Source organism: Pimephales promelas, chromosome 8 (assembly GCF_988280905.1).
Source record: "Pimephales promelas chromosome 8, fPimPro1.hap1.1, whole genome shotgun sequence".
NCBI lineage: Eukaryota > Metazoa > Chordata > Actinopteri > Cypriniformes > Leuciscidae > Pimephales > Pimephales promelas.
Window position 1 is genome coordinate 33,955,768 of NC_142776.1, and position 63,763 is coordinate 34,019,530.

General features: G+C 36.7%; 2 protein-coding genes across 3 annotated transcripts; one reads left to right on the forward strand and one right to left on the reverse strand.

The window, feature by feature from the left end:
• The first annotated feature begins 1,526 nt into the window (after positions 1–1,526).
• Positions 1,527–20,661, forward strand: vapb (VAMP (vesicle-associated membrane protein)-associated protein B and C). Of its 2 annotated transcripts, none has more exons than XM_039692463.2 (6): positions 1,527–1,851; positions 9,873–10,025; positions 18,029–18,132; positions 19,123–19,203; positions 19,402–19,578; positions 20,294–20,661. In XM_039692463.2, exons 1-6 carry the CDS (start codon positions 1,794–1,796, stop codon positions 20,453–20,455), a joined length of 735 nt encoding a protein of 244 aa, XP_039548397.1. In that variant the 5' UTR covers positions 1,527–1,793; the 3' UTR covers positions 20,456–20,661. The 2 variants fall into 2 exon arrangements, with proteins under 2 accessions (XP_039548397.1, XP_039548398.1); XM_039692464.2 differs by having other exon boundaries at positions 20,297–20,661.
• Positions 20,662–29,917: 9,256 nt separating this feature from the next.
• apcdd1l (APC down-regulated 1 like) lies at positions 29,918–44,719 on the reverse strand. The gene is made up of 4 exons (XM_039691831.2): positions 44,335–44,719; positions 35,824–36,007; positions 33,926–34,445; positions 29,918–31,865 (listed from the first exon to the last, which is right to left on the reverse strand). Exons 1-4 carry the CDS (start codon positions 44,393–44,395, stop codon positions 31,092–31,094), a joined length of 1,539 nt encoding a protein of 512 aa, XP_039547765.2. The 5' UTR covers positions 44,396–44,719; the 3' UTR covers positions 29,918–31,091.
• Positions 44,720–63,763: the final 19,044 nt, after the last annotated feature.

The following is a 63,763-nucleotide window of genomic DNA, read 5'->3' on the forward strand; positions in this document are numbered from 1 at the left end:
AGCCTGTGATTCACAGTGAGACCAAATGTCTAATTTAGTCCTCTCGAAGTTCTTGAATTCCTGGCCAATTGGAAAGGACTTTCTGAATTGCTTGTCCTCTTGCTGGGGAGCACAGGCTTTGCATTAATGCCTTTGAATGCAACTACATGCTCGAGTCACTCGGACTGGATAATACGCCGTCCGGTGTGGTTTACAGTGGTGTTTAGGTGGAAGAACAGAGCCAACAGTCTTGGGCTGGCCCTAAGAAAGTTGTGAAATTCTTATTATGTACTTTGCGTCCTTGTATATACCACACATTGGATGAAATCTGTAAATGAATTGATATAGGCAATGTTACTTTACCACTTACCATTGTAATTCAGTATTTACAAAAGTAATTTAACCTAATCATTAATAGTTTTACCTTGTCTCTTTTATTGTTTTGTCATGCAAAGAATGCTTGAAAATAACATTTATTTGTTCATTTGTGAATGTGCAAAAGGGAAATGGTTGGCTCTTTATTACTAATAAAATGATACAAAATCCATTTTGATTTTGATTCTTAATCAACATACACATTGGGTTTGTTTGGTTTGTAGTTACTCCTAATTCTTAGTTTTAGTTCGGAATAAGTTTAGGGGGATTGACAATGTGTTCGCAGCAGTGCTAATTTCTCCTGCACTGGCCTATGGGCTATATATACACATATGACACTTGTGGTATGTGTCTCCTTTGGCAGGGGGTCCCTGCTGATATTTTAATTGTGCTGAGGAAAGTAAAACGGCCCTCCAAGAGCTTGTATTCAAAACTGCCAAACTGGGCATAAATTAACTCCCCTATTCAACCAGATGCAAGTACGACGGATCTAGAGTCTTTGCGGAGGATAAAGTAATTCATGTTCATTCTTAGATATTCAGTTGGATTACTATTGCTTTCAAAGAACAGATTTATTTTTTTACATTACGATTAACCATTTTTAAAAAATCCTTAAATATACACAGCCCAAATACAAAATTCGGTGGTTCATAAAAAACACGAACAATTACCTTTTTTATTGTTTTGCAGTGCCATTTATTATTTTTGTGTACAAATATCCTACGCCTCTTAAATATAAGGGTCATTAAATTGAATATATGAATTATATATATTTTTATAAATTAGGATATTTATTAAATAAATATTTTAATATAATATTATAAATATGATGAAATCTTTTTAATTATAAAAAGTATTTATATTTGTGCAATTGTTTTAGGTAGCCTACAAACATTCGGAGGCTCTTTGAATATAAAATAATTATAATTACATAACAAAAATGTATGAAATACAAGATATTAGGGTATTGTTTTTAAATATATATATATATATAGGCCTAAAATATTACAACATAATTAAAACTTTTTAACAATAAAAATGCTAGCATTTTCTTCAGTGGCCATTGTAACTACAAAGTTACCGTAACATTTTCATAACATGGTTCATGACAGATGACCCATAAAGACAGCTCACCCCTCCCTCATTCTACTACACCCTTCTCCTCACATCAGTCGCCACTACTGAGTACTGCAGGGGCAGTGACGTCACGGCCAGCCTCTCTCTCCCTCTCTCTCTCTCACAGTCCCTTCCTGCTGCATCACAACAGTCGCTAGTGGATCGGGTAACTGAGCTATTTCCACTGCCTTGTGGAGTTTTTATTTCAAATAAAGGTAACAGAAGTCCTCATCGACTAACAGCCTCAACCGTCAAGCCCGTCACCGTCAGTCCGAGCGGACGTCAGCGCAGCCAGTCTGAACGCGTTTCAAGCGCAGTGGGAGATGGCCAGACCAGAGCAGGTCCTGCTTCTAGAACCGCAGCACGAACTGAGGTTCCGAGGTGAGTGGAGAGACTGACACAGCCGTGGACGAGCGCCTTTAACGCCCAACACAAAGAGGGAGGGTCATTTTTTAGGGGGATAAGGGCAGAAAGAGGCGGTGAGATGGCGTTTCTGACAGGCCTCAATCCTTGTAGTTATAATGATAATATGGCGCAGCGCCGTAATGATAAATCGCTCCAAACTAATTAGAATGACATCAAAACCCTTTCACAAGGAGTAGATTAAGTGCTGACTAGGTTTAACTGAAGACTGACTAGCTCGTTAGCTTGAGCTAGCTTGTTTAGGCCTAAAAATACAGGCTCCTCTGGTGGGCTGGTTAATTCGGTTAGTATGAAGCAGTTCAACGAGTGTTGCCATGTTTGCTTATTATTAGCGACGTCGCGTTTTTTTTCTTCATACAGTAACGTTAGCTTATAAAATGGGATGTTTGCTTGTTAATGTTTCGTCTAACTTACGTGCATACAAAGTGTGTATGTGTCGTTATTTAACGTTAGTGTTATATTTCTCTGATTGAATGACCGCTGTGAGTGAGCTGTCAAGGCGAGTGCTCATTTCTCCTCGTGTTCAGATGATCGAAAGAGAAATGGTTCCTCTCGTGAGCATGAAGAACTGGGCCGCATATTTTGACTTCTTTCGGTCTGGCAAGTCGATTATTTTTGGCTTATTTTTTAAGAACATGTTGCATATATTTCTAGCGAAATCTGGCAACCTACCTCGCTGCTGCTTCCAGTCAGGAAGTCGTTGTCACCATTGAAAAATCACCTGTACTATTACTCCACCTGACATGGATGATAATTATGTTGTAAACAAACTTATTTAGGTATTTTTGTGAAAACAAGTTGCCATTTTGTAGACTTTTAAGGTTTGGGGCTTTTAGTCTAATGTAAGTTCATAAATGTTATGTTTACACAATTCCAGGGTTTAATTTCATGGACTGGGAATACTAATTACTGTCGACAGGAGACCAATGCTATATTGTTGTATGTTTACATTAGCATAATATTTATTAAAGTTCGCAAGAAATAAGCAAATAAGAATGCTGTGGAGGCACGGACACCTCCCATGTGACCGCTTGTTTCCAACATTTCCAAAAAAAATTCTTCTTTTGTGTTCCATACAAGTGTAAAAGTCATACAGGTTTGGATTGGAAATTTGGAATGGTGTAAGGGTGGGTGAATGATGACAGAATTAATCATTGGTGGACTACCCCTTTAAGGAGCTCAATGAAAGTGCATTGAGCTCAACTTTCACATTTACATTTATGCATTTGGCTGCGACTTTAATCCAAAGCAGCTGGTATTGGAATCGTGTTATACATTTGATTAGTTCTTGCATTTTCTGGGAATGGGCAGAAGAGAGTTTGCCTCCCTCTGAAACTTTATTTGCTAAAAAGTGATATTTCAAAACAATATACTGACTGATTTTCTTAAAATATGCTTTAATTTTAAAGTTTTGGCAAGTCAACTTGCAATATCGGTGAAACAGCATTCCTTCTTTAGTCACCCTACCTTGGGCAAATTTACATTTTTCATAAACTGACAGTTCCCTTTGTTCTTTATGAGACAGGTGTGTCCTTTTTTGGTCCAATAGTGTTCAGTGCTCATCTGTGCAGCAACGACAGAACAGTTTGCATGCTTAGCTATAATTTTTGTTATTGCTACACCGTTGTCACTTGAGAAAACCAAATGGCAGCGCCATGGGTGGAAACGTGCAGAATAAGGGATGGTCATATTATAATAAGATCCCCTTCCTACGTCAGAAGGGGAGTGAAATCAGAACGACTTAATTTTTAACATGCTTGCAGTGAAAGACTTTTACTGGGTTGTCACTTTTCACGTTTTCAGGGTTGGTAGATGTACAGTGAACCTGATTATAGCACTTAAGCACAGAAAAAGTCAGATTTTCATGATATGTCCCCTTCAAAAATGAGGGTGCTCAAAAATGACTGCTTGTGAGGTGACATTATGCCAGGTTCAGACAGCACAATATTTTTGTCTGTTACGATAGTCTCTGTTTCAGAGTATAAGATTTTGACTCCTATCAGACAATATGTTGCTTGCTGTCTTCAAAAATCCTGAACTAGCAACTGGAAACAAGAGTGTAACAAGCAATGAGTGCGCCACGAATAACAACTCATGCGCGAGAACTAAGATGACGCTCATGATCTGACAGCATTTTAATTTTTGGGTGAAGTTGAACTAACCCTTTAATGTGCTCGCCATTGTACTATTCTTTGAAACGACGGGGCGACTCGGAGTCAGGAATCTGTAGTGAGAATCAATATTTATCGTATCGTCGTGGTAGTCCTTCGTCGAAACATCACGCAGGAGTATTGTCTTTTGTTTCGCCATGATTGAAAGCTGTGTATGGAAAAGCTTCTGTGCTCCTATTGGTCAGTGTCACAGATGTGACGGTACCCGTCGTGGAGCACCGTAAAAAAAATAAACATGCTAGTTCTGTTGGGACGTCGAAGCGTTGCAGATGTGGCGACGGTTGTCATCCACTATGACACAATGACACTATGAGATAAAACAATAAATTCTTACGTCCTGATGCCCATTGTCATTTACGAATCAGCAAGACAACCTACATCTAATGGACCGGGCTGATATTGTGTAGTCTGAACCCTGCATTAGACATGCTCATAGTTGTAGGAGTTAAATATCAATGGCTGTCTAATGCCATTTGGTTTCCCCAACATACATAGTATGTTGTCAATATACTTTTCTTTAAACTTTTTAATCTAATGGTTCCTGTCACGCCTTTTGTTAGTTTCATGTTAACCTGGAGTTTTGTGTTTTTGTTTATGAATAAACTCTGAAATGAACTGCTCACTTACAAAGTTGTTTTTTTTTACAACAAGCCATATCTAATCTTTGCTTATCAACAACCAACTTTTAATAAGCATTGATATCAAAGCTAATGAGTGTGTAACCATTGCACCTTTTTTATTGCTTAGTTTTCCTTTGGTAATCTTGCTTGTTGAGCAATACTGTTCTTGTGCACGATTCTTCAGAAATGACTTTTTCAACTGATGTCACCTAGGCCACGAGGGCTATTGGTTAATGCTATGTCTTCAAAAGTGTGTGTGCTGTTTAAAGGGCTGCTACATTAAATCAAGTCTATGCTGGGAATAATCTTAGGGTGTACTCACTCTAGCCAGTTTGAACCGTGCCCGAGTGCGTTTGACCACCAAAGCGCGGTTCGTTTGATTAGTGTGAGTGCTCCGAACCGTGTCTAGCCGGCCCTGGCCCGCTTGGAAGAGGTGGGCCAGAGCATGGTGCAGTTGGACACAGGCACGGTTCGCATGCAGTGTGAGTGCTAACTTATTTTCTTCCAGGTTTCATTTTGGTTGTTAATCAATCACTACAATTGAGAAAGATTAGCCACAGTCAGTTCCACTGTGGATCAGTGCCAGTTCTTAAATGCTTCTCCAAAATTCTCCTGATTCAAACTCAAAGGGTAGTGCATACTTACAGTAAAATTGTCGCCTGATGTGATTGTCCAAATGTTTTTGTTCTCTACAGACGTTTAGATCTTTTAGGTCTACTAAACATTAATTTTTAGTTTGAGCTCTTTTTAGACAATGAAGAATATAAAATTCCTCCCCCACATATCAGAGCTATTATTAATCTGTGTATTGGATAAGTGGCAAGATGAGTGGAAGGACTTATTTAGTAAGATTATGCCTAAAAGGTTTTGGATTTTTTTTTTTTATCTTGTTAATAAAAAAATTAACATGTTTGTTTTTAAAGTGTTTGTTTGCTTGGTTTTATTATATTTATATGATATTTGTATTCGTGTAACTGTAATTAAATTTTTGCCATGAAAATAGCCTTATGCTGACATAGCACTTTCAGACAATGAATATGCTACACTAGAATATACAAATTTTCTTACACCAAGGGGCGGAGTTGGATCCAGCTCTAAGGGGTGGAGATGGGTAGGATTAGGGGTGGGGTTAGAGATCGGACGGTGGAGATGAGTAGGTTTAGGTATATGTAAGCTGGGAGGGATCCAGATCCAACTCCTCCCCCTGGATTTCGTGTTCTGCAGTGAGGACCATTGTCTGATTTTCAGTATCCTGAAAAAAGGATAAAATTGCCTTATGAAGTAAAATGACATAAGACATGAAATCTTCAATGTCAGTTAACTAAATTAAGTGAGGTTTATGCACAAAACAAGGGGGGAAGAAAAATTTTCAATAGAAAGCAAGCCGTATTAACACACTTTTTCCCCCCTTTCTAAATAAGCTTTCATTTTAACCAAAGTTAATTTTGTTAGGAAACACTTAATATATAATCTTAAAATAAGCGTCACATGGCTGTGAAGTTGAAAAATGTGGGTGTAAATCTTTATATTCTGTTGTTATTATCATGCATTTTAATGGGTCATGATTTAATACATATATTGCCATAATTTAAATCTAAAAGCTGTAAGTACTGCACAATTGAGGACAGTTTAACATATTTGTTTTTCAAGAGTTAATTTAGCCGACATTACATCAAAGCTAAAGAGATCTCAAATCCTCTGCAGAGTTGGTAGGTGTAGTCCAAAACTCAGTTGCAGGCTTATGTTTTATAAATGAGGTACAATTAGGGGTGTAACGGTACATGTATTCGTATTGAACCGTTTCGGTTCGAGGCTTCCGGTTCGGTACGCATACAAACCGAACGATCGCTTGGACCATTTTTCCTGCCGGCAAAATTTGTGCTGACGCGGCCAACACAACGTTGCGCAACATCCAAATGGCAAGGAAATGAAAGCAGAACGAAACTGCGCTCCTCGGTATGTGCTTCACGGATCGTTTATCAGTTCGGACCAGCAACATCTGTGCAGCGCGAGCCGGTCTCGATCAAGCAACACTGTTACCACACCGCGCTAAGAGATCCGGTAAAGAAAACATTTGAATTTGGCACTGAGGTAATAACATCGCTGCGAGATCTAGTGAGATGCATTCACATTTCTCCGTTATTAACCGTAGATCTCTATTAGATCAAACAGCGCTGTCATGGAAACCAGGAGAAACATTGTGCCGTGAATGAACTAGTACTTTACGTCCACAGACCAGCAACATTCACCATGGATTTAATATAGTAAGACTAACTGTAACCAGTTTGGCTGGAATGGTGTGATTTCAAGTACTTCACACATCTTTTTCCAGCACTTCAAAATTCAAATATTATATAAATAAATATATATTTAAATGTTATTTTTAATGTGATGACCAAAACATTATTTGTTCATCCTTCAAAGATGACCCCCATTTATAAACCTGAAAGTTTCAAGATCTAGGAAAACTCACACTTATTTAAAAATATTTTTTCTTTAAACAAATAGGAAATTTCTCTGCCATTTCTTTCTTTTTGCTGTATCGAAAACGTACCGAACCGTGACTTTAAAACCGAGGTACGTACCGAACCGTGATTTTTGTATACCGTTACACCCCTAGGTACAATGCATTTGTTTCTCAGCACTGGACAAGGCCTCCCCCCAGAGAAGGCTGCCTGCATGGGTCATACACCATAAAGAAGCCAAAATCATCTTAAAGTTACACCACACCTCCTGCCTCAGACTCCACCCCCTTACGATACACTTGATTGAAAAGTTAGTGATGCTCTCAAGTAGCATGTGACTTCAGGTAACAATAACCCAACCCGTCCAGGCATGCCACTTGATATTTAAAGTGTCTGAAGCCTCATCTGTAGAGTTCAGGAAGTACCTCCCCTCCAGCCAATAATTATGTCATTTTAGGAAGTATAAAGGGCAGTTTGAGATTTTGAGGTGGTCCAGGTGTAGTAGTAATGGGGCAAAGCTGTTAAAATATGGTGACGTCTGTTTGATTTAGCAGGTCTGAACCTTTTTGGCGTGTTCCATCCGTTTAGAATCACTAATACCTTGAACCATGTGGTGAAATTATATAAGTTCTCATTGATTCAGACCTTGGATCTCTGAATTATTACAATGATCATGAAACGGTCCTGTAATAAATATGTTTTAGGGCTATAAAGCAGGGTGTAAATGAGAGGCAGATGTTGAAATGCAGAGTTGGAAAGACGAGTCACATCTGCACACGTGCGGATGCCAAGTATCTCTCCATGTAGATGAACGCTGCATCACGGCAGACAGATGTGTTGGGTATTTCTGAGCTATACGAAAGGCACGAGGCTTTCCCGCCGTTGTACCTTGTTTGGCAGGAAAACCTCTTCTACATTAAATGATGTGTACAGTGAGTTTTTTAAAGTGCTCAGGGGGATCATATTTGTGTGTGCAAAATATCCTAGAACTTTCTTGAAGCTCAGTCTGACTTTAGAGGTCAAACTGAGGATCTTTAATGAAAAATATGTATGCATTAAAGTGAGACTACATGACTAAATGGTAACTATAAAGTACTATATGTGATTATAAACATGCAGTTTTTTAATAGTTTTTTAGCATATTATTTTTAAATCTGATCCTAAAAATGTCATCTTAATTTGTGTTGTGATGTTTGTGAATAAAACTATAATTTTACTGTAAGTCATACTTGTTATTTGTCATTTATACTGTAATTTAATTTAAGTACTTCTATTACAAGATTACTCCAAATTCCCAGCCCTACCATAAAAGGGCTGTTTTTTTTTTTCATAAATAGTTTTTTGTTCTTCTTAGACACTTGGTATTGATTGGTGATGTCATTTACCTAATAAAATTAATACAGAGAATGATGACTTTCTGCATGACTCATGCTTTGCAATTACTTACGCACTAATTCTATCAGGTTCTCCGTATAGGTCTGTATGAATGGAAAAGACATGGAGCGTAAGGCTTTTGGCCAGAATAGTCTTAGGCCTTGTGCAATGTTTGTCTCTCTTTTAAGGTTTTAAAGGCCCAAGGCGCTTAATTCGTCTGGCGTCTTTTCCTCTGTAACACGCAACATAAAGGCTCAAACAACATAAGGCTCACTATGGGTTTCAAGTGTCTCAGCCTCTCAATAATTTAACTGGTTTAATAGAATTAACCTAGATGAGGTGTTGCATACTTGATGTGTGGTGCTGCCATATTACAAAGGGTGTTTGAGACAGAACTAACAAGTTTGTCAATGGGAAATCAAAATTGGCCTGATGGAACACACATTGATTTATGGTTATATTGTGCAATTTCATTGTTTATCTTTGTTATCAATCATCAAAATGTAAGAACTTGCTCAGCCTGATGGATAAAAGTCACGTTTTATTTGTTTTTGCACATGGAAATAAAAAATGTGTTGCAAATTATTCTTAGTTCTTAGCTTTATGTAGACTACAATAGAAAAAAAATAATCCTTGTATTTATAGTGTTTATACAAACATATTTATTGTACAACTAACTAAGCTAAGGCCTTTTTGTTTTTCTATATTTTTATTTCGTTTCTTGACTCAACCTTGTTTCCGGGGGAAATATTCAGGTGTTGGAAATGATTTGATTTCATCCGGAATTGGTTGGAAATAAATTTCATTTAAAATGCAAACCTATTGAGAATAAGAAACTTTCAAAAAACACAACCCCCGACCCCAAGATTTCGAAAGCATGTATAAATCTTCCCTCTATCACCATATAGTTTTCAAGTCTCTGTTCATCACCACAGACATTTAAATTAATTGATTCTGTGATATGGACTGATTAGCATCAGCCTTTGGCAGAACAAATTCCCTTTGTTTCAGTTTTCCTGAAAATCACCCGTATTCTTTGCCGCAGTGTAAAACGAGTGCCAGGGTTGAGAACAATGCTGTGGTCTTTTGGCCTTGTGTGCCACTAATTTTGTAATGTGCCACTAATTTGATTTGTCACAAATCATTATTGGTGGGGTGAAATCGGTTACAAGGTTGTAAATCGATGTGGCCACTTAGAGCAGTCTGGCTGCAGATATTGTTTGAGATGTTTTTTGCGGCAAGCCATCACCCAGCACACCCTAGCAACTGCATGGCAATGCGCTAACAAGCACAGGGCAACACCCGAGTTTGGAATGTAACAATTGAATGTCCTGTGATTCTCCCCTCAGGTCCATTTACAGATGTGGTGACCACCACCCTAAAGCTCGCTAATCCCACAGACAGAAATGTGTGCTTTAAAGTAAAGACGACTGCACCGCGCCGGTACTGCGTGCGGCCAAACAGCGGAGTGATCGATGCCGGAACCTCCATCAACGTCTCTGGTAAATGCATTTTTCTTAAAGTTTGTGTTCCATTGATCACTATTGATTTAAACTGTCAAAGCTTCCAAATGACTGGGTTCAGGATACGATACGCATCAAAATATTTTGATCAAAATGATCAAAAAAATGAAACTTAAATTCAAATAAAAGATTTTCAATAACTTTGTTGTACATACAACTTAATAAATATTTTAATTGAACCTTCTGTGTGTAAATGAACAATTGACTAGGTGTCTGAACAATAAAACTGAATTTTAATTGGGATAGCTGAAACATAAGAGAGAACGGGTAAAGAAGTAAAACAATTGCCACACCAGAATAAAAATATTAATGATTCTGAACCTAAAAAGACAGTATTATAATATGGATAGCCTATAACTAATGTAAGCCCTTTTTTACTGGTAATATCAACTATTGGCATTATCATTATGGATCCACAAATATTGCCCCATTGCATTATTATACATTATTAGTAGTTAGTGTAGCACTGTTACTGAAACTTACTTTTTTTCTTACGCAGTACACTTGCACTTTCAATGCAGGCATTCATTGAATATCTTACACAGATAAGATGATCTTTTAAGTTTTAGGGGAATTTACTTGAAATGTAGGAACCAAAATCTCTCAGATTTCAAAATATCTCATATTATTCAAAATAATATATATCTTCATTTATGTTTGGAAGATGAACGAAAATAGGTTCGAAACAGCATGAGGGTGAGTACCTGGGGTAATTTATACTTTATAATAACAGTAAGTAACTAACTCTATGACTCTATAACATCTATGATGCGTATTGTCGCATTTTTATTCCGATACATTGTTACATTCCTAATATTATTATTGAAGCAAGCTAAATTTTATTAAAGCTTGCTTCAATAACATAAATTATTATTGAAGCAATTATTTATAATATTACATTTACATTCAATCATTTAGCTGACGCTTTTGTCCAAAGCTACTTACAAATGAGAACAATAGAAGCAATCAAATCAACAAAAGGGCAACAATATGTAATTGTTGTGTCAAATCCCAGTTAGTCTTGCAAAAAGTGCACACATATAGGGGGAATAAATAAATAGAGAAACAGAATAGAACAAGTAATGCTTATATTATTGGGTCAGGTCAGGTGTTGACGAAAAAGATGCGTCTAGCTGTTTTTTTTTTTTTAAAGCTGCTCAGATTGAGTTAGGCTGGTCATTCCACCAGCAGGGAACAGACAAGGAAAAGGTCAGTGAGTGTGATTTTATGCCTCTTTGGGATGGCACCACCAAGCGCCGTTCACTTTAACTGTAGTGGTGCATAGCCAGTGGTTGTTCTGTAGGCAAACAGAGCCTTGAATTTGATGCAAGTGGCTATTGGCAGCCAGTGCAAACCGGTGAAGAGAGAGAGGTGTGATGTGCGCTCTGGCGTTCTGGATCAGTTGCACAGGTTTGACAGTACATGCTGGAAGGCCTGACGAGAGAGCATCACAGTAGTTCAGTCTGGATAGAACAAGAGCTTCGTGTAGCATGCTCCGTTAGGAGGGATGTTGTACGAGGCAAATCTGCAGGACCGGGACGTTGTAGCAAAATGGTCCGTGAATCTTAATTGATCAACATTCACAGCTCCAAGATTCCTGGCTATACTGGAAGGAGTTATGGTTGATGAACCAATTTGAATGGAGAGGTTGTGATGAATTGAATTGAATAAGTTATTGAAGTGTTGATATTAAATAAGAATAAATATAAATTTACACAAATATATAAAAGTGTAATTTAAACTACCTCTACTTTTCTTCTTAAGAACTTATCTTATTCTTACTATTTATTAGTATTTTTATATATTTTTGTATTTATTCTTTCCTTGTCTTATTTATATTAATATTATTTATTGTTTTGCACTGCCTTCCCTTAATAAGTTTCTTTTTTTTCTCCTTTTTTAAATTTTTTTATATTATATTTTACTCTGTAGCCATACTTCCATTACATTAAATACAGTGCTGTGAGTCATTTGCTCCATGTCTGTATATTGTGGAGGAACCACTTTGACGATGATGATGTCAATATTGTGTGTTATATGACAGATGTTTGTAATGAAACGCCATTAGCGGTCTTTCAAAGAACCAAGTGCTTAAAATTGCCGTTGCTATCAAATGATCATTAACTCTGTCAGGTAATTGATCAGTATGAGCAGTTGATTATTTAGGTCAATTTCGAAAGGGATTGTTTAATAGTGAGTCATATCTGATCTTTTCTGTTCATGTGTCACAGGAAATCTGTTTGTGTGAGCTTGACTTGTATCCGTAGGCAGTTCTGTCTGTGTGGATCCAGATTCCCGTCCCTGTGTTTGTGTTAGCCCTTTTCTGCAGACACAGTTTTTTTTTCTGTACACGTCCTGGTTTCTGTATGTGTGAATTTACAGAGAATCAACTCATCAGCAACACAGACCGTTTGTTGTTTTTTTTTGAACGGAAGGTGAGAATGAAGCAAAAAATATAAATAAATAAAAAATTAAATTTAAAAATTAAAAAAAATAAATAAATAATAATTTTCAGTAATAAAAAAAGATGAATATATATATATATATATATTTTTTTTTTATAAAAATCTTAAACAACAAAATTAGAAATGCTGCCTTGGCAACTAACAGAAATAAAACTTATCAGGAAGAACTAAAATGGCTAAAACTGAAATAAAAATAAATAAACCTATATATCAAATACATTTAAGATGAAACAAAAGGTAAATAAATAATGCAAAAATATTTGATTTTAAGGCACTTTTGTAGACTGTGATTAGTGATAAAACAACCAGAAGCTATGATGTGAAATGAGCAAGACGGAGTGTTGGGGTCGTGTCCATCAGTGCGGCTAAGATTAGAATATGTAACTTTATGCAAATGAGCTAATGAAGTCATTGGAGTACACTTGACCCTTCTCCTGTGAGATACTGTTGTGGGTAAAATGGAGACATTTATGTTACAGCACCTTTATATCCTTTACCCGACTGCTCTTTGTGCATGACAGAAGCCTTTACATAACCAAGAGATAATTTTGTAACAACAATGTTGGACTCAACTCATTTGAAATCTCAGAGCGTCTTGGAATCTCACGGACAGTCTTAAATTGCTCTCATTATTCTCTGTTGATTCCAATGTTTTGGGATTTCTCTCCATGGTGAGATGCCTGGTCCTTGTCAATATGTACAATAGCTCTGACTGTGTTTGAATCGATGACAAGCTAGTTTAGTCTTCCCTGGCGTGTTATTCAGAGGGGATGCACAATGGATTTTGTTTAATGGGGTTTTGACTTTTATCCAGACCTATGAGACGAGCCTCACGTCTCCACCCGTTCTCAAACATCACTGTCTGTCTGGGTTGTGAAGTTTTTTTGTTGACAGTTCAAAAGTAATAACTTCAAGCTCTGAATCCCTCATGAATCTGTTATGACTGAAGAAACTTTACCTTTGTCAAGTTCTTGTCCACTTCCACATTGTCAGAAGACTACACACTTATTTAACACTCACACTCACATAAATTTCACCATTATGTAACGCTTCTATACCTTTATTTGATCAGCAACATTTCTTTGGCTGCAAGTGAAGTAACTCCAATTTAAAAATGTATTTTTGGTTACCGATAATAGTGATTGTGACAATCTGCAAGTTATAGAAAATAGGTTGACTTTTGTTTTTTGTTTTTTCTTAAACATCTTCTTTAAGTCTTCATTTTTAAAATTCCATACATCAATCCACACATTATGAAGAGATCAGTAATTGGGATTTTTGACATGATATGTGGTTTATTATAGTTAATCACTTAGTGTTTACAATCCTGTCATGATAAAATCAAATTACTTGTTGATTATACTTATTAATAGCCTGTCATGACTCAGAACCTTTGCTTTAGAACTTAGTAAGTTAAGTATGCCTCTTTAAACCATTAGTGTTGTCTGGATTTCCTCACATTTTCTCCCTCTCTCCATTTAGACTTCATGGTTTTTGCCGATGGGATTCCGAGGTCATGTTTCATAATTAATGGAGTTGCTTTGCTTTTTATCTCCAGGGATCCAGTTAATTAGGAAGATGAATGATTTTCAGCAGTCAGGTGTTTTCATTGAACGCACATGGCCCAGGGTGACAGTTTTCTGCAGTGGTCCCGCCCCCAGACAGGCCACAGCCCTGAAGATGACCACTCAAGTCAAGTCATACCCATTTATATAGCGCTTTTAACTATGTAGATTGTTTCAAAGCAGCTTTACAGAGATCAACTTAATATAATTTAAAGTAACAGAGATTGTTTTGGTTTCATAGCATTATTCTTAAATAATGTTATTTTCCTGCTAAATTTTGTTTTGATTGATTCACTTCCCGTGAAATGATCATTTGTTATTAAATTAGGGGCCGCTAAGATGTCACCGTTCTCTTTAAACAGACTCTAAACGTGAACCTGTGATAAACGTTGATGGCGTTCACATGCGCATTAGAACTGATTCTATAGTTAAAGTCCCCGTGAAATCAAAATTGAACCTATTTACTTTGTTAGCGCATATTACTAGTCTTGTGGTGAACAATTAATCCGTGCAAGTAAAAATATATTTAAAAAATGTTTTACCTTGGTAATCTTTAATCAAAATCTGAAAAGTTACTTCCGGTCTGGAACGGTTTCTTTTTCTGATGACGTAGGTTTCACAACTTGGGTGGGGAAACGCTTAACCACTCCCCTCAAACCGTTAGTTTGCTATGAGCGAGAGATGGAGAGGAGGAGCGCTAGAGTAAAACCCTGCCCTCTGTTCAATATTCCGTTTCACTTGGAAATACGTCACAGCACTGGAGAAAAATCGTTTGCAACTTCCGGTTCACGGGAACTTTAATATAGTTGTAATTCCCTACAAACCATGCCTAAACAAACTACTCGTCTTGTCTATAAATTTTGATACAGAATTTTATTTTATCACTTCTGGGTTGGTTTGTGAACCCTAATTTCCACAACGCTTTATCTGTAGAGTGGAATAGGCATCCTCCATAGGGAGAGGCTAGTTGGCACTTAAGTGTGAACATACAAGCTCTGTGTGATTAGAAATAGTTCTTTGAAGAATACAAGAAAGAACAGTATGTGCAGACAGCTCATAACATTTGTGTAAAAGATTGAGAGTGTCAAAACCAAAAAAGGAGATCCAGAAAGACCTTTCTGTACATGAACAATCCTCGTTTTTCTACATTGCACATTAGAGACATCTGATCAAAACTATGCATGCCTGAGAGTGTAAATTAATACTTTGTAACATTATCAGGCCAATTCTTTTTCACTATTAAATTTCCAACCGTCTTAGGTTGGTTATGCAAATTTAAGCATCACATAAAGATGTTCTTTGTTAAAGAAATCATGCTGTTGTGTTTTAATGATTATTAAATCACTGCCTTGATCTTGTTGGATTGTGTCAGTAGTGATCTGGCAGAACGAACTGTCAATCACAGTCAGCATGGAGCCGCCCATTTAAGTGTTCAAGACAATAACACTTAATACTTGGACTATAAAGTCTCTGGTTTTGTTTCTCAAAATAAATATATTTTTACTTTTAGCAAATTCAACTCAAATCTGTTTATTTGATTGCAGTTTAAACATCAACATTTTTTTTTAATTCACATTTGCAACACTGTGTTTACCATAAACTTTTATGCATTTTGGCCGTTCATTTACACAACATAACATCGCCAACTACTGGCCTGGCAGCATACTACAGCATTTATATTACGTTTCGTAGATTCGAGTGAACGAGGATCGTTTGACAGTGTTGTCGTCTGTATGCTAACATTTTCAAAAAAGCAAAGCAAAAACCTTTCCGTTTTCAGTGCATCGTTGTCGTGTAAACTCGCCCTCGGTCTAAAAAGTTGTTTTTTTTATTTGTGATGCAATGTGTATATGTATATAACGTCTTACACCGTGGGTGGTTGCATCTATTTCTGTTTTCGTTACTGTGAAAATTGATATGCACTACCATTAAAACATTTAAAGTCTCTTATGCTCACCAAGGCTGCATTTATTTGATCAAAAATACAGTAGTATTGTGAAATATTATGGTAACATTTTTCAATAAGGTTTTGTTTGTTAACATTGGTTAACTATATTAGTTAACATGAATGAACAGCATTCGTTAATCTAAGTTAATGTTAATCTCAACATGCACTGTTATCTAACATGAACAAAGGTTTATAAATGCCATAAAAATATATTGCTCATCATTAAGTAATGCATTAACTAATGTTAATAAATGAGGCCTTTATTGTAAAGTGTTATTTAAATGAACAATAAATGATTTCTATTGTAATACATTTTAAAATGCCATTTATTCCTGTGATGGGAAAGCTGAATGGTGTGAACTTGAACTGATACTTTGACTTCCTCCACATCTTGCGTCAAGGATAGCAACAGCTATGGGTGCGAAATCGGAATATTTGCACAGTACACATTTCTTTTAGTAATATGTGAACTGTACAAATAAAGTCATGTCAAGACTCATTTAATCCCTCTTCCTCTGTTGAGGCGTTTAAAAATACCCCCTTGATGCTGCTAGTGAAATACCGGTCTAGTGCAGTCGGAAAGATTGGGACTGACAAAACAGGACATTCCCAATCTGTCTCAGCCGTCTGTTTTCAGTTTGCAATATCGACGGAGCTTGATTGCCATAGTGGCACGCAAAACCAAAGTGAGGTTTTTTAACTCGCGGGGAAGTTGGCGTGCACCTTCTGTGAGCTCGGCAGTAGTAGCCACATCTAAGAGGGCCTTTGAAATTAAGAGATCATTTGTTTTTAATGAAACTTAGCAGCAGTTTTCCTAAATCATGCACACATTCACTCCAATGTAAAAAAAAGACACTTTTGAATCAGAACGGTGTCTTTTAAAAAGGGTGATGGGGGTGAAATAGGCTTTCAATACTGATTTCAACCGTGCCAGAGCCCTCGCACGCCAAGCATAAGAAAGTGATCATTGTAAATCATGGTAACAGCTCTAAATTAGCTTTTGCTCGTTGGAATGACATCAAATAACATGGCCTTCTTTGGATGGTGCTGATGGGGTTGTAGACGTGAACTTCCTCACACTAACACCTGGTTTGAGTTAAAGGCTGAATGTGTTATTATTAACGTGAAAAACACTGTTTAGGAGCTGTAAGAAAAATTGCCCTTCTGGGTCACTGAAGTTTTATCAGCAACGTTTGTAGTGGGATTATACGGAATGAATAGCTAAGTCTTTTTGTTTTTCTGAGTAATGTCATTTTGTGAAACATGGATGTTTTACACCCAAATGTTTTATCACATTTTTTTACTAAAGCCAGAGCGCAAAAAAAAAAAAAAAAAAAAACCTCATCTGGGAGTGGAAATTTCTGCACGTGATCTACTGAAGATTTGCACAAGTAAAGAACACAGACGCAACCGGATCATTTCCATAATGACCATCGCAGATTAGCTGCTGGTTTAAGACATGCTTTTATGGCGGTAAACAATGTCACGATAAAACAGTAAACTGACTAGCGCAAACATTGCATGATTCATTTAGATACTCTCTACATCTGAAAAGAAAATTCCTACAAGTGCGCGTGCAATAAGGTCAGCCGCAAAAATGACTGTCCACCCCGTTTCACCGCTAATCTTTCTACTGCGTTTCTTTTAGGAAATTAAAGTAGTATATTTTTAACGCCAAAATAGGGTTTGCATTGGCGGAAGCTGTTAGTAAATCTGGCCCTTGGACTGTTGAGAAACCTATCTGCTGGAAATTTTAATATTGTATAGTTTTTTTTTTTTTATTCCTTAAAAATCTAGAAATGATGTTGGAGCCATTGTGGCCTGGCATTTGGTGCTCAAGTAGGCATCTCAGGTTCAAATCTGGCTCAGATCAGGTTCCTTTTTCTTCCCTCCCAACATTGCCTGTCCTCGTATCATGAGTAGTATCCTGCCCACTAAAACGAGGAAAACGCTGAAGATATTGTTAATGTGTACTGTATTTATGCTCTTGTGTTTGTCTTACAGTGATGCTGCAACCGTTCGATTATGATCCGAATGAGAAAAGCAAACACAAGTTCATGGTACAGTCTCTGCTGGCCCCACCTGACATGACTGACACTGAGGGAGTGGTGAGTACTGGTCCATGCCACCTGCTTTCCAAAGGTTTATACTCCCTTTATTAAACCATTCTTGATGTCTTATATGTTGGGTCCAAAATGTATATTTTCATTTCAGTTTTGATAATGAGAACTTAAACTTAAATTATTTTATTTCAGTTAGTTGCCAAGGCAGCATTTTTTGTTTTTCATCTGATAATTTTATTTTATTTTATTTCAGCTTTATTTCAATAAAAACAACAAAAACAAAACAGTTTTTGCATTATTTTTGAAGTTTTTCCAATATAGACTTAATCAAAAGTGTGCTAAAATGCCATTAAGCAGTAATATTGTGATAACCCCGAGCATAGATCAACAATATATGATACACAGGGGTGTGAATTTGCTGTTTAAGTAATCCAAATCTCTTGGTTGTTCATGACTCTCTCTGAGCTTTCTGAAATAGATCATACTGAACATCTGTGTGCATGAGCAGATGTAATGGTAAATAGGTTATGAAAATGTCAGGATGGAGAAGCGGAAAGAAAATATAGAGCAGAGATCTGGCTACTAATTCACTGTCCTGAACTATTTCCACTCTTCTTTGTTGATGGCTCCAAAGCTGAACTCCAAAACCGAGGGAGCTGCCTCACTGTCTGCTGTCTTCATAGCCAGATACCTTTTTAAGATCCGAGACCTCGCAGATGACTCCTTCGAAACTCTCTTCATGGGCAACTTATTAATGCATAACTTCCACAATTGGCTCAGGTGGCATGTGGTTAGGCTAATGAATCAATGCAAGAGAAATACAAAGCACACAGATTTGAGTAAATTGTGCATTTTGAATTGTTCAGAGATTTTCTTTTATTATCTACATTTGTCTCGGGAAATCTTCCTATGATGCCTAAAAATGTTGCGTATGTAAGCAGGTCGCTAGGGTTTGTAAACGGCTCATGAGGTGTTTATTTGGTGTATAATCAAATGTAGGCTCTTGCTTACACATGTTGTTGTTCTCTCCTTCAGTGGAAGGACGCCAAGCCCGAGGATCTGATGGACTCCAAGCTGAGATGTGTCTTTGATATGCCCGTTGAAAATGAGAAAACAGTGAGTGGATGGGTTTTCATGTTTTTCCTCATGTTAGCTCTGAGCTGTCAGCAGTGTGTGAAATGGCAGTAGGGATTACTACATTCATGTTACCCTCTCCTAAAATTATTAAGCGTAACAGATTCTTGGCACTTTTATGGATTCATTTGCTGATTGTGTCCATTTTGTCTGTGTGTGTGAATCTGATTTTGGCCGCAGCATGAAATGGAAAGCAATAAGATATCCACCAGTCTCTCAAAGTCGGAATCATCCACATTGTCTATGAAGTCCATGGCCTCCAGTCTGGATGATGGAGAGGTCAAGAAGATCATGGAGGAATGTAAAAGACTGCAGACGGAGGTGCAGCGGCTACGAGAGGAGAACAAACAGATCAGGGTGAGTGTTTGCTATTTGCATTCTCATAAATATCATTGTCAGCAAGTCATACATATTTTTACTTTTTTTGCTATTTTCTTTTAAACTCAGAATTCAAATATACAAAATTATGCATTAAAAATACATTATGTACAATACCGTTCAGAATTTTGGGATCGGAATGATTTTTGAAAGGCTCACGAGGCTGCATTTATTTGATCAAAAAACAATGAAAACATATATTATAACAACTGTTTTCTATTTCAATATTTTTAAATATATAATTTTATTCCTCTCATGACCAAGCTGAATTTTCAGCATCATTTCTCCAGTATTCAGTGTCACATGATCCTTTTGAAATCATCTAAATCATCGACCTTTAAACCATGTTAGTAGTAGCCTAATGTTAGCCACTTTACATGTCCACTCACTTTAACGATTTATATCCATCACCCTCTTGCTATCGATGTCCATCTTTGAGCCATACTGATTGACCACCACATTACTTTAGCTATCTTCCACCACCATATTGTTCAGATTTGTTACAGCCACAGGATGTTGAGCATATCAAGAGTCGGAATTGAAGATAACCTGGCCTTGCGCATCAGTTGCAGCTGGGGACCATTACTGCTGCTTGTTTAATGAGACGCGTGCTGGGCCATAAGCGCTTTTCATAACTCTCAAGATTATTTCTGTCATCTAACTGTCTTTATCTTTATCTCTTCCACTTCCCCAGCAGGAAGATGATGGTCTGCGGATGAGGAAGAGCACAGTAATATCCGCTCCGCACTCCTCTTCAGCGATGAGAGTGAAGGAGGAGGGGCTGAGCACCAGGGTGATCGCTCTAATTGTGCTGTTTTTTGTTGTGGGTGTCATCATCGGCAAGTTGGCCTTGTAAAATCCAAGAGGAGAGTGTTACAAGCATGCATTGCGGATGAAACAAAAACAAAACAGACAAGTAACCAATGCAGAATTCGTTTAATCCGAATGCCATATCATTGGGGTAGTTTTGGATTAGCGAGGTGTGTAAAATTAATAAAGAGATCAAGATATTTCATCATGTTATGTGCAAAGAAATAAATTCAGAAAAAAAAAAGTTAATAATAGTAATCTGACACAGCTCTTGCCTCAAAATTGTGAAATCATCCTGGCCCCTCTTCCTTAATTATTGCTGATGCAAGTTCAAAAATATCATAGATTTTAACCACTAAAATGTTGTAGGGATTTTCTAACACCAGATGTGCGACTGCGTTGTGCTAGAGTGAATGTTGTTTATCACTTTTTTTTTTTCAATGGGTCAGAAGCAAATTTTATCTGTATACAAATGCTAAACATCTTTGAAAAGTGTCATATGACATTTAATCTGTGCATACACAAACATCCGGCATTAAAGCAGCAGTTCACTAAAGTATATTTGCAATCACTCTCCGGGTAATTGATTAAAAAAAAAGCCTTCTAGTATCTTCCCCAGTCACACTGTTGTTGAAATAACGTGTTTTACATCCTCCATCCACTTCCGTTCAGTCCCGAAGATATGTTTGAGTACCAACAAGTGCTATGATTCAACATATATTTCCTCAACAAATCAGATTATTCAACAAGAATATATGATGTCGTCACTAATTACCCAAATTTTTTAGTTAAAAGACCATCACTGCTTCATGCCAATTTAATGTTCACTTGCAAAACACACGCCAATCCAGGTTTTCGAGACAAAACCACCACGAAGTCTGGCTTTTAAGTGGCTTTGGCAATGCGGTTTGACTATTAGGTTTTGTTTCGTTTGGTTTTCAGACGTCTTAAATCAACAGCAAAGAAATGGACTGTTAGTGACTGATATTTCAAACGGCTGTTACTGGGGAAGTGTTGGTGAAACCCTTTGGCCGTTCACCTAGTCATTTGCTCCAAAAACCATTTGAAACAATATTTCTCCATGTCGGTGAGGCGATGTCTCTGAAACCAACGCTTCCGATGATGCTTTGCACAAACCGATTTCCCTGTCAGGAACAGAATTCTTTATTATTGTTTTCTTTTGGTAAGGGATATGTGCTTGAATGCATGGCTCTGTTTAGAGCAAAAAATACTTTATATTTTATTAAGCTGCTCCATAGGTGAAATCTCCTTTTCAGGCCCTTTTAGCACACCTCTGTTTCCATTTCGCTGCCTGTCGACCCGAGTTAATTTATTGATCAAGTCATTATTATATACAATAATAGTGCAGCTGCTAAGCGTAATATCTGATGCACCATCTACAAGCAAATGGTTGAAGGTCTCTCTCCCTATGAACTTTCTATCTTAAGATGCCATGAGGAGAGTTCACCATCAGGTCCATTAACACTGACCCCCCTCTCACTTTACCCCTTCAAAAAAGAACAAAAAAAGAATAGTAAACCCAGGATTTAACATTTTATAATCATTTACTCATCTTCACGTTGTTCCAACCCCAAATGTTTTGCTTCTGAGAAACAAGATGTTGGGAAGAGCTGCTCTTTTCCATACATGATTTACAGTATGTTGCTGTGAAAAAGGACAAAAATAGTCATGAAACTATCATAAAGCTAGTCCAAAGATCTTTAACCCTAATTCTGAAGCCATACGAATAGATTTGTGTTAGAGATGGACTGAATTAAGTCGATATGCTTCAGGTTTTGCATGATGATTTTAGCGTTCACACAAAGCTATTGCATGGCTTTAGAACATGGTACACAATGATTTTTGTCCTTTTTGGATCTTTTCAGGATCAATCCCCATCAACGTTTATGGGAAAGAGCAGCTCGGACAATCTGCATAGCATCTAATTTTGGAGAAAGTGATTAATATGAGGTCGTAACAACATGATGAGGGAGTAAACAGAGATGAAATGTTTTTTCTTGAGGGCAACTATTCTTTTAAAAACGGACACGTGTGAGTATTGTATCCTGTATTTTAGCCATGCCAAGCCTACACCTCATTTCCAGATAAATGCATGGCTTCGATATGCCTTGTCGGTGGTCTGAAATGTACACAACACTGGTTTATCTCGCAGCATAAGGCTTTAAAAAAAAAAACACTCCTGACATTTCTGCACTGTTTTCCTGAGCCCTCTGTTTCTTTGCTGTCCTCTGATGTTAATTTAGTCGTTTGTTTGGATTTAAGTTATGAATAAAGCTTTTATTGCACAGAACTGTTTATATTAAAAATGCACTACATATAAAGAATGTCATCTTCCCATGCACAACGGTCTGGTCTTTGTGAAATGACACCCGAAAAGAGACTCTTCCAACAGGGGACCATTTTGTGACCTGATGTGTATTTGTGTCATAGTTTGGTGTTGTGGGGGTGTCTTTTTCTTTAATGTTTCTCTTCTACCCCCCTCCTTGAGACGCTTTTGTTTCAGTTAATCATCTTATTGCTAAATATTGGATTTCTAAGAACAGAGGAGCTTACGATATTGACAAACGGTAAAACTTTGCTTTGGGAGTAACTTGAGGAGACATTCAGGGTATAGGGATTTTGGGACTGCAGTTTATGTATAGTTCACCAAGGAGTATGATTGCCATGGAGAGGGAGGGATTTGGGGGCCTATCAGCCAAATCAGCTGGCTCATAATTCAAGGAAAACCTTATTATTGTGCCCCAAACCTTCACATACGATGTACACATGAAGGTGACCGTTTTGTATGTATATAAATAAATAAATAATGAGTCTAAGATGAAAAATAAGGTTGATATTCCTAGTCAAGTAGTCTATAATGGTATATAAAGAAACCCCAACTTTGTTGGACTATGTAGCATCTTAATAAATTAAATCAATAAAGCCCCAGACCAAAACTTTCTGTTGTTTGTTCTTTTGTCCTGTTTCCATTGTCTTATTTATGCATTTTCAGTGTATTGTGAATCGTGTGCCAGATATACATTTTAATGCTCGTTAATCTTTTGATAGTTTACAACAAAATGATGGATCGTTGGATTTCCTGATTGAATTTTTGGGATATTTCTATGTCAACTGCCTTGTAAGTGACTTTTCATATGACTGAAATCGCACACTATTAATTTTCACTTTCTCAAACCTTTCACTAAACATATTTAGATACACGGGAAATCGCAGTTCGATATATCTAAATATATGTCTAGTGAAAGCCAGGTAAAACTTCCGAAATCTCCGTGTAAACAACATAGACAATGCGTGACATAGACGCGCGAGAGATCACTTCCGGCGTAACGTCTGGACACGGTTCAGTTCAGTTCGGTTCGGTTCAGTTGGACGTCTGATTCAGGTCAGTTCGACGGCTGTTAACAAGAGGTAAGAAATACTGTTCGTTTTCTCACACAAACCGCTCGTGTCTTAGGCCATCAATGTGTACTTACATTTACGAGTCATTAAATCATGTTTAATTTTGACTTCTCTGTGCATGCTCTTTGAGGTGGACCCCCTGAAACTGCATATGACTGACAGACAACACCGGTTTGACCAAAAAATGTCAAAATTGAAAATACTGTGGAAACAAAGACATCTTGGATGCCCTTGAGGTAAGCTAAAACATCACAAATTAATTTCAAAGTGAACTATCCCTTTAACTTAAAGTTATCTCACTCACAAATAGATCTACAACATGTTCAAGTTACAAAATGACAGGACATCTGCACATATGTATACATAACTTGCAAAAAATAATGTATTTAAAAAAAAGTTAGGAAGTCTGTTCCAGCTATACCTTTTTGGATTTCCTTGCAGGAATGTGAACCTTGATTTGGTGTTTGCTATAAAAAACTTTATAATGCAATGCCCCTTTTTTATATATAAATTTGGGTAAAAAATACAGAGCAGATGTTGGTCTGCAGTCATAAATAATTAGAGACATAACAAACATAATTGCATTACATACATAACTAGCTTTTTTTAAGTATTAAGTTAAAGTATTACGTTCTTTTTTTGTAAATTTGTTGCAAGTAAACCACATTTTGCTATACATTAAATGCTGTTTTCAGTTTGCAAAGTTGACTTTTTTTAAAGGAGTTTTTAACTAAATTGAGTTATTTAGCCAAAACATGTTGAAATTGCAAGATTGTATTTCAACTTTTTATTATTAGCTTTAAAGGTGACCAATTATGCCCCTTTTTACAAATCCAATATACGTCTCAGGTGTCCCCAGATTGTGTCTGTGAAGTTTAAGCTCAAAATACATATTTATTATAGCATGTTGTAAATGCCCATTTTTAGTGGAAGGAAAAACATGCTGTTTTGTGCATGTATCTTTAAATGCAAATGAGCTGCGGCTGCCCATCCTGCTTTCCAGAAGAGGGCGGAGCCTTTACAGCTCGTGCCTCCGATACTTTTCCAAAACTAAAAACATCTGTTAGGCCTTGAATATCATCTGTTGTTATCATCTTTATCACGGTCACGCTCATGTGACAGTGCAGTTCTTCATCATCATGAATTCTGAGTCACACAGAGAGCTGGGTGTCATGTCAGACGGCGCGTCCTGTAAACGTAAGTTCTCACGTCTTATTGTGCTTAAACTGTCAAATACACAAGGTTATGTCAAAATCACACAAAGTTCACATGAACACAGTTGGTAATGGCTGAACGTAAACAACAAGTATAGGGAAAAATCGGGAAATGTAAAGTCTAGGAATGAGGTCAATCTTAACACATTTGCCCTGGTTTTCATACAGATTTATTTGAGCCAATACAGGACCTCACACTTACACTTTAAAAACTGCAGAAGAAACTGTATAGATATGTAATGTCTTTTAATATTTCCTTTTGTCAGTGGTTTAGCCAGATGGTCTTGCTGATTTTATTAGACAGCTGCAGCTCATATTCTCAACTGTACAGCATTGTAATGGATGTTTATGGAGTTTGTGAGCGGAGGTCTGTTCAGTCGAGAATATAAAAGGGCATATATGGCCCTGACGTAACACTTACAGCAATGTGAATTTCCCATTTTAGATGATGGAGTATTAATGAATTGTGCGTATGTGAGGCTGTTATTGTACTCTGGAAGACTTTTGTAAAGCAACTTGCTTGTACCAGCTCGGTCTCAAGAGGTAGTATCATTTTGTGGGATGAAATCAGTTTCATGATGGTTTGGAAGGAATACCATCAAATAATGACTCTTATAAATAGTGCAAATGCTTACCATGTGTAAAGAATACTTTTGTAATGAGATACAATAACGCTTTTTTTTAAGCATCTCTGCTACATCTAAAGCAACGTCAGTTGTCTGGCCGACCGAGGGGATTTTTTTTGGCTGCTGTTAAGTATGGAATGTTGTCTTTGTACTTTTGTCATTTTTGCGTTGAAGGGCTGGATTTCATCATCTGTTTAAGAAGTTGGTTCACATTGTTTCCTTACAAGGGAATTATTATGACAAACCCACAAAGATTCTGAGGTTTGGATGCATCAATTTGCCAAAGGAAAACATTTAACTTTGGCATTGTGTTGTTGTACGTCTTTTTTTAATTATCGTTTGCCAGCCAGGAACGTGTTCTCCTGCAGATGCATGATTGCAAAACTTACCGCCAAATTTGGACCACTTCACCCCAGTGGACTGTGCATGTCAAGTCTAGTTGATTTGATCCTTTCATCCATGTCCAAATTGAGCACTATTGTTTGACTTTATTTACAATGATTGCAGTCTAAATACAAGCAATTCAGATTCTCGTCGATACAAAAGCACGCTATTATGTTTGCAATGCATGAAACCCAAAAAACCCTTATTCAAAAAGTAAACATTGTTTTATAGCTGATTGCTGGTTGTGCATCATGAGGCAATTTGTTGTTGTTCATTTATTATTTTTTAATTTCTTGATTTTAAAGTGAACATCGAGTGTCAAATCAACACCAGAATGATCTAAGCAAAAATCTCCTTAATAAATAATATATATATATCTATATTGGCACATAAGAAGAGTCTCAGCTAGTAGGCTATATTGAGTCATTGCGTCACATCTGTATGCATCCTTTTAGAATGAAAGTGTTAATTTCCTTTTAAAATATCATACTGACTTCGAAACATCTCTTGAATTGTAATCACATTACTATACCTGCTCTTCACCACACAGTGCACTTTGCAAGTGACTTGAATGCAGTTTGGATCACGTTTTTGTTCAACTAGTGTAGTTTTGTTCGTGGATGTCACGCTTCTACCAGTGGCAAATGCGCACGGCCTTTGATGTCAACAACAAAACACATGGAAAATGTTTCTCCTCCCCTTTTAAAAGTTCTTAAGCCGGTTTATTTTGTCATCCTGACCCACTACGGCAGCTCTAGTGTGTTGTTTTTGATCACAAGAGCCAATGATCAAAGTACGCCCATCCCATTAGCGATAATAATTGGAGCAGTGGAGCATGGAGCAAAGACATTGTAACTAGGACACAGTCACGCTGTTATGCTTCGTAACTTTTCATTGAACAGTGTAAAATAGGCCTTGTGTTAAATCTTTTAATAGATTCTTTTGACAAGCAAGAAGCGTGATTATAAGCCGAAGGCCTTTTTGCAATATGACTTTCTGACAGTTAGCTTTTATTAGTTTAACTGTAACCACAGAAAGAATTGTCGCTTATTTTTAATCCGTGTTGCTGGACTTCTAGAGTTAGCTTGGACTCATCTGTTGTTGTTGGCAAGCTCTAACAGACCCAACTGCTTTTGAGTGTCAGTATGGAAATGTGCCTTGTTCTCCCTCTCTCTATTTATTATTTCCAACTTCCCAACCTTCGGAACTCTTGTTATTACCAGAAAGGATTACCTCATGGCACCCAGAGCCACCATCACCGACAAGATTTAATATGAACAATCTGCTGCCTTTTGGATGCGACTCACTGACTCGCCTTGCCCTCCATGTTCTCTTCCGTTACGTCCCTCGGCCAGCAATCATTATTTCATAACTTTTAACAGAAAAACCACAAACTCAATCATTTTATGATTCCAAAAGAGTTGTTTAACAGGAATATGCCTGCAGATGGTTTTAAAGGGGTAGTTCACTTTAAAAAAAAACTTTTGCTGATAATTTACTCACCCCCATGTCATACAAGATGTCCACGTCGTTCTTTCTTCAGTCGAAAAGAAATTAAAGTTTTTGATGAAAACAATCCAGGATTTTATCTATATAATGGATTTCATTGGGAGCCAAGCGGTTCAAGGTCCAAAAGACAGTTTCAGTGCAAACTGTTCAAAGAGGTTTAAACGATTCCAGAGGATGAATAAGGGTCTTATCAAGCGAAACGATCGCTCATTTAAAAAAATAAATAAAAAAGTTTAAGTTTTATAAGCACAACTGCTCGCCTTGCTCTGTTCTGTAATGAGCGTTCGTGACTCTCCTGTTCGAACTCGTTCATCAAAATGAACAAATTTTTCGAGTCATGACTCGAAGGGTCCTAGATAAGACCCTTATTCATCGTCTGGTGTCGTTTAAAGCCCTTTGAAGCTGCACTGAAACTCTCATTTTCACCATGAACCGTTTGGTTCCCAATGAAGTCCATTATATGGAGAAAAATGCTGGAATGTTTTCATCAAAAACCTTAATTTCTTTTCGACTGAAGAAAGAAAGACATGGACATCTTGGATGACATGGGGGTGAGTAAATTATCAGCAAAAGTTTTTTTTTTAAAGTGAACTACTCCTTTAATGACGTAGATTGAAGTAAGTAAAAATAAATGAATTAGCATGCGCTGCGGAAGTCGCTGGAGTATTTTGGGTAAGGGTTGGCTATATGACATGCAGTTGGGTAATGACATTGCACATTGCTTATTAGGGGGATATTTCACCCAAAATTGAAAATTGTTATTAATTACTCTCCTTCATGTTGTTCCAAACCCGTAAGACTTTTGTTCTACTTCGGAACTCAAGTCTATTCAGAAAATCTGGACAAAACCGCTCAATTTATGATTAGTTTTACAATCCCTTTAAGTTTTTGAAGCATCACAGTGGTAGTTCTGTTGCTATCAATGGAGGGACACAAAAGTCTTACAGGTTTGGAACAACATGAACGTGAGTAATTAATGAAAGAATTTTCCTTTTTGGGTGAAAGCCTTTGAGGCTTTGCGAAGATGAACGTCGCAAAATTAAGGATTAAGCCAAATCCTTCATGCCTGCTAGGTTTGGCTGTTATCTGGCAAGTGCACATGTTGAGAACATTTTTGATTAATAAGATTGTCACTGTTGCATTCAAGCAGATTTTTTATTTTTTTCACGAGACAACCGTGTCTGCAAAAAAAATTGTTAGTGCCTTAATTTGGTTCTGCATTCTCCATAGGGATTTTGAAAGCTTTTTAAAGCAACACTAAGTAAGTTTTTTACCTTAAAATAATGTTTCCAAAATCGTTTCAATGGTTCATTAAGTCGTAACAGGGTGAAAGGCACTTATGCCTGCGGTCCTATATCTGCTATAACCACGCTATGTAAGATTGCCAGTTCGGGTCACATTTCTGTAGTTCTAATGAGACATAAGAAAACTACAAATTTGACTTGCTTTACGTCAAGCGTTACAATAGTCATTATTTTGTATTTCTCCGTTTCTGATGTTGCAATACATCATACTTTCATGAAATCATGCAACATACTCTACCTTGGACATCGTTCATTCCATTCATACTACTGTTTCCATGGTAACCGTGACTTCTCTGACTGGTAGTCTGTTCGGGATCATGGGTAGTGTAGTTCTTCACAAATCATTGTAAATAACTTGGCTTTTACAGAAGCATATCCTATCAGCAAGTCAGCACATGTTCTTAAAAAGGTTCTCATTATTGCTTAATTATTTCAGATTACAGATTTTTCTGTGTACAATATTTGAACACGAGTGTCTAGAATCTTTGATTATTTAGTAATTGACTTTGTTGTATGGTCACTGTGATTTTTGCTAAGACGTTCAGATCGACATAGATTGTTGATCCTGGAACAAAATTCCAGTCTGAAAATTTTGCCCTAAACTTAACCCTACCCATAACTTATCCATGAAATCTGAGAGAAATTATACGTGAATAAAACTGATGTGGAAGCATCTAACCCTGGTTGTATATAAGCCTAAACTTGACATAAACAGTAAACGTGTCCCTTAAATCTGATTGGTTAAGTGTTGTTCCAGGATCAACAAAGATTTTGAAATCGTGTGAAATCACCATGTTGTTCATATTAACGGATGCATTAATACTTATGCACTTACCTAAGTATTCTATTATAACATTTTATAATGGTAACTGGTTGCCATTGTAACTACAGCTATTTTTTTGTACTGTAAAACCAAATAAACCAATAAATAAATACAGGATCTCTTTTTTTAAGATATAATATTTTGGTTCATATGGTTCTATGGTATTTTGGAAACAAAGGCTACTATGGTGCATTTTTGTAAGGGTCGTGTCAAAATTATAACAATCAATATCATGCATCCACTTTAATGTTTGACAGTTTCAGTTCAGATTTTTTGAAGATTGCCTCCAGAACAAGGAATCACTCCACTCTGTAAAAACAGAAAATCGCACGCTCTGCTAAACTAAGACTGAATGAGTTGAACACTTCCTGTTCTTCCAAATAAACAGAGGGAGAGATTTGTACGCAGAGTTCTGAGAACTTACGCTTGAGATATTGGCGGGCGTGAGCATAATGTGGAAGCCATATGACAGGTCTGTTCAAATGTATTGCACATGTATTCAACATTGGATATGAATTGAACCATTGTGCAAGAGTTCACTAAACGTGCATGCAGTCACACATTATACATTTGTAGAGTATTATATTATGTGTGTAAACATAAATAACAGGAAATCAATGCTCAAATCAAAACAAAATTGTGTTTCTTATCAAAATTACTTTAATGGTGGCAATAAATATGTTCACCCTCACCATTGTTGGAAGATTAACTCTAAATAAAATGTATAAGATGGCAAAAATGAGCTACGTCGCCTTGTCAAGACAAGGGCCTAATGTTGAAATAATACAGGATAGTTAATGGCAAATTTAGTCCGTAGACACACTTCAGTTACCAGATTTGGGGAAGTATTCTTTCTTTATTCCCAGACAAACGGATATCTATCTATATCTCCCATGTCTTAAAGCTGAAGGGTGTCATTTCTGCATCAAACAGAATAATTGTTTCGAAACAGCCCCACCTCTTATTGGTGGGTCACAGAGATAGTCCCGCCCCAAAATCGCATCGTTGGTTGTACACTTCTAAGTATTTAAAGTACGTCGCCTTTAACTGTTCATCTTTGTTATCTTGCTGGAATGTTGGTAAATGCATTTTCTACAGAACAATAATTCTTTGAATAGATATTCGTTTATCTGTAGTTCTTATCAAAACAGGAAACAACACCCCAAATAACAGATATTAAAATGAATGTTGATATACTATAGGATTAAAAGGTTTCTATGTACATTTTTGATTTATGAAAATCTCTTTAGATAAAAAAGTCATATTTCAGAGCATTTACAGCTAGCATTTTGTCATAGCACCGAACTGACCGATCCTCCTTCAGTCTATTAGATTGTGCTATGCTATGCCCATTATAAACAGGTCAGAATTTGAACAGTCAACATGAATAGCACGTCGCCTTTTAGAAAAGATGAATCTTCCAGCACCATGCATTTAGAACGGACAGCAGGATCAATGAAGAGTGCAGTGCATTAGCAGAGCTTGTGGTCTTGGGTCCCGTTGAATGATCACTGTAGGAACTGTAGCGTGGCTCCACCCTGACCCTTGTGCTGCATTGCACCATTGGTGTCTGAAAAGATGTTGGCCTTTTTGCAGGTCGATCCGGGCTGGATCCATCCGTCGGCCTTTCCCCATTGAACAACAGGGGGCGCCCTTTATGATCCACCCCCATCTTAAACAGCTCATACTCTTTGTGCGGAAGTCGTATCCCCAATGCTTCGCAACCGTCTGTCCGGGTTATGTCCTGCTCGACGCCCACCTCCCACCTGCCCGCCTGTCCACATCTTCCATTTTGCGTTGAATTCAGTTCCCGCAACAATGCACGGTCAAAAACAATCGCTTTTGCCCGTGTCACCTTGAAGACGACCTCAGTGGCCCCACGTACTTTCACCGACTGTCCTACTTTAACATAGTGACCTGATGCCAACAATGTAAAGATGGGCTGGTGGCACATTGGGTCAGAGTAATGTTGGTAGGTCCCCTCCCAAGTGCGTTGCTCCTCGTTGAAAACAAAAAGGCGTGTAAGGAAGAGGACGGATGGACGGGACTCGCAGCGTTGGCTCACCCAATTTCCGTTTAGATCCAGAGGGACGGACGGGGATGGGGGAAGAATGGGTGGATTCTGTTCAGAGGCTCGGTATACCAGGGCGCACACTGGGCATGGGTGGATGTGGTGCTGAGACAAAACAAGGATTTTTGTTAATTTATAATATTCATATTATTACAGGATTCACATGTTTGGTCAGTGAGATATTTTTTTAAAGGATTTAATATATTTATTGAGCAAGAATGCATTCAGTTGATCAAAAGTGACAGTAAAACATTTGTAATGTTGTGAAAGATTTCTATTTTTAAATTAATGCTGCTCTTCTGAACTTTATACATCTAGGAGAAAATGTAGCATGGTTCCCTCAAAAATCTTAAGCAGCACAACCGTTTTCAACAGTAATAATAAAAAGTTGCTTGATCAGCAAATTAGCTATAAGTATGATTTCTGAAGGATCATGTGACTCTGAAGACTGGTGTAATTCCAATAATACAGAATGACTTTTTTGCTCTATTTTGGAAAAGTAAATGTTGATCTACATCTGGGGAGTGATATTTTTTCCTAGGATGGTAGGGGAAGACTCATAAATGGTATTAACCCCAGTGACGGGTAGGTTTAGGGACGGGTTGGGGTAGGTCATATATTTATATATATAGTAATGTAATGTTAAGTCAACGGCGTTCATTAACACGCTGAAAAGTGATTATGTGTGATACGTTATATGTTGATAGCACGCCAAAAATGGAAATATGAATTGGCATGTCATGCACGCGCAATGTCATGAGATCAGTCTGAAGGTACGGACGTTATGGTTTGGTGCGTATAGTCAGACGACGAATACAGTCAGTCACAGGTAATCCACACTCCAATCCAGAAGGGGGCGCGCGTAGTAATGCAACACAATGCTGTATGCTAACTGCCACAATTGGAAAAAGAGCAGAAGAAGACATGTAAATGTAACAAACTCGTATCAAATCGTGACCCCAAAACGGAGGTACGTACCAAACCGTGACTTCTGTGCAGTGGTGGAGGAAGTACTGAATCTTAGTACTTAAGTAAAAGTAAAAATAACCAGATAAATATTTACTTTAGTAAAAGTAGAAGTAACACAATGACAACCATACTTAAGTAAAAAGTAAAAAGGACCTGATTTTAAATGTACTTTAAGTATTAAAAGTAAAAGTACTTGCATAACAATTTATTCTCTTAATGTCTATTTTCTAATGATTAATAAAACATTTAATTCTAACTCATTCAACCTAATACTTCTATAATGATGTTCAATAATGATGGAACAAAATAGTTGTCACCATTTCTGAAACAAGCTTGCAATTAGGCAATATACACATCATGCTTATCCTTACTATATGTTAATAACTATGTTTGGCAGTAAACGCGATTAATTTATGGTGTAATTCTAAACCTCTTGGCTTGCCATAATCCTAACCAAACGTATATTACACACGGTGCGTTTCCTATGCATGTAAAAACAAATTTTCGTGTATAAATTGCACGATAAACACACTGCGTGCGAGACGTATTTAGTGTGACCGGGTTGATATATCAATGGCAACCAAACGTCACTGGTGAGACAAACGTGCAACGAACGGATGGTCAGATTACGTTTTGGCAGGGGAAAAACTGATCAGAAAATGTAATGAAAATGTAACAGACGTTGTAGAAATGTAGTGGAGTAGAAAGTATAATAATTGCTGCAAAATGTAACGAAGTAAAAAGTATGCATTATTTATTCTACTTAAGTAAAGTAAAGATATGTGAAAAATGTACTTAAGTAAAGTAACAAAGTATTTGTACTTCGTTACATTCCACCACTGCTTCTGTGTACTGTTAACTCTCCTATTAAAAATTATCTTGTTTTTCCAAAAGATTTACCAAAGTCTTAGGGGTTTGGAACATCAAGAGTGAGTAAATGGTGACAGATTTTTTCTCTTTAAAGGCATACTTGACCCAAAAATGAAAATTCTGTCAACGTTTGCTCACCCTCAAGTTGTTGCAAACCTGCATGAGTTTCTTTCTTCTGCTGAACACAAAGGAAGATATTTTGAAGAACGAGTGAAACTTTGGCACCATTAATTGACTTCCATAGTATTTTTTTTTCTACTATGGAACAACGGTTTGGTTCCAATCGTTCCTTTGTGTTTCGCGTGGAATATCCCTTTAATTCTCACCATAGCATTCTGTAGAGGCTCCTGGTAACCAGTCGGTCTATGGTGCACCCTTTCGTTCCAGTCTGTGTGCACGTCCCCTAGGAACAGCTCCTGAGCCGGCCTGCTGTGAGGATGGTGATGGGTCTCCACACGCAGCAGCTCCAGTTCCATCATGGAGAAGCCAAGAGCTCCCAGACAGTCTTTCTCTGCTTTGGCATTAAAGAGTTCATAGAAGCGATGAGGCACCAGGTGTCCTCCAGCTTTGAGCCACGAGGGCAGGCGGGTCGCGAGATGATGAATGGCTTTCTGGCTGTGAAAGACCATCCCTACTTTATGGAGGTGGTGCTCTGCTTCAGTGGCTCCACGGGTGATCCATGACGCCTGGCGTAGCCGCAGTTTACCCCTGATCACAAGAGAGTAGGTTGGGATGTGGCAATCACTGTCAGAGTAATAGTGCTGGAGGGCCCTGAAGAGACGTGTGGGGCTTTGGTAAAATGAGTAGGATCGAGTGAGGAATTCTGGACCGGGTCGCACTTCACATCTGAGAAGAAAATAACAAATATAGTCAGGAAGTTAGTCGATATGACAATCGCAAACCATTTTAGCCCCATAATCTGATGCATTTCCAAGTGAAACCGGATGTTTGAGACAAAATGTAGGATGGGACTTGATTTTTAGTATTTATTGTAAAATTTAAAACTTAAAGTCGGCATGAAATCAAATTGGACAAATCTTCTTTTTATATGTAATATTGTAGTGTTTTTTTTATAAATGATTTATCTATGCACTTTATTATTTTTTTTTAAATTCATGTACCCTTATAATCTTTAATCAAATACATACCCTGCCCTCCCCCATCGAAACGACCTCTCTTCTATTTCGGTCACGTGGCTATCGGTGAACCGCCTCTCAGAGAATCGCATTCAAATCTGCCTCCATTTTGTTTGCAATGCCCAACCTCCAACGATCCAATCAATTCCCGAAGGACAAAATCAAGCCCTGCTCTACATTTTTTTCTAATTTCAGAAGACGTTTCACTCGGATATACGTCACGACAAGGAAAAAAATTACAATCTCAACTACACTACCATTCGAAAGTCACAGTTAGTAAGATTTTTTTTGTTTTTATTAATACTTTTATTCATCAGAAGTGACAGTAAGACTTTCACATTGTTACAAAAGTGTCTACTTGGAAAAAAATTCTAGTTTATTTAACCTTTATTCATCAAAGAATTAAAGAAATGTATCACAAATTGCACAATATTGATAATAATAAAGGTTTTGAGCAGAAAATCATCATCAAATCATCATATTAGAATCAGACACTGAAGACTGGAGTTGTGGTGCAAAAAAATGCAGCTTTGCATCACAGGAATAAATTGCATTTTAAAATATATTAATATAGAAAACATTTATTTTTAATTAAATAAGACTTTTTAAATTTTACCCATCCCAAAATTGTGTATAGTAGTGTACAATTTGTTAAATATTTAAAGGTAGCCATTGTTTTTAAAGATTTACTGAACAAGTTGCTTGATTTTACTCAACTTCTCAGCAGTGGTAATATGCATGCACAACGCATTCTCATCCTAGGGCGTCAACTGACGCTTTTGACCATGCGTCTAAATCCGACACACATGGCAACCTTTAGCGTCAGTTAGATGACGCGGGTAGGTTTAGGTCTGGGGTAGTGTTTGGGTTAGACCACTAGGAGGCGCGTCTCATATTGGTTGCCATGTGCGTCGGATGTTGACGCATGGTCAAAAGCGTCAGTTAGATGACACCTTGGGATGAGAACGGGCTGGTGAATCCTTCACAATAATGCCAGGATTCTGTATTACTGTTAAGAACATAATTTGGGTGAAATTTTAATTCATGTTGACTTTAAAAGTAGAAAAGTCTTTCTAGGGGGCTCTTACCTGCTTGACACCCAGTGGCCCTCCAATTTGGGTGGTATGGTGGCTGTGACTCTTGCTTCGTTCTGTAGATGGCGTAGCTGAACCTGGCACTGTGGCTCCCAAAACAGTCTAGTGCTGAGGTTGGCATGGGGTACGAGGGGGGCGGTGGGCACTTCCCACAACTTACTGCCCGTCACACACAAAACTGAGGAGACACGGAAAATATCATATTGCATTGTTATATCAGCATGCAAGCTTCGTTATTATCAGAGTCAGGTTTTGGCAACTTGCTAACTGTTTGTTTTCTCATCATTATTGAAGTTGTGAATTAGCCCTCATGCAAAAATCCTAAAAGGTTTCTATATAGGTCATAAGTTTTAAGTTAGTCCTAATTAACAGATTATGTGGATTGTTGTTGCATGTAAGAGCTGCCAATGTATTAAATCCAAAGGGCTTCACTGAAATCGTTCCAGAAGGTCTAAGTTTGCAATAATGTGCTGATCTCTTTTCATGACTCTGTAGCCACATTTCCGAATAAATTAAGCCTGTAAAAAACCTCAGACACTTCAAAAAGCTTTGGTACCTCCAGCAATAAAAAAATAAAAATAAAACTCCAAGAGGAGCATTTTCACTTCATGCTCTTTTACGGTCTATAAACAGGATTCTGCTGAACTGGAAGTGGTTGAAGGATTTTGCATTTCTGTAATTTTCCGTGTAATGAAACGTGATGAGGTCTATTAGAGCCATAAATAGATCCCCAATCCTGCTCTGACCAGGATTTGTGGTGAAGGGCAGGAGGCCAGAGGTTTGGCATGTCACTTCAATCAGACACCATCTTCAAGGGAACGGGAAGGGATATGTGGTGCTGGCCAATTTAAACAACAATTTTTGACAATTTTTTTGAACGGGGAGAAAGCCAAACATGGTTCGAGCTCGTGAGGAGTGATTTGTCAACATGGCACCGGGCATCTTTGTTTGATCTGTAAATCTCTCGCCACAGAGCTGTCCTTGAGAAAGAACACTGTAGATAAATGGTGTAGTAGCCTTGAGAAGTTGCTTGCTGAGAAGTGCGTCCCTGTATACGGACTCAAAAATGTGCGCTGCTCTATCAAACTTCATCCAAAGAGGAACAAACAGTTTATTTGGGACCTCATTTACTCCTGTGCCAAATGTCAAATAATTATTACAGGTCCAAGTCGTCACATCCAACACCAAAATCAATAGAAAATGAATCCTGTTTTTAGAACAATTAAGATTATTGCATTGTGACTTTTTTTCTATGAAAAGTTTGTGTTTACATAATATTTGTGGGTCCACTGTGTATAATTATTTTATATATATAAATACACACGCTTGTTTATATTTAAAAAAAATATTTTTATGTATATACTGTATATAGATTTATATAATTTATTTTATATATGAATATAAATTTTTTATATATAAATAATATTTTTTTCCTAAATATATATACATGTGTGTGTATTTATATATATAGGCCTATACAAAATAATTATACACAGTGCACCCACATATATTATGTAAACACAAACTTTTATTTTGAATGCGATTAATCGCGATGAATCGCTTAACAGCCCTTAACCTAATTATTATTGTAATAAATAGTTCCAACATTTGTGACGGTAATATTCATATGCCCACCAAGGCTGCATTTATTTGATTAGAAATAATCATTGTAGAGTTAATTACTGCAATTTAAAATAACTAAAATCAGTAGTTTATTCCTGTGATGTCAAAGCTGAATTTTCAGCATCATTAGGCTACTGCAGTCTTCACTGTCACATCCTTCAGAAATCATTCTAATATGCTGATTTGCTGCTTAAACATGTATTATTATTATCAATGTTGAAATCAGTTTATTAATCCATCAGATGAAACTTCTAATCAAATAGGCTAAAGTCTGCTTCTCTGCAAAGAAAAGCACAAAACAGAACAGCCTTTATTCCCATTTGTTAACTGTGGCCCTAAAATGTCTCTGATTGCATAATTACAGAGCATTTATTGAGAATGTCAGGCTGTTTGCTCCCTAAAAGAGGGAATTATTTCCTTATGCTGTTTGGGAGGAATCCAGGCTCTGCTGTTTTAAGAGGGTTTTTTTTTTCCGATGTGAAAGAAGACTTACTCATGATCACAATAATGTGAGATAATGTTGGAGTTAACATACTCTTAGTCACCTGTTCTTATCAAGTTGAGGTTCTGTCTGATCACTTGGACATCACAAACAGTCATTGTTTATCCAGGGTCATTTCCAAAGCTATTTCGTAACATATTTCAAATTGTTATACTTTACTATTGGACGGGTCATATTTTAAGTTTCTAGAATAGGCTATTAGAATCTCCAACATGCGTTCACAGGATGCATGCCTGTTCATGAGAGCACCATGACACATACGTGTTGTTAATGCAAGGATTGTATTCTATTCACGTTGTTGTATGAATGTGCGTTGGAGATAAATAGTTTTTAATAAAGTGATAAATTATGAGTTTTTTTGCGCAAAGAAAGCACTCTCGTTGTTCATAAAATGGGGTTAAACCACTTGAGTCACATGGATGTCTTTACCTTTCTGGGGCTTAAAAGTGGTAGTTGCCTAGGCTATCAATGGAGGGACAGAAAGCTCTCAGATTTCATTAAAATATCTTCATTTGTGTTCCAAAGATGAACTAATGTCCCATTGGTTTGGAGGCGAGTAATGACAGAATTTTCATTTTTGTCTGAGCAACCGACCCTTAAACTGCTGCTCTCTCAGATCCTGCTCAAAGCTCGTGAATATTAATGAGGCAGTTTAGTTTATGATGAGTGCCGAAGTTACGACGTCAAGTCTGTAGGCCAAAACGCGGAAGTGAGTTAGCATTTTAGCACTACGGTTCCCTCGCTCTAAAGTCTATGGGATTTTTGAATGGGTTTTTGCTAAATCGCCTGAAATAAGGTCTGTGGTGAACAAACCCTCTTAATTTTTTTACGTTTTGATCTATGACATAAAACTCACAGTTATAACCTGCTTGTGGTTTTTTAAAAACTTTATATAGGCTTCAAAATGTATAAATTTTGGATTAACTTGTAAAGATTATCTTGATAGACAAAACGTGTAAGGGTCACTACACTTTGTTAAACACAGATCTTATTTTTTGCGATTTTCCAAAAGTCTATGGGGAAAATGCATAGCTTTTTGATCAAGGGAATGCGCCGCTAGCTTCCGAGTTGTCCTACAAAGTGATGTCATCACTTCGGCACTCGTTTTTTTTTTATCAAAATGGTAGCGCCCTCAATGTAGACTCAGTGTGAGAAGATCCCAATATCTTTTAACCTCTTAATCTCTTAATCTCACACACACACTCTCTCTCTGTCTCTTATCTCTTATCTTTCTATCTCCAAGTGAATGGCACAGAAGCCTATCCCAGACAAAGCGGCAGTTCATCATCTTGACCAGCAGAGGGGGCTGTGGTAGAATGTGTGTGGTCTCTTTGCTCAAAGGCAATTCCCTTTAGTGTGAGCCAAAGTAAACTACCTGTCCTAATATTCCAACCATTCAACACCCCCGGACACACACACACTGGAGACATTGATTTATAGAAGAAGCGAGGCTAGCAAAAGTACCTCCGACTGGTTTCATGTATTTGTTTTTATTTGTCATTTCAATTTGGGCAGCTTCTCTCTCACCCCTAATGCGTCATTACTAAAGAGTAGCCAAAAATAAAATAGCCCTTACTCTCTGGCACTATTCCTTCTGCCGTTTGCCGTTGCCTATTTAACATGATGTGCGTGAAAAAAGGGAGGTGAGAGACCAAATTTTAGTTATAATTAATAAAACATTTAAAACAAAAAAAACGTGATTCCAGAGGACAAAACGTCTAGTAGATAGACTATATATATAGAGAGAGCTATATGATAGTACAGCACATTAAACACACACACATTAACGAGAAGATCTTCATTGTCATCTGTACTACAATTCCATTCTGGTTTTGTCCTAGTACTTTAATTTACATTTGTTAAAATCCTAAAAATTCATTTATTTCCAGGTTTATATGATCTTTGGATCATATAATATGATAACTATTCAGAACCATTGCATATATCAGAGTACCAGAGTATCACCATCTGATACATCACTGTACTGGTATGCATGAAATGGCCCTTTTCAGTGTTTGACTGCCTTTGTGCCGCCCGCCGCCTCTTTCTCCCACCCACCCCTGCTTTGATAACTGCTCCCTGATGAAAAAACTCCCATTTACACCTCATTTACTTTGGATAGAGCTCAGATTCCTCTCTCTCTCTCTCCTTCTGTCACACTCTTTTTGTCTGATGAAGTACAGTTACAGAAAGGTAAAGTTTCATATTGAAAGTAAAGTCTGCATGTGTGTGCATGCATGTGTGTGCTAGAAGCAACAAAGGTGTGTGCACGCTTATGTTCATGTGCATATATTTATGAAAGGGGTAGAAGAATATATTGATGTGTGCATGTGAGTGTGAATAAGATTTGTGTATAGAGCAGGTTAGAGGTCATCTATAGTGAGTGGGTGTACATGTTTCCCCACCCAGAATCCTTCTCATCATTCAACTACCTTATAATTCTGGAGCATTGTTGTCTTTTCATGAACATAAGCCCTGCCTAATCCAGCAATTGTTTTTATTTAGATAAGGGATTATGCGAAGGTTTCTCAAACTGAGTTACCCGAAGGTTAACTCAACATCACTGTGATAGTGACTAACTGGCCGAACTCTTGAGTAACTTAAAGGAGTAGTTCACTTTAAAAAAACTTTTGCTGATAATTTACTCACCCCCATGTCATCCAAGATGTCCACGTCTTTCTTTCTTCAGTCGAACAGAAATTAAGGTTTTTGATAAACATTCCAGCATTTTTCTCCATATAATGGGAACCAAACGGTTCAAGGTCCAAAAGACAGTTTCAGTGCAAACTGTTCAAAGGGCTTTAAACGATTCCAGACGATAAATAAGGGTCTTATCAAGCGAAATGATTGCTCATTTAATACATAAATAAAAAGTTTAAGTCGCCTTGCTCTGAGCATTCGTGACTCTCCTGTTCAAATGAACAAATCTTTTTTCGAGTCATTTGGTTCATTCAACGAACGAAATGAACGAATTGACTGGGAAAAAGATTCGTTCATTTTGATGAGCGAGTTCGAACAGGAGAGACACGAACGTGCATCACAGAACAGAGCAAGGCGACCATTTGAGCTTATAAAACTTAAACTTTGTTGTTGTTTTTTTTAATGAGCGATCATTTCACTTGATAAGACCCTTATTCATCGTCTGGTGTCGTTTAAAGCCGAAGGTTAACTCAACATTACTGTGATAGTGACTAACTGGTAGAACTCTTGAGTAACTTAACCTTAATTCTTTTAAATACTGTTAAGTATTTGGATCTAGTTAACATTGCTAACCTAACCAAAAACAACTGGTTTTAGTTATTAGTTAGGGTGATTGAGCATTAAAGACATTAAACATTATGGCTCAAATGGAGTTAACAATGCTAAATTCTGAACTTGATCTGCCTAACACAACTTTCGCTGTAGTTAACTGAACACAAGTGGGATTATGTTACACTATGTCATACTGAATATCACATGTTCAGTGATATTCAGAAAGACTCTCTTTGACATGTCAAAATCTTGTTTTATCAATGTGGTGATTTTATACACTACTGTTAAAATGTTTGGGGTCCATACGATTTTTTAAATAATTTTGAAAGACGTCTCTAATGCACACAAAGGCTTCATGTATTTGTACTGTAATACAAGTTAAACAGTCATATTATGAAATATTATTACAATTTTTTGAATAAAAAAAATAAAATAATTGTGTCCTATTTTAATATTTTATAAAATGCAATTTATTTCTGTGATGTATTTTCATCAGCAGTCTCTGCCTTTTATTTTTCATCTATTTAAAGCATCGCTGTGGAATAAAAATATAAAAATATAGATGACCCCAAACTTTTGAATGGTATTGAATATCATATACATATGGCTTTATACTATGTTATATTTTTGCATTTTGTCGACCATATAATCCATCCCATTGCTGACCACATTCCACGTCAGTTAACGTGACAGTCAGTTAGTAACTGGTCTGATCTTTCACTCCAATGGCTGATTGATGCTTTTCTCTCTCTGACAAGTACTGGGCCTCCTTTTAAATGTCTGACAGGCTTTCTCTCATGTCTTCTGCTTATGAATATTACTCATGCATTTCAAAGCAGACATATTTAAAATAATAAAAATCAGTACAAAAACAATAGGGTTTCAGCACTTCGTGCTTGAACCCCTAAAAAAAAAAGGTTGAATGGATAAAGAGCAGCTGGAAGATTTATGGTGGTAATTCAGTGTAACACTGGAAAACCTTTGTGCTTTATCAATATTGAGGCGTGCGTTTTTGTAAAATCACCTTGTGTTACCCAATGTTCCTCTTTAAATCAAAGCAGACAGTGTCACAGCCAACTACAGCATGCAGAATTGTATTTAGTATCTGTTTTAGAAGAATATTCAAGCATATGCGGATGATATTAATCATTTCCGCAGATCTAATTCAGCTGTTTGATGAAAAAAGGCCAAGTACGTAAGTACAGGCACATTAATGAACACATGCTGACCTCCGAGGTCATGCGTAACTGCCATGAGTTACTGGGGGGGCGGGTGTAATTGCACCAGTCTCTCTCTCTCTCTCTCTCTTTCTCTCTCTGTTGTTCTGTAGGCGGCATGATAGTGAGAACAGAAGCCTATTGCTTTCTTCATCACCCTAACCATCCTTGACTGAAAGGAACGAAAGCATAGAAGAAAAACAGCTCCTAAATGGCATACGAACAGAAGGGGTCGTTGATGGCGTTGGCCTGTTACTCTAATCATTATTTTAATGGTGGCATTAGTTCCATCGCTGTGATCTGCTTTCAATGGAAACAATGGCCTCTTCTACACCCCTGCTAACTTTAAAAGAGTCTGGATCAAAAACGGGGGTCTTGGGCCCGTGGAGCAGACTGACAGGTGAAAAGAGCCGTGCATGGGGAAAGGTGAGAATAAGATCGCAGTGTCGAGCCAAGCTCTTTATATTTAAGACCTCTTTAAACGCCACCTGACTGACTCTTTTTTCCTGGAGAACAAGCCAAATTTCTGTTACTTGTGCACTCTTAAAAATGTAAATTATAACCTTATGCCAATTGGAGGACCTTTTAAATTTCCTGAAACAACTTGATTTCAAAAAACATCACAGTGCTTTAAAGAAGCCAGAAACCATGATCTGAAGAACCTATAAATGTAACGTCAATAACTTTTTCCATCTCCAAAGAACCTGAACCACAACGATGAATGGCACGCAAATAACTTTTTTGAGAATATTGGCATTAAAAGTCTGAAATTCAACATTTTACAATTTAATCTTTTGATGAAACTTTTTTGCATTCAAAATAGAAGCATTTTCTAGACTTTTGTACACATGCACAACATCAGAAATGATATCAACAGCTAAGAATGACCAATGCAGTATTAGTTCAGTGTTGCATTTTAATTAAATCACTAGAGAGTTTTTTTTAAAAAGCCGCAAAAACATCTTTTGTTTTTCTTCGAGTATTAAGTTCAAGTTTAGTTTCGTCATGGGTTTTATTAAGGTTAATAAACCCCAAAACTTTAACCGAACCTTATCTTAAGAGCTCTTTGTCATCCTTTAGATCCTAACTACACTGTAAAAACCCTTTTTTGATACGGTAAGAAAATGCTCAGACTTGTTGGTCTCGATAATGAATGTGTTTTGCTTGGCAGCTCTCATACTTTCACACATTAACAAGAAGGCATTCTTAAGCTTTGAGCTTAGATTCTCATAATTTGCATTATTATTTATTTGCATTAACATTAATACCATAATAACATTCATTACTTTAGATATGCCATATCATTTAATCGTAGGTGAAGGTTTCTGATTTATAATGACTGTTTTGCCTGCTTTGATCTGTGATAAATGGTAAATATACCGGTAGGCTGTACTATGATTACAAAAAAATAAAGGTTCTTCGGGTTCAGTATTAAAGAACACATCTGTTACCTATAGTATCATTTTGGCTATTTAGTGTTCTTAAATTGCTCTATGGTGGTTTTTTTATATTAATTTCGTTATGTTGTAGGCTGAAATAATCATATTTGGTTGAACAGTCATTCAACAGTCACATTCATCCTAGTCCTGAAGTCCTGCAGCACAGCACGTTTTGGAGACATTTAACTGATTTATATCATCACCTCATTAGTAGAGGCTCCAATACCTGAATTGGGTGTGTCAGATAAGGGAGACATTCAAAATGACCAGGATTGTGAACCTCTGCTTTAAAGCAACAGATTGTAAAAAACAATTTTGTTTCTATGGGAACCAAAAGAGATGGATGAACATATTGAGTGCATACCATTCAAAAGTTATCCGAAGTGTAATTTTAGCATTTAGTGTCCTGAAATAAGTAAAAACCATTTGCTACAAATCAAAGGACAGAGAAAAAGAGGGTTACTGAACTAACCTTGCATGAGAAAAACCATCCAAATTGTCTTCAACAGGTGAATAAGTCTCACCCCAGCCATGATCAGTACTTATACTCGCCAACTCACTTAAAATAAAGGACAGGATCTGGAAATGCTCCTCTCCTGGATAGTCACACGTCAAGGAGAGCGTTTCAGATAAGATATTACCAGATGTCCTGATTAATTTAATCCACTTTTGATACGTTTCATCTTCAAACATGAAGTTTTCCATTCATGGTAGGACTCCTTGACTGAGTTTGCAAGATCTCCTTTCTTGATAGTGCTTGAAAATACGTCCCCTGTTGATTCTGTGCTCTCTTTGGTGATGTTAAACCTGTGTGGTGCTTTTAGGAGTCTGCCTTTGGGTTACTCAGTTGAGAGAGCTAGAGAGCGGAGCGAGAATCCGAGAGGGAGAGAGAGAGAGAGAAAAGAGGAGGGAACTTGTAACCTCCCAGTATTAACCCTCTGGGGAGCAGGGTAAGGTGCAAAAGGGCACAATCAAAGCCAGCAAGTTGAGAAACCTCCACACAACATTAAATTTAAACAGAAATGTGTTAATCAAACCCACACTCGTGTTTGTATATTTAAACAGTTTGACAGATGCAATGGTTTCCTGCGTAAACTCTGTCATCTTAAATCTTTTCTCAGTTTATCTCATACACACGTATAAAATGGGTATGGTAGGTGTTAAAAAGCAATGGCACAGTGCCATCCGAGAAGAAAAGTTTTTTATATATGCCGTTTTATGTACAGTATGTTGAAATTCTATCTTGACTCTGCCAGCCACTATGGTTTTGAAATGCAATACAGTTGAGATAACACAGTGGAAGTATAATCCAACAAAATAAATCTGTTAATATTCACTCTCAGAAAAAAAAGGTACAAAAGCTGCCACTGGGGCTGTACCTTTTCAAAAGGTACACATTTGTACCCAAAGGCTGCATATTGGTACCTTAGTGGTACATATTACCACCTAAAATGTACATATTAACATCTAAAAATGTACATATTACCACCTAAAATGGACATATTAACTCCTAAAATGTACATATTAGCACTTAAAAGTACATATTAACACTTAAAATATACATATTAACACTTAAAATGTACATTTAGCACGTAAAATGTACATATTAACACCTAAAATGTACATATTAACACCTAAAATGTACATATTAACACCTAAAATTTACATATTAGCACCTAAAATGAACATATTAACACCTAAAATGGACATATTAACACTTAAAATATACATATTAGCACGTAAAATGTACATATTAGTACCTAAAATACATATTATTAACACCTAAAATGGACATATTAACACTTAAAATGTACATATTAGCACGCAAAATGTACATATTAGTACCTAAAATGTACATATTATTAACACCTAAAATGTATATTAACACCTAAAATGTACATATTATTAACACCTAAAATGTACATATTGGTACCTTAGTGGTACATATTATCACCTAAAATGTACATATTACCACCTAAAATGTACATATTAACACATAAAATGTACATATTAACACTTAAAATATACATATTAACACTTAAAATGTACATATTAGCACCTAAAATGTACATATTAGCACTTAAAATGTACATATTAACACTTAAAATATACATATTAGCACTTAAAATGTACATATTAACACTTAAAATATACATATTAGCACTAAAAATGTACATATTAGCACCTAAAATGGACAAAAGTTTACCTTTTGAAAAGGTACAGCCCCAGTGACAGCTTTTGGACCTTTTTGTATGACCCTAAAATATCAGCTCTAAATAATTTATCTACTATTATACGATATTACATGTATGTGAGGGTTATTAGTAAAATATGCGTATAAATCTAATGGTGTTTAACATGCTGATGAGAACCTCTTGAAACTGGCACTTTGGGTTTCAATGCTGCAGCCAATGCATACTGAAGTGTTTATGACCTGCGTGATTTGGATTCTGTGTTCTGTTCCTGAGAACAAGTTCAAGAGTTCACTTTTTTGGAAGTGCATTGAGTGGATTAGAGTGTTTTAGTGGACTAGGTTTGGTAAATCTGTAACCTACAAAATCGGAAATATTTTCACATATTCAATAACTCTTGTAAATTTTTGTTAAGCCATCTGTGATGTCATTTTTGGCTGCAGCTTCATAACTGTTTGTGACTGTTGTGTCATTCAATCATTCATTTAGGAATGTGTTTGTTGCAGTTAAGAAGTGATGAGTGAGAACAGAGTTGGACCGCGGACATAACCCTATGAGAGCCAGACCATGTTGCTGCGTTTCACCACTTGTGGTTTGCTGTGATGATAAAATTCAGTGTCTAATTGCCAGGCAAGCTGCACAAACTCAGTTCTTCACATTTCAAGTTTATTTGAGGAAATAGCTGAATTTCAGAATTAAAGGTAACGGTCAGTACAGTTCATGTTTCATAAGGATCACCAGTGGTTTTGCTAGTAATGAGAGATGGCATGAATATGCAGTTTATTGTTATTCCACTGCTTAGGCAAAACAAATCTTAATAGTTATAGGTAATAAAATACATTAAGAAACGTTCTTCTATCCCAATTCCAAGCCAAACCAAATTAAAACCCCTGAGAAGTGTAGAGTCTGGAGCTTTCAAAACATTGTTATTTTTGCTTAAAAATGCAACATTGACTCAACCAATTGCATGAATTTGCGGCAGGATCATCTGTTTGTCCAACCAATGGGAGACTGTTTGGGAAACCTGTTTAAAAACAATCATCGTTTTAGAAATTATGTTTGGATTACTAATGGTGCCAAATTACACCTTTACCTTTAACCATTCATTGCACCAGGAAGAAACTTATATTTAGCTCATATAAGAAGAAGAGAAGTGTTACATTTATATTCCTAAGACGTGGTTACATCGCCCCCCACAGGACCCTTTTGGTTTCCTCTCTTTCTCTCTTGTTCCTTTTTCTGCTGACTTTCTGGATTTTCCCTTCACATCGCTGTCTATAATGGCGGCAGCTTCCAATCTAACACACCCATGCACCCAAAACCACAAACAGCTCTCTAATCAAAACCATTTTTTTGTCTCGCTGCCTTCTTTGTCACACACGCTACACACAGATTTGATGTCATTGAGGTGCAAAGCCTCTTTGGAAAACCACCACCCATTTCATTCTTTATCCCCCTTTTCTCTCTTTCCCCTGAGGCCTGCAATCAGTCATCTGTTTGATCATGTGGAGATGTGGCTTTAGTGTGTGTGCTGGCTTGGTGCGTAATTCTGTCTAATGCTTTGAGATATGAAAGAAAGTATACACCCCCCTCGCTTCGAGATGCCGCGGCGGTTCCAAACCAGTGAAGGCTAACACGTGGCCGTCGTCCAAGCAGCAGGAGGTCCACGCCAGCCCAGGTGGGCGAGAAGGGGGTCTGGCGTGGAACAAAAGCAGAATCGTGCCCCTGTACATGAGATAAGATCCACGCTGTAATCATCACACATTCGCATCCCGTATATGTGCTATCGGGCAAGGGTGACTGCAAATGCACACTCTCACAAACACTTACTTTAAATGCAGATGCACACTGATTGGGTTCCCAAGCATTTGTTATTGTGGAGAAACGTCCCATTTCTAAAGTTGTGTCATGCTTCCCTTATTATAATAAAGAAAGAAATAGTCGTTTAAAATCACAAACGTTTTTTTTTAATCATAAAATCAATAGTTGTTTAAAATCATTCTCGAATGAGATGAAGAGTCATATCAGTAGTCTAATAAAAAGCTGTTTTATTTTTTTTATTTTACACCGGGTTCACTTTTGCATGTGAAAACAACAGAAAAACAAACAATAAACAAACTATATATATATATTATATTTGAATTTTTATTAGTTTATATACTGTATATATATATATATATATATATATATATATATAAAAAACTAATTGAAATAAAAAATTATATATAATTTATATATATATATATATATTTATATATATGATTTTTTATTTTTTTATACAGTTTTAATCATTTCAGTATTTCAGCATTTTTCAAAATTTTATATATATATATATATATATATATATATAAATAAAAAAAATTCTAGTTTTAGTTAACAATATTAAGAATGCTTTGTTCATCTTGAAATATTTATTTACATTGATTTATAATTCTCTGAAGAGAGGCTGAAGCTAAATTAACACTTCAATAAGACATTAAAAAAAAAAAAAAAGTTTTTAGGCATCAGTCTCAAATGTATGTCCCTTATCTCCCGAAAAAAGAAGCTCAAGTTTCCAACTCTACACAAGAGCTCACCCTAAAACACGTACAGGACATTTAAACTATATATAGTCTGCCTAATGACTCGGAAATATCCTTGCATTACACCCGTGGTTGACTTTTGGATGTTCAAACAAGCTGTGACTGTGGTTGAAACGGTTAGCTTTAGCATGTTTGCTCTTCGGTTGTTAATTGAAATTCTTGCGTCAACAGTTGGCTGCTCTGTCTATTTACATTTAATAGTGTCTATTTCTAGACAGAGAAGTCGCTCTTTGGGTGTATGTGGACCTCCTGCTATGGGTTCCCTCAGTGGTGGTCTAAGACAGAGGAGATTTTGCCTTTGCTCGTCTGATACGCCACTTTTAGTCTTTCTCTATCTGCAGTGATGTTTATCTGCCTGTCTTTTTTTCCATAATCAGAGCACAACAGATGCCCAAACAAGTCAGAGCAGAGCGACATGGGAAGCATCCCGGCAATGTTGCCCCTCTTTCATCCAGAATCACACACAGACATAGCCTGGAATATTTCAATTCCCGTTCTGATGCCAGATGGAAGATACATTAACCATCTGACCTCTGACCCCTTGTGTGTTTCTTTGGCTCTGTGTGTGTGTGTGAGGCACAAAAATAAACATTTGTATGCACAAACATGCGGAGCAACAGGCATTTAGACACGCACACAGTGGGACATTAGTGCAGAGCTGCCAGCAGGGCTCCGGTTATTCTTCCAGAGGTTAGTCTGACAACAGCTGCAGCTTTCAAAGGAGCCAGAAACTGAAATAAATAACAAATAACGACGCTGAGAGATTTCACAAATTCCCCACATTACTTTTGGCCTCTAACTCTGACCCAGATTAATCCACATCCAACCTAAAAAAAAAGAAGTAAAGACTAGAGTAGTGCTTGTAATGCTGCAGCCAGTTTTTGGTTAAAGGAGTAGTTCACTTTAAAAAAAAAAACTTTTGCTGATAATTTACTCACCCCCATGTCATCAAAAATATCCATGTCATTCTTTCTTCAGTCGAAAAGAAATTAAGGTTTTTAATGAAAACGTTCCAGCATTTTTCTTCATATAATGGACTTCAGTGGGAACCAAACGGTTCAAGGTCCTAAGGACAGTTTCACTGCAAACTGCAAACTGTTCAAAGGGCTTTAAACGATTCCAGACGATGAATAAGGGTCTTATCAAGCGAAACGATCGCTCATTAAAACTCTCCTGTCCATTAAACTCTCCTGTTCAAATGAACAAATCGTTTTTCAAGTCATTTGGTTCATTCAACAAACGAAGCGAACTAATTGACTTGGAAAAAGATTTGTTCATTTATATGAACAAGTTCAAACAGGAGAGTCAAAAAATTTGCGTCACAGAACAGAGCAAGGCGAGCATTTGAGCTTATAAAACTTAAACTTTGTTATTTATTTTTGAAATTACTGATCGTTTCGCTTGATAAGACCCTTATCCATTGTCTGGAATCGTTTAAAGCCCTTTGAACAGTTTGCACTGAAACTGTCTTTTGGACCTTGAACCGTTTGGTTCCGATTAAAGTCCATTATATGGAGAAAAATCCTGGAATGTTTTCATAAAAAAAAAAATAATTTTCGACTGAAGGAAGAAAGACATGGATATCTTGGATGACATGGGGGTGAGTAAATTATCAGCAAAAGTTTTTTTTAAAAGTGAGCTACTCCTTTAAGTTTAATGAGTTAAGAGTTAACTTATGTTTTCACTATTGTTTTAAGTTATTATAACAGGTTACCATTAAGGCGATTATTTAGAAGGATTAGAGGTGATAAACAGCTTTTCTGTAAGAACAAAGGATTTCTGTAATAACATGGGATTAGCAATGGAAAAAATGAAAATGTTTCTGAAAGGTCTACTCACAACAACACATTTCTTCTCATGTTGGAGTTTCCTCACTTTGGCTCAAAGACATTCCCCAAGCGAGAACACACAAAAAGTAAAACCCGAGGTCCTTGACTTTATCATTAATCTCTGTAGATCTTGTGAGCAAATGCCTGGAAAATACAACCCCCTGTGGCATGTTTGCTAGATCTGACTCTTCTTTGTTTCTTTCATTCTTTCACTCTCTCCATCTAGCATTTGCTGTCTAGTGTGTTAGTGATAAGACTTGTTGCCAGGAGGATGAGAAGATTAGCCTGTTCTGAAATCAGCATCTCTCTCGTCTGCTAGCGCTTCGTGACATGAGTGTGGCTTGATATGCTAAGCATCTCACTTCAACACTTCATCGTGCACTGATCTGAGACCAGCTACCCCGACCAAACCTTGATTGTTGTGTTAAAGAAACCTCAAAACACGTCTCATATCAGCAGAGGAATGTATCTCCAGCATATCACCTCTCGCTGCATCCGCAAAGCTAGAGATATCAACTTGCTTTCTGCAGATAGAGAGATTGACATACCACTGGCTGACTAATTAACTGCCTCCAGTTAAGACATCATTATCTGAACACGTTCCAACAGGGCTGCAAATGCGAGTTGGTAAGTATATGAAATGGCGTCAATTGGCAGTTGAGCGCAAACTACGCTTGGGACAGTTAACGTCTCAGATAGTGCGCAAATACTCAATTCAGCTCTCTTTCACGTCTTATGTGCTTTAATGGACAAGTTCACATTAAATTATGTTTTTAAAAAATGCCCATCTAGGCGAGTATCCTAGAAAACATAGTCGTTTATGGCTTAAGACAACGCATGTGTTTAGATCCGTGCATTAGATCTTAAAGAACTAGAGAACTTAGAGAATCCTATACAAGTATCACAGTTTCCACAAAGAAATTAAGCAGCACGACTGTTTTCAGCTTTGATAATAATAAGAAATGTTTCTTGAGCAGCATCTGAAGGATTATGTGACGCTGAAGACTGGAGTAATGATAATGAATTAAGCTTTGAGCACAGGAATAAATTACATTAAAATTCAAATAGAAAACGGTAAAAAGTCATTTTTAAATTCTTCTTTTTCACAATATTACTGTTTCAAGGTTTTTGATCAAATAAATACAGCTCAATGAGCATAAGAGACTTTTAAAACATTAAAAAAAATTGTGTAGTGTACTTCATTGCCTTTGAGATGAATGAGAAAGCTGCTAACAGAAAGTTTTTTCCAGGTGTTATAGACCTCCTTGATTTTAGCAAGTTGTTTCCTTTTCCGGTATTCCCAAAAGACTCCTTTTGTGCCATGTGTTGTCAGATGTCAGTTAAAGACAAAGTCTCTTGACAGAACTAAAATCTAATCAGTCCTAAGAGCCAGAATGAAGCAGGAATTCGATGGCCTGTAACATGAGCCCTAAAGAATATGACACTGTAGAAATTACTGAACGTGTGTGTGGTGGTGTGTGGTTTAAAGGACCAAAAAAAGTGTGTGTGTGCCTGGATCTCCTTCTAAAGCACACGTCCAGAGAGTGTGTATTATAAGTGTATCATTTGTTTACGCTAGCTAGCATGGTAAGCTAACTGGGTATATGGGGTATTTACATGGGTAAGATGTGATTGAGATCAAGCTGCTTATGTTGAGAATGTTTTTTTGATTACTCACAGTAATGTGTCTGTTGAAACAGAAATGTCCCATGACTGTGGTATTCCTCTTGAAGTCTGTTAGCTGGAAGAGGTCACAGAGAGGACCATAATTAGCTATGGCTAATTGCTGTGTGGCTTCCAGCGGGTGGTTAGCTACTGTAGCTTCAACAGAACTAGATGTTTCTACATTGACAACCATTCAAAAGTAGCTTTGTTCTGATCATTTCTTTATTATAATTATAATATAACTATATGTTGCTTTTATAATTATAAGCAACATATATAATTTGAAATGCATGCTTGAGGGGAAGAGCACTGGATGAGTCTGGTCACGGGAGGTAAACGGCCTGTTTGGGAGACTTGCACAGTGTTGGGAAAGATACTTTGAAAAGTAATGCGTTACAATATTGCGTTCCTCCCTTAAAGGAGCTGTATGCAAGGAATTTATTTCAATTAATCATAAATTTTCCCTGATATGTCACTAGACATTAAGAAATCATGTTAATTTCAAATACTTATATCACTGACAACAGTAATCCGGCCAGGATATTGTCAATTAAAAAGTGCAGTTGCAGCCCTCGACTGGTGTTTATGTTGTCATTTTGTGTTTTGTTCTGATGCGTCACCCTCCACCGATCTACCAATCACGGATTCAGTAGTGTTGCGGCATTCGGGTTGCCAGCTCTTCTCTAGTTACCACAGCTGCAGATACAAACATGTCGGAATCGGATAAAAAAATGTCTAACGTTGCAAAACCCCCAAAAACTCGATATGAATCCTAAATACTTCGTGAAAAAGTCTGAAATAAATAATTAACCGAAAAAAACTCACTGTGTAGGACTCGTCACATGCCATTGGAAGCTTCTTGTAGCAGCCTCCTGCTGGATCCTGCAGCATATCTGGCAACCTCGAGTCAAGGGTAAAGATGGGAATACACCCTAATTTGAAAGTGATCGCAGTACCAGTTTTGGCCACAATCTTGCATAAAAAGGACTTATTGCGTTACTTAGTTACTTAGGCGCAAAAGGGAGGCGTGTTTCGGCGCAAACATTGCCTAGTGCTATTTTGCAGTTCCAGAAAACAAGTCCGCAGCTGACCAGAAAAAATAACTGGTCTAAAGTCAGTGGCGCACTTCGATTTGTCTCAGCATGGGGACAAGAGAACTGTAAGTCAATAAATGGAAAAACAAAGTAACTTGCGTTACTTATTTGAAAAAATAACTGCGATATTTTGTTGTAAATTTTACTTTAGTTACTTGAAAATGTAATCTGATACCATAACTCAAGTTACTTGTACTGAGTTACCCCCAACACTGGTCTTGCAGCAACAGGTAAAACGCCTCTCTCATTTCATACCTGCCGACAGGTGCTTGGCAAACTATGAAAATGGAGGGTTACTCAGAGAGAGGATCAAGGACAGCGATTGCCACACGCTTCCGCCCTCATGCTACAGACATCCTCTCTTAGAGGAAGGATGTTATCATGCACCAACAATGAGTCTGTATCAAAGATATTTTTTCTTTTATGTGATGAAATCTCCAAATACATGTTGTAAAGCCAACGAATTCTTTGTCGGCTTGTTATGACCTTTACATTTACTTCATCAGTCATTGCCATGAAAATGTCACAATCCAACTGTGCACTTCATTTATCTTTTATTTTGATTTAGATTTTTTGGGATGAAATATGACCCAGATATGTTCTTGACAGGTTTACTAAGAGTCACCCATATAGACTGACCATTGATGTTTCACTCTTTGAAAATAAAGTTCATAATTGTACCTTTAGGGGTGCAATGGCTTGTCACTGGGGCTGTACCCTCAAGGGAACAGATTTTGTACCCTAAATCTTATGTTACCAGTTTAAGAGCCAAGAGCCCAACTAAAGCAAACACTGATCACCATAATTGTGTCTAAAATAATAGATTTTCTCCTTCAGTGATTCTGCTTGTCAACATCAGGTGTCTTCAATAATGGTCAATCATCACTCAATGAATCACTTAATGAGCTCATTAACTTTAAGACTCTTGAATGTTAATTTAACACTCATATTTGACCATTTTAACACTTGAGTTTGGAGCCATATTTAACTCTGGAGTTTTTGCTGTGTCCAATATCAAGAGACAGACTCTGTTAAGCCATATTTTTTCCATAAAAGTTGTTGTTTAAAGGTTTTAATGATACCTTAATTGTTTGAGGTAGATTTGAACTTATCACTATATTTGAGTAGCCTTGAAATAACCTTGAAATAAAGGAAATAACAAATATGTACAAAATCTGTACCCTTGAGGGTATAGAGCGCCAGTGACAAGCCATTGTACCCCTAAAGGTACAATTATGTACTTTATTTTCTGAGAGTGTATCTTGCCTACCTTGGCCTGATTTAAAGATGCTGACAAACAGAGGCATCTACTGCATGTTTATGGTGTCATTCTGTCTTCATAGTAATCGATCCAACATGATCTCACCAGTGCAAGCGATCATCTCCATCCCTTCCTCTTTAAAGAGTCTCTCTGCTACCATTTACAACAATACACATTCTATTTCAATCACTTTGTGATGTTTGATTTATAAAGCACTCCCTCTCGAGATCATGAAGTTCCATCTGTAACTTTTTATCTCGTTTCTTAGTGAATTTACGACAAACAGCCGGTTTACAATTCTACGTGCTGTATATGAAACGGCATTTATAATGCACATAATTATTTACAATCATGTCCTTACCGCAGGGACGCCCGGCAATGATACGGGACAGAGAGTTTGTGGGAATAGAATTACGTTCAAGATTTAGGGATCCTTTAAAAGAAAGACTTCCCTTGTTGGATTGGTTTACCTCTCCTATGTGGAGTTCCCCTTCTGGAAATGGTTGGAGGAATAATCATAAAAACAGCATTGCAGGGACAAGTCAAATGAGAGTTGCTAATGTCAGGTCATGCGTGTAGTCACAAAAATACTCAAAGATGGAAAGGAGGAGGTATATACTAAATTATCTAGTATATGAAACTGTGGGACATGAGTGTGAATGGCACACCGCAAAAAATTTTTAATATTAATACAGAATATACATAGATTGCAATTCAAAGGTTTGGGGTCAAAAGATTATTAGCGATTAATTGCATCCAAAATAAAAGTGTGTGTTTACATAATATATGTGGGTGCACTGTGTATAATTATTTTGTGTGTGTATATATATATATATATATATATATATATATATATATATAAATACACACACACATGCATGAATATTTGAGAAAAAATATTATTTATATATAAAATATTTATATATATATATATATAATAAATTGTATATAAATCTATATACAGTATATACATGAAAATATTTCTTAAATATATACAAGCATGTGTGTCTATATATATATATAATTATACACAGTGCACCCACAAATATCATGTAAACACAAATTTTTTTTTTGGATGTGATTAATCGCGATTAATCGTTTGACAGCCCTAATATATATATATATATATATATATATATATATATAAGAACTTTTGTATTCGGCATGGATGCATTAAATTGAACAAAACTGACATTTATAACATTACTAAAGATTTCTATACAAGTAAATGCTGTTCTTTTGAACTCTATATTCAACAAAGAATCCTGAAAAAACTGTATCACAGTTTCCACAACTGTTTCCAACATTAGTTTCTTCCAAATCAGCATATCAGAATGATTTCTGAAGGATCATGTGTGATAGAAGACACAATTCAGCTTTGCATCACTGGAATAAATTACATTTTAAAATATATTCAAATAAAAAAAAGTTTATAAAATTTCAGAACATTACTGTTTTTACTGTTATTTTGAACAAATGCAGCCTTAAGCTCAATCTATATAAGAAAAGCACACCGCTCATCATTGTTAATAATGCTCTGTATAAGCAGAGCTCTGTGAGAACTGGAGACGGATCAAACGGGCCGTGTCCAGGTCAGACGTGGGGGGAGGGACATTTCGGAGACACTGGTATAAGTGTCTCCCGTGGACAACCCACAGGTGCCTGATCCGCCAGCTTAAGATCCATATATCCCAGGATTCTCTAATGTTTGTCTTCATACTGTACTATGTTCAAAGAGCGGTCTTGAGCCTGTGATTAAAAAGAGAAGAGAAAACTCCAGAACCGTTACCCTGAAGCCAAGTTCAGTTCCAGAATGGAGAGTTGTCTGCTTGATATGAACTCAGGAGCAATAGAATTCCCAAGATTCCAGACTCAATGTAGCAAAGAGAACAGCTAATGATCTGTTCCTCCTCACGACCTCTCGGGTCATCCTTGTAGAATTCAATAGAACAGATATGGGGGACCTCGTGATCGCTGCCACAGAATGAAGTTCTTTTTTAAAGGCTTGTTTATAAAGCAATTGCAAATAAAACACCAGTCAAAATGGTTAAGGACGGATTATGATGATTTACTAGCTTTATATTTAAATATGTGCACATGTGTCTGACATTTTCCCCTTCACAAAACACCCAGAAATTTATTTTAATTACAAAGACAAAAAAAAAGTGCAGCTCTTCAGCAGATGTTTGCACTCACTTTCCTTCAGAGACCTTTAATAATCAGAGAAGTGCTGGTGATGAAAAACATCAAACAATTCAATCGAAGTGACATAAAAAAGGCAAGTTTCTCTTGTAATTAATTCATTTATTTTAAATGCATGTGAAAACATCCATTCTTATTAACCACATTTTTTAACATCTTGTTCTGTTTCTGTGTACAAGCGTTTATAAGCAGCATTTCATCAATTATCAGTGCCAGAACAATGACAATAAATACATTTCTTGCATGCATTAATATTCTGTCTGTTCTGATTTGACTTAAAAGTACCATGATAATATGTTTTTGGGACATCATAAATAATAATTGTCTTTGAGCATTACCATTCTTTATTAAAGTACCTTAGATGGGATTATCCTATCATACAATACCATACCAATTGTGAATTATTATTGCAATTAATTTTAAAATATTCTCCATTCTTCAGTGTCACATGATCTTTCAGAAATCATTATAATATATATATATATATATATATATATATATATATATATATGAAGAGTTCAGATGCAAAAGCCTCTAAATGCCATTCGAAATTTTCTTCTTTAATGATGATTTTTAGCAAACTTGTATATTTAAGTTCAGTAATTTCACTTAAATGGCAATGATAATTACCTATTAATTGTTATTTAAGTGAAATTACTGAACTTAAATATACAAGTTTGCTAAAAATCATCATTAAATAAGAAAATTTCAAATGGCATTTAGAGGCTTTTGCATCTGAACTCTTCATATATATATATAATAGAGAAAATATATTATATATATATATATATATATATATATATATATAAATATAAAATATATATATTATATATATATATATATATATATATATATATTTACCTTACTTAACCCAAACATTGAACGGTATAGTGTTTTAAAAGCAGCAAACACTTGATCTTGATATACCTGTGTGTCTCTGGCTGCTTCAAAACAAATGTAGCATTGAGTTTGAATAAAGTCTATTTGTACAGGTTTACATTCGTGCTAATTCATGCTACTTTCCACTGGAGTTTGACGAGTATATTAATCTAGTGATGAGAGACGTAGAAAAAACAAGCAGCACTGTAATATATGGTAATCCCAGATGTTTCACACATACCATGCAAAACATCTGTTGTGTTTGGCAAGAGAACTGAATATCTTATTTGGAGACTCCTCTTCTTACAGTGGATTTCAAACGTGTGTGCGTAGTGAGCACACATGTCACTGTATAGAGTGCATATTATGTATCATATACAGTAAAAAGAGAGGTTTATCTAGATGATCACACACTTTCAGTTGCAGATTGACTTACCTGTGATAAGAGTGGTATGTCTGCGGTTAATGAAGTGTGCATGAGTGTGTGTTCATATGCGGCTTTTGTTCCTTTGATCTTCAGTGTTGATGGATGATGATAAAACAGAAGCAAATTTTAATGTACTTTTCCTTTCCATGGAAAATACCTTTCATCCTTAAATTCATATAATTTTAATTTTAATTCTAATAGTCTTAATGATTCTGTAATTTTTTAGCGTATAGTTTATGGCATCACTGTCAGAAAAAAATGGCAAACATTTTACTTTGAGGGGTACAACAGCTTATCAGTGGAGCTGTACTCTTTAAGGGACAACTCTGTACTTCTACCTGTATTTTATCCCTAAAATGTGCATTTTATACCTTAGATTAGTAATACCCTTGAGTGCTACTATGTACTTTTAGAGGTAAATAAGGTATAAAGATATCCCTTTAAGGTACCCCCATGTTATACCTGTAAAAGTATAAGTTTAGTATATGGTTTTTTTTTTCTGAGAATGAATATTAATACATTTCAGTGTTTTAATTTAAGGGAGTAGTTCACTTTTGCTGATAATTTACTCACCCCCATGTCATCCAAGATGTCCATGTCTTTCTTTCTTCAGTCGAAAAGAAATGAAGGTTTTTGATGAAAAAACATTCCAGGATTTTTCTCCATATAATGGACTTCAGTGGGAACCAAACGATTCAAGGTCCAAATGAGAGTTTCAGTGTAAACTGATTCCAGACGATGAATAAGGGTCTTATCAAGCCAAACGATCGCTCATTTAATTGATAAATAACAAAGTTTAAGTTTTATAAGCTCAAATGCTCGCCTTGCTCTGTTCTGTGACGCACGTTTGTGGCTCTCCTGTTCGAACTATTTCATCAAAATGAACAAATCTTTTTCTTAGTCATTTGGTTCATTCAACGAATGAAACCAACTAATTGACTTGGAAAAAGATTCATTTTGATGAACGGGTTCGAACAGGAAGGTCACAAACGTGTCTTTTGGACCTTGAACCGTTTGGTTCCCACTGAAGTCCATTATATGGTGAAAAATGCTGGAATATTTTCATCAAAAACCTTAATTTCTTTTTCGACTGAAGAAAGAAAGACTTGGATATCTTGGATGACATGGGTGTGAGTAAATTATCAGCAAAAGTTTTTTCTAAAGTGAACTACTCCTTTACTGTAAGCAATAAGCAATTTTGGTTTGGTCGCCATTTCTGTCCAACTATTTCCAAAACTCTATGTTCTTCCTCCCCCTCTCTCTCTCTGTCTCTCTCTCTCTCTCTCTCTCTCTCTCTCTCTCTCTCTCTCTCTCTCTCTCTCTCTCTCTCTCTCTCTCACACACACACACACACACACACACACACACACACACAAAACCTCACATTCTTTATAGTCTGAACCTCTGCCCTTCAGATTCCATCCAGTCTGTAACACCTATATAATCATGCCACCATTGCGCCCCCTCTGTTGCATACGGGCCAATAATAGACAGGCCAGGTAGCTCAGCGATGAGGAATTTCACATTGATATTTGATCCCACCGGCCCGTGTGTGGTGAGAGCTTATGGGACACAGTGCATGTCAGAGTTTGAGGTTTCCTCAGCTCCTTCTGAAACATCTAGAGTAGCTCATAAAAGAGTAATGGAGGTTTTATCAAAGCTAATGGCCTATGACAAGCAAAGAAAACAAAAGACACTGAGAATGTTATTGCTGAGGTGTTTGAAGAATTGAGGACACAGAGCTGGAAAAATAGGAGACCCCCAAAAATTGGTGGACTGGTGTTTAACGTCCTGATTAAGGCCATTGAAATAAAACTAAAAAGGTATTATGGAAAAGGTGTCGCTGTGTCAGACTTTCATTTATGTTATAAAGTTACTCAAACAAACTTCTAAACTAATAAGCTCATAGATAGATAGATAGATAGATAGATAGATAGATAGATATATAGATAGATAGATAGATAGATAGATAGATAGATAGATAGATAGATAGATAGATAGATAGATAGATAGATAGATAGATAGACAGACAGACAGACAGACAGACAGACAGACAGACAGACAGACAGACAGACAGACAGACAGACAGACAGACAGATAGATAGATAGATAGATAGATAGATAGATAGATAGATAGATAGATAGATAGATAGATAGATAGATAGATAGATAGATACATACATAGATAGATAGATAGATAGATAGATAGATTTAAAGATTCTTTGATGAACATAAAGTTCAAAAGAACAGCATTTATGTTCAATTGAAATCCTTTGTAACATTATAAATGTGCAATGTTTCTTTGGATCAATTTTATTCATCCTTGCAGAATAAAAATATTTGTATTCAAAACTCTTACTGACCTGAACTTTTGAATTGTATTTGGTATTTATTAGGCTGTTATACTGTTCAGTAAATACTATCATTATACAGTTCTGAGGAAAAAATAAGCCTTCTCAATGATGAGGAACGTTTAAAGGTGATTTATGGATTGTGGCAGGTGTGTTCAGTTTCGGCTGGAAACATGATTCGTTTTGGTCCTCATATCATCAATCACCTTTAACCCTTCTCATGTCAAAGTGTCTAAATAACCAAGGACTGAAAGTTGACAAAACAAATACATGCGTTCATTGTAAGAAAGAAACCTTTCTCAAATGCACTAAACACACTAAAGATAACCAGCAAAAATAACTTTCGTGTAAAGTTTCTCCTGTAAAAATGCAGTTAAAAAGCATTGGCCACCCTGTGTGGAGATCCAGCTGGCGGAGCTGAGTGGCCGGGTTATGGTGATTTATGAGAGATGTGGAAGGAATGTTTGAGGAGCATATGTGTCTATGGCCGCTGTGTGACAGGTGCTGCGAGAGGCCTCGGCGGGCGGCGCAATCAAGCCCACGTTAGCAGTAGTATTAGCCATTGTAGGCTGCTATATAAACTACAGTTGCATGTCACATGTATAATGTTACATGTATGTAAAAATATTTATATGCATATTTGAAAACTGAATTGAAAATTGAAATCCAGTCTTCAACTGTCCAATTTTGGTGAGCTCTTGCAAATTGTCGCCTCTTTTTCCTATTTGTAGTGGAGATGAGTGGTACCCGGTGGGGTCTTCTGCTGTTGTAGCCCATCCGCCTCAAGGTTGTGTTTGTTGTGGCTTCACAAATGCTTTGCTGAGTACCTCGGTTGTAACGAGTGGTTATTTCAGTCAAAGTTGCTCTTCTATCAGCTTGAATCAGTCGGCCCATTCTCCTCTGACCTCTAGCATCAACAAGGCATTTTCGCCCACAGGACTGCCGCATACTGGATGTTTTTCCCTTTTCACATCATTCTTTGTAAACCCTAGAAATGGTTGTGGTGAAAATCCCAGTAACTGAGCAGATTGTGAAATACTCAGACCGACAACCATGCCACGCTCAAAATCGCTTAAATCACCTTTCTTTCCCATTCTGACATTCAGTTTGGAGTTCAGGAGATTGTCTTGACCAGGACCACACCCCTAAATGCATTGAAGCAACTGCCATATGATTGGTTGATCAACTTTCAACAGCGTTTTTCAAAAATTGCTTACTGCACCTTTAACTTATTGAAAACTTAATGAAAAATTGTTAGAATGTCAAAATGTGCCGTTTTTTAAGGACATGCAAAAGATGAGATTCAAGACTCCTGTATTTTTTATTTTGTACACACTATATGAATTGTAACCCTAAATTGTGTGGTGAAAAAGATTTTGCTTATAGTCCTGCTATCTTTTCAGTCACAGGGCAAACACTAGGCTGCTGTCACTCTTATCAGCTCTCACGTCGAACACAATCAAAGAGATTCCTCTTCCGTCAAGGGCAAATAAATGTCATCACCACAGGCCACGGAGTATGAAAGCACTGTAAACAGTCTGCATTTGCACTTGAGCACACACCATTCATATTACGTACACATGCATTCTCCTTCCATTCCCCATGAGTTCCTCCGCGCTGTGGGGAATTGTGAACTGTGAGAGGCTCGCTGTAAAACATTAAAAACCCAACCACAGCCCTAAATTCCTTGAGATGTTTGCTAACCCCATGCCTGTGTCTGAGAGAACTGTGGGGGCTCAGGGGGACGTGATGAATGGGCCGAAGGAGCATGATGAATGTGGCTGCCGGGGTCTGCGTAAATGTGAGCGTGAGGACGGCCATCGGGGTTTGGGTATGCACGGAGGGTTAAGATAAAGCAGAGAGGAGAATCTCACATTGAACTGTGAGGTGGGAAAAGAGAGGAGAGACAAGTCAAGTGTGTGAGAAGACAAAGAACTGGGAGATCTATTCAGTAATCATAAATTAGATTAGTAAATACTTGTATAAACTAAAAGTCAAAATAGATGAAAATTACTGGTAAAATGACTCCATTAAGTCAGTCTGTTCTGCTGTTGGACATCCATTTTTCACAATCCAATCAATTTCTGATTAAAATTCAAGTCCTGTCCTACCCTTTTTCTCATTTTTTTTTTTTTTTACTTTAAAATTGATTGTATTATGAAAGTAAAATGAATTGCAAATGTCATGTGAAAATTAAAAAAAAAATCCAAAAATAATGTGTATATTAATGTGTGAATATATATTATAGAGAGAGATTTTGTATACACACATACACATGCATCACGGTTAAAATATGAATGTTTTCAACATTGGTAATAATAATAACTTTCTTTAGCACCACATCTTCAAAGCTTTGTCATTGAATAAATTACATTTTCAAATATATTAAAATTAGGGCTGTCAAACGATTAATCGCGATTAATCGCATCCAAAATAAAAGTTTGTGTTTACATAATATATGTGGGTGCACTGTGTATAATTATTTTATATATCTATAAATACACACATACATCCTTGTATATTTAAGAAAAAAATATTATTTATATATAAAATATTTATATTTATGTATAATATAAATTATATATAAATCTATATACAGTATATACACAAAATATTTTTTAAATATATACAAGCATGTGTGTGTATTTATATATATATATATAATAATTATGCAGTGCACCCACATATATTAGGTAAAAACAAACTTTTATTTTGGATAAGATTAATCGTGATTAATCATTTGACAGCCCTAATTAAAATAGAAAACAGTTATAACCAAATCTCACAGTCCTACTGTTTTTAATTTATTTTTGATTAAATAAATGCAGCCTTTGTGAATATAAGAGACTTCTTTCAAAAGCCTTAATAAATATACAGACCCCCAACTTTTGATCTGTAATGTACAGTACGTGGCGTGTAATACTGTAAGAATCCAGATTGAGTGTCTTGAACAGGAAATGGACTTGGGTTACAGAGCTGTTCTTTTTGTGAAATCCGTGTTACTCTTGGTCACAGCTTCTCTTTTCTGTTACTGTCCAGATGAGGTAAAACGACTGCTGGGTTTTGTCTGCTTCATAGCCCTGGTTGACCTCCCTAACACGCTCTCTATTTATGAACGTTTATATGCAATATACATTCTGTAGTTGTCTGTTAGGGATCTTGTTATACAAACCCTCCAGTTACATTTGTCTTTTCTCATTGTGCAACCTCAACTTTGTTTTATTAGGCCTTTATATTTTTTATTTAATATTTTATTAGGTATACTCTATTCCAGAATATTCTGTAATCTTGGATCTATTATTGTAGTTTAACTTCCAACCGTTCACTCACACATATCTTTAAATGATGTTCCTGTGGGGTTGGCTGCTGGTCTCTGGCAGTAAGTCACAGTTCTTTATGTAGCATGGCAGGAGGGCCCT

Excerpts from the sequence above, each read along its gene's own strand:
- vapb (XM_039692463.2), top strand. The coding sequence starts at position 1,794 with ATGGCCAGACCAGAGCAGGTCCTGCTTCTAGAACCGCAGCACGAACTG. Across the intron at positions 19,204-19,401 it reads CCGTTGAAAATGAGAAAACA|CATGAAATGGAAAGCAATAA; the intron begins GTGAGTGGATGG and ends TTTTGGCCGCAG. Across the intron at positions 19,579-20,293 it reads AGGAGAACAAACAGATCAGG|CAGGAAGATGATGGTCTGCG; the intron begins GTGAGTGTTTGC and ends CCACTTCCCCAG.
- apcdd1l (XM_039691831.2), bottom strand. The coding sequence starts at position 44,395 with ATGGCTGGGGTGAGACTTATTCACCTGTTGAAGACAATTTGGATGGTT. Across the intron at positions 34,446-35,823 it reads GGCCACTGGGTGTCAAGCAG|ATGTGAAGTGCGACCCGGTC; the intron begins GTAAGAGCCCCC and ends TTTTCTTCTCAG. Across the intron at positions 31,866-33,925 it reads AGCCTCTACAGAATGCTATG|CACCACATCCACCCATGCCC; the intron begins GTGAGAATTAAA and ends GTTTTGTCTCAG.